The sequence below is a fragment of the Acipenser ruthenus genome, chromosome 1 (genome assembly GCF_902713425.1).
Source record: "Acipenser ruthenus chromosome 1, fAciRut3.2 maternal haplotype, whole genome shotgun sequence".
In the NCBI taxonomy this organism is placed as follows: domain Eukaryota; kingdom Metazoa; phylum Chordata; class Actinopteri; order Acipenseriformes; family Acipenseridae; genus Acipenser; species Acipenser ruthenus.
In genome coordinates, this window is record NC_081189.1 from 95,749,019 (window position 1) to 95,821,107 (window position 72,089).

A 72,089-nucleotide genomic window follows, 5' to 3' on the forward strand; every position below is an offset into this window, starting at 1 on the left:
AGTCATTAAAACAGAGTGAACTACAAGCCCTCAGGACTTTTGTTACCAACTATGATCAGTTGCCATCCACTACATCTCTCAGAACTGTGGTCATTTGTCACTTCTTAGGAGAACCCTTCAGTAGAGTTCAGCAGCAAGATGTTGTTGAGTTTCTCACCAATTTGAGTCAAACTTGTGCAGAAATATGTGATCTGCTTTCAGATACCACAAAGCATGACATGCTAGGTACACAATGTTAGTACCGCACATCAAATCAAGAGGTGGGGCTTGTTTACTATCTCTATGTACCTGATGGTACACATTCCATGTGTTTGTAACAACTAATTAATACAGAGCACAAGTGGGCACCCATTGATGGTGGCAGATGTGACCACTGCCAAAAATCTACACTACTTAATCACAAAGTCCTTCAGTCAGCAGAAAGAATGCTTGCAGTCCAGCTTATGCTTTGGCAAACTAAACCAAACAGGAAAATTACAAAGCGACAAGATGTGAAGTTTACTGGCGTGCACAAGAGTAAAATTAATCTTCCATTGTTATACACAAAGAAGGAGATGTCGCCTCAGGACACTGTGTGTGTCCTCTCAGTTCCTGGCACTACAATGTGGGTGCATGTAAATGACACCCTTATTGAAGTCAAACCATGGCCAAGAAATACAAAAGACATGTACATGGCCTTTTATGAACAGATGTAATGCTTTAAGATTGGACTACATTGGACTAAGTTGATCAAATCACAAGATTAGGAGGCAAAAAACAGAATAATTTCTACAATAAATATGTTCATGTAATTCACTTGCACATACAAATTAGTAGAATGTTGAACATTTTTGGAAATGTACATTATTTTTTACCATTGCTATGCTTTTATAGTTTTGTACCAAAGAAAAAATCAGTAACTAGCAATAGACATGGACATGTCTATTTAATGCTTTTTACTATCCGTTTGCATATGTAAGTTTGAAACTTATTAAAAGAAAAACTAGCAAACAAACCACAAAAACAAAAATCACATCTGGAAACTTTGAATGCTATGAAAATTGCCCCCCCCCCCCCCCCCCGATAAACACCACACATACACAGTATGCACATATCTATTAGGTGAAAAAAGAAGTGATATCTGAAACAAAAACACATTGGAAATGTGAAAAAAACACCAAGCTATCAAAAGTGCCCAGCCATTTAAAGTGGAGATATCAAAAACACAAGCCAAGTTTCAAGAAACCATTGGGACAGCCTTGCCCAGCACAAAGCAAATTGGCACAACTGTAAAATCGATGGGGGCCAAGGTTGCCCCAATTGTTTCTACTAACTTGGCTTGTGTTTTTCAGGCACAATAAAAGCGGATCGAACTTGCATCAAAAACACAAGACAAGCCCCACCACTTTTACAGTTGTGCCTATTTGCTTGGTGCTGGCCAAGGTTGCCCCAATTGTTTCTACTATACAAGTTAGAAGAAACAATTGGGGCAACCTTGGCTCCATTGTGTTTTTGTTTCAGATTTTGCACACTGCCTATAGTATAAGGCTAGGTTTTATCATTCACTGTGTCCACAGGTTTCTGGTCTGTCTGTCATTGCCTGCAGCGTCTTTCTAACATCCCTGAGTGGTTGTACAGCAGTATGTATTTAGCATATGGTATTTTGTTAAATAGCAAATGTGCAAATGTTAACCCTTCCAAAGGTGTTGACATCCTGAACCTGTCCAAACACAGTGATTGCAAATGAACTACTGTTTCCATGACCTCTGAAAACCTGAATACAGATACCAATTGTTTCAGTTCCTAATACAGATACAAATGTTAGATCTCTTGACACAACCCGAATCACAACTAAATCTTCCCCTGTGGTTTCTCATTTCCCCTGAGCTACATTTAACCTCTTATCAACCTGACCTTTAACAGTGTATCAATGACCATTGTCTGCTTATTCAAACAACGAATAAATAACCTTTGTATGAGTTTCTTTTCAACAGCTGATTTGTTATTGCCTGCTCTCGGCATTTCAATTTAGTCACAATTTACCTTTAACATTTATGTTCTTTCGATCTGTTTGCAGTGCAGCTGTGGAATACTTGCAAGATCAGTTTAAACATTAATTTAAGAGAGTCAATATTGTAATAAAAATAAATTACTTTTAAAGCATCAGTGTGGAGTAGTGGTTAGGGCTTTGGACTCTTGATCGGACGGTTGTGGGTTAGAAGATATTCCTTCCTGCACATATGCAGCTATTGTAAGGATGCTCATGCCAGGAGCATTTGTCCAAAGAGATTCACTGTACAAAGTAAATGACTCACAAATCCATCCACCCCCATCAATATCACCCAGATCCTAGTTTTGTTTCATACCTGCTCTCTGGTCTTGAAAATAGTCCATTGTCTGTATTTGCCCAAACCTACAATCTGCGTTGGATGAACCAGATGTTGCAGACACCCTAATTAATAAAGAAATAAACTAAGGATTCATTTTTGAACCATTTGATTTTCCCCCTTCCCCATCTACCATATAAGCCAAATAGGAATAGCAACCAGGGGCAGCAGTGTGGAGTAGTGGTTAGGGCTCTGGACTCTTGACCGGAGGGTTGTGGGTTCAATCCCCAGTGGGGGACACTGCTGTTGTACCCTTGAGCAAGGTATTTTACCTAGATTGCTCCAGTAAAAACCCAACTGTATAAATGGGTAATTGTATGTAAAAAATAATGTGATATCTTGTAACAATTGTAAGTCGCCCTGGATAAGGGTGTCTGCTAAGAAATAAATAATAATAATCACATGACCATGTTTATTTCTATGGCTACTATTTCATTTCAATACGTAAAGAAATGCTAGCTACGTTCAAAATAATTACTGCTGTTTAGGTTTAAACCTTTTTGCTGCAGGGTATTTCTTACCAGCCACAGGAAATCAGGTTTTCCTACTACATATCATATTCCATACTGAAATGATTGTAAATTTCAAACACACAGACACCACTCTTAGGTCAAATTCTGTACTGACTGTGTTGTGTAATTCTGTTCAAACTCATGGGTGATCTACTATAAAGTCAATACTGTAAATCTAAAACCCCTTTCACACTGGCATGCTCTACCCAGGTCAGAACCTATCCGGGTAAGGACCCGGTGTCATGCAGGTCGGGTACGCGATTTCACACTGCTCTTGATAAAGCAAGGTTGATCTGGGTGACAGATGCAAGTGTCACGGAGTGACCCTAAAACCCGTCTTCCCTTGTACAAGGTATGAGCACCTTTTTTGAGAGAAAGGTGTATGCGGCAGAGATTGATGGCTCTTTAATAGAAACAGTTTAATTTATTTGAAGCCTTCCCACTAATGATGGGAATGAGAATGTAGAGATGGGAGCCCAGCGAACAAGATTTCAGTTTTTTTGCAGGTATCAGGCTTTGAAAGACTGTCACCCACACCTGTGCTGGTTTTGACAGACTCACTGTGAGCAGAAACTGACCCAAGACTGTCACAGCTACTGGAAGCAGGCTGATCTTTGGGATACAAATTGAACATTTGTGAAACTGCAAGAGATATTGTAATGACTGTAATGTATTTTAAAAGAATATAAAGTCAGCAGAAATGTTAAACAAATTGTTAAAATACACTATTCAGAAAAAATGTTATAATGTACTCTGTATTAGTCTATGAGAATATTGTAGGATTCCATATTCCTGTTTATTCTAGTATAACAGTAGAACAATATTATTAATGAATGTGTAAGGTCAGGCTGACCTGCTGAATGTACCAAACCTCCCTTATCAGGCAAAAGCATCTTTTTTAATTAGACTCAGAACCTCAAACATTTTGATCCAGTGAGAACCGAATGGCAAAATCTATGGAGCACAGTTAATATGCCAGGAACAATTGAACTAGAATAAGTTTGTGGTTATATCAAAATATAGCAGTCTTTAGTTTTAATATTCAAAGTTTATTTGCTGCTAAGCAGGTGCCTAATTAAAACTTAACCTCTTGCCTTCTGTATATATCAATGGAGTAAAATAAAATTACAATTTATAAAATAGACTGCTATATTAAAGTATCTGAATTAGAAACACATGTTATAATATCATTTAAAGTTAAACTGTTATACAAATAAAATTATTATTCTTGAAAGAACATATTACAGTTAAAAATGAGAGAAGTTCAGTACTAACTGACACTGTCAGAATATTGTAATAATTGTACTGTGTTTTAAAGAATATACAACTAGTAGAAATACTATTGTAGCAAATTATGAGCAGAATAACAATTTAAACTAGAAGTTGCAAGCAACTTGACGGCTTCCAAGGCATTCTTGTTCCTATCTGTGTTCCAGTAACCATGACCCTACCTGCACTCTCTAAGCAGTTATAAGCCACTTTTGCATTTAACCTTAAGGAGAGGTCAAAGGTCACAGTCCAAGGCTTTTTTTGATAGAGCATATATCGGTTCTTATATGTGTTCCATAATAACCATGACCCTATCTAAACTTTCTAAGGAGTTATAAGCTAGTTTTTAATTTGACCTTAAGGAGAGGTCAAAGGTCACGGTCAAGGCAATTTCTGAATAGAGCATTCATGGGTTCCTATATCTGTTCCATAGTAACCATGACCCTATCTGCACTCTGTAAGGAGTTATAAGCTAGTTTTGCATTTGACCGTAGGGAGAAGTCAAAGGTCACGGTGAAGGCAAAATTTGAATAGATCACATGTGGGTTCGTATATGTGTTCAATAGTAACCATGACCATATCTGCACTCTGTGAGGAGTTATAAGCTAGTTTTGCATTTGACCTTAAGGACAGGTCAAAGGTCACGGTCAAGTTAATTTTTGAATAGAGCATATATGGGTGCATTTGTGTATTCTATAGTAACTATGACACTGTCTAAACTCTCAAATGTTTTGCATTTGAGCTTTAGCAAGGTAATATGTGCAAATATGTGTAATTTGACCATAGCTGAAATTTGATTGGCTCATGACTAGGGGTCTACTTAAATCGCGGTAAATTTACATATTTTTCACGGGTATGTTGCGGAATAGAATTAGGATTTCACAGACATTTCGCGGACCTGTTTAAACATTAAATAAACCTAAGTAGACAATATTTCAGAACGCTATAAAGCCTAATAATAGTGGTACTTGCTTCCTTACTAAAACAGAGTGCTGTCATTTGTTAAAGGCGAGTATGCAGCATCCACTGAATTGGTTGGAAATTAAGGCAAAGCTTTGCCAAGTTATACAGATGTGGAAATCGATTAGAAATAGCCCCAAAACTCGGTTACACAAGGGCATCTGGCATACTTTAATAAAGGCAATGTATGCAGCACGTTCGTTGTCATATTATTTGTCCCATCCAATAATTTATTTGATTAGTACCGAGTCAAAACATAAAGAACGTGACTATTCAGATCTAAAATTCCAACTGCGAAAAAGTAAGCAGCAGGTTGAAGCGAGGTGGCTGTGCTGGATCGTTTTAGTACTGATTTAACTTGCAGACAGGAATACTTTTTGTCTGTGCTGACTTTCCAGTTTGGTTTCTGAAAGCTGTTTATTTGACTTTCTGTTCAGCAGCCTCTGTAGTAGCCTTTTGTTTAATGTGTGATTCTGAAGCTAAATAGCGATAGGTTTCTTTTTTTTTCTTTCCGTACTTGTTTGTATGCATTGGCCCCTAAGAGGTGAATTCCGCGAAAATCCGCGAAATCGCGATTTAGATAGACCCCTACTCATGACAGCCAGGTTTTTTTATGTAGCGAGTTGCTTTTGAATATGAATGTTGAATATTTTTGACAAATCCAATATGGCTGCCGAACCATGTGACCAATTGACTTGTGTTGAACAAATCTAAATATAGGCCATAAGGGTAGTATGTGCCCCAAGTTTCACATCTGTACCATAAGAGGTTTTGGAGCAGAATATTTTGTTAAATTGGCCAATATTCACGAAAAATACAATATGGCTGCCAAACCATGAGACCAACTCCCCAAAGGCCTCTACCACCACTCTATGAAGATTCACGAGTCTACAACATTGTACCTTTAATGAATACTGCAATATGTGCAAATTGACCATAGCTGAAATTTGATTGGCTCATGGCGGCCATGTTTTTTTTTTATGTAGTGACTTGCTTTTAACTAACTTAATAGACAACCTTGCAAGGCTATGTATGCAAAGTTTCGCTTCAATCGGCATAACCGTTTCAGAGAAGAAGACGTTTGAATATTTTTGACAAATCCAATGTGGCCACCAAATGATGTGACCGATCAACTTCTCTTGAACAACCGGAAATTTAGGCTGTGAGGGGAATATGTGCACAGATCTCTGCTGTAAACCGGTTCGGAGAAGATTTTTTTAAATTGTCCAAAATTCTCAAAAAATCCAATATGGCCACCACACCATGTGACCTATTACCTTCATTTTTGCTCTGACACAACTTCCCTTAGGTGCCTACCACCCTACCAAGTTTTGTGAGTTTCCGTGTAACGGTGTTGATTTTAGAGACTTTTTGATAAAAGAGCGGAAGAAAAAAAAAAAAAAAATCCTAACAGAAACAATAGGCTTCCCAGCCATTCTGGCTTGGAAGCCTAATTAAGAAAACTGAACAAATGTTAATGTTAGAAAAAACATGTCTGTATGCCTTTGTTAAAGCTGGTAAGACTTAAAAATAGGGTCTTAAGTTTAAGGAAGCAAGACAATAAAGTGTAAACTGTATTTAATAACATTAGTGCACAGTGGACCTACTGAAGGAAAATAACTAATTTTGTGACCCCTTCTTTGCCTGCTTGTAGCAAAGTGGTGCTAGGCATGGAAAGTGCTTTTTGACAGTCAAAGCGAGACTTACTGGTAATCAGCAGTTTTGAATCCAAGGCCTTTCTAAATGAGCAAAATTAACTACTGAAATACCCTTTGGTACCAGAATAAAGGAGTATATGGGGTAATGTCCATTTTCTTCATTATATTATAGAAATCAATGAAAATTTGGCAGCTGTAGCAAGCAGGTTTTCACTAACTCTACTGTGCAGAATAAATGATTTTTTTCTATGGGTAAATATCGTGACTTTCTTCCTGTGCATCGGGTTGCGGGACATTTGCTAGGAAATCGGAACTGTCCCGACCATATAGGGACTGTTGGCATGTATGCTTTTAGTGCGTTCCTCTTTGAGAGACGGGCTGTGTGCGTGTGTCAGTCAGCTGTGTGTAGCAGTGACGTTTCAATACACCAGTCGAGAAAGCTTTTTTTTGTTCAGTGTGTTTATATGATGGAGCGCACGCTTGCAGATATTGGCAGCATGTTGTTGTATTAAATTAATCTGAATTAAACAAAGCAAGCTTCATAAATGCAATGCTTACCAGCCGTTTGTTTAAAATAGCCGAAGCAATATTCAAACCAAGCTGCTTTCTTGATATTGCTGTTGGCAGAAAAAAGAAATAAGCCATCAGTTGCAGGTTACTGTACATTTACAATTTGTTTTGTATTTTTTTTTTTAAAAAAAGCTTTGCATGGAGATGGCTTATAGCAAACCGCATATCAACACTGTGTATTTGTACCCTAATTAATCTTGTTTACGTTTGCTTACTTTTAAAGCAACAAATGTCACCATGTTTAAAGCATGTTGTTTTTGTTCAATAACCTATTTATGCATGTGTAAATGCTTTTTCTATAAATGTTCGCAAATCCGACTTTTTCACATATGCGCCAATGCCCCAGTCCACTGGGGGTCAGATATGCGACGTTGTACTGTATATAGTTAAAACATGATGTATACATTGTTTTTATTTATATACATCTATTTGAGTTATTTTAATAATGTGTATCTGTAATTTTATTTTGCAGATAAAATGAAATAAAAAGACATTTGTGAACAATAAAACAAAAAAAAAATTGTTGAATTTGTGTAATTGTTTATCATTATTAGTTTATAAAAAACACGTTTGTTTGTTAATGTTCACGCAGTGAATTTGATTAGGTGACACCGTTGCTAAAAGCAAACCCAGTTGCTGTAATTACAGGCAGCTGTAAATGATCATGAACCTTTGATTGGGGAGGTTGTTTTCTTCTTTATAAACTAAAAGCCTGGTCAAACAGGTGACTACAGCAAGGGGACAACAGCTGTTGCCGGCTTGTCGACCTCGTGTGACCACCCTGGTCAACACACCAGCGATTTGTCTCCCACTTTAGGACGATGTTCTATTTTTCAGGCGACACGAGGGCAACATTTGTAATACCGGCCAATCATATTTGATATTTGTGTTACAGGATAATAAAATGGCGATGTGAATGCATGATTTGGATGTGAAGCCTTTTTTTACTGTTTTTTTACTGTTTTTTCCCACCTCTCACTTTAGTATCATTACAGCAAGCAGCTGTAAGTGCAGTGCCCATTCCGCTGGTGAGTCAAATCTTTTCTTTTTGATATTATTACACGGTGAAAAATGGTTTGATGCTTATTGCTTAAAGATGGTAGTGTTCCGAAACGAAAGGCAGAAGCTGAAACAGCAAATGATACAGATTAAAAATCTGCAAAAAAAAAGTAAATACGATAAAGCATATTTGGATTTCGGTTTCACTTCCAGTGCAGTCAACGGAGAAATTAGGCCCCAATGTCTAGCATGTGCAGTAACTTTAGCAAATGATAGCCTGAAGTCAACTGAATTAAAACGCCATTTGGAAACAAAACATGGAGATCTGGTAGGAAAGAACAGATATTTTTTCGAAAGAAAGCTACAAGAAATTAACAAACAAAAAAACACGATGAAAAATGTGGTATCCACCCCTGCAAAAGCTTTAAAAGCGTCATACCATGTCTTATACCACATTGCCAAGACTAAAAAGCCTTGCACAACTTGGAAAAACGGATTTTCCCAGCAGCAATTGACATTTGCAGGATGATGTTTGGTGACAGTGCGGCAGAGAAGTTAAAAATGATCCCGGTGTCAGACATCACTGTCACCTGCCGAATCTTTGACATGTCGGAAGATATTATTATTAATATTTATTCCTTAGCAGATGCCCTTACCCAGGGCAATATCCATGCACAGCTGATCTCTTTGTTGCAATACAGTTTATTTACAATACAGTTGGATGAAGCAACAGATATATCTGAAGATGCTTGATTGCTTGCATTCGGTACTCTCACGAAACGTCCATATTGGAAGACTTTTTTGTTCTGCAAGCAAATTAAGATGCGTACAACTGGATCTAAAATGATTACCATTTGAAACGACTTCTAATTTCTCACGAGTTGAAGTGGGAATCATGCGTTGGAATCTGCACAGATGGAGCCCCTGCTATGTAAAACCCTGCAAATTGATAAACTGTCAGCAGAGAAGCGGGCACACCCTTCACATTAAGTTGTTGAGTATATATTTATTTGAAATTTACAGGTGTAAGTAATTTATTTAAGGCTTTATTAAGGCCTCTTTGGTTTGTGAGTATTTTTTTTTAAATAGGCTATCAAGCGTACTTGTGCAGGTGTCATTTTTGTCTGGGTTGGGGGGTTGGGGCACAATCAAAATTTGTAACTCAAGGGGGACTTTAGCTCAAAAAGTTTGAAAGTGAGAAGTGAGACTGAAGCGAGATGCAGGAGCACATATAAATTACCGTGAAAGGCGAGATTGAAGCAAGACGTAGGAGCGTTTAAAAGGGACCAAAAACAAAGTATACAGAAAGAGTACTTGGAACTGCAAACGCAAGTCAAAAAGGAAGTTACATTTTCAGACGACACAAAAATAGGAGGAGTGGCAAACACTGTTTCAGCAGCAAAGGTCATTCAAAATGATCTAGACAGCATTCAGAACTGGGCAGACACATGGCAAATGAAATTTAATAGAGAAAGGTGTAAGGTACTACACGCAGGCAATAAAAATGTGCATTATAAATATCATATGGGAGATACTGAAATTGAAGAAGGAATCTGTGAAAAAGACCTAGGAGTTTTTGTTGACTCAGAAATGTCTTCATCTAGACAATGTGGGGAAGCTATAAAAAATGCCAACAAGATACTCGGATATATTGTGAAAAGTGTTGAATTTAAATCAAGGGAAGTAATGGTAAAACTTTACAATGCGTTAGTAAGACCTCATCTAGAATATTGTGTTCAGTTCTGGTCACCTCGTTAAAAAAGGATATTGCTGCTCTAGAAAGAGTGCAAAGAAGAGCGACCAGAATTACCCCGGGTTTAAAAGGCATGTTGTATGCAGACAGACTAAAAGAATTGAATCTATTCCGTCTTGAACAAAGAAGACTATGCGGTGATCTGATTCAAGCATTCAAAATTCTAAAAGGTATTGACAATGTCGACCCAGGGGACTTTTTCGACCTGAAAAAAGAAACAAGGACCAGGGGTCACAAATGGAGATTAGATAAAGGGGCATTCAGAACAGAAAATAGGAGGCACTTTTTTACACAGAGAATTGGAACCAACTCCCCAGTAATGTTGTTGAAGCTGACACCCTGGGATCCTTCAAGAAGCTGCTTGATGAGATTCTGGGATCAAGAAGCTACTAACAAACAAATGAGCAAGATGGGCCGAATGGCCTCCTCTCGTTTGTAAACTTTCTTATGTTCTTATGTTCTTATATACGCTGCAGGAGACCGAAGTGAGACACGGGAGTACACTGAAGGAGGAGACCAGGCAGATTTACCAGAGCAGCAAGCTGACTGAGCCAGCTGAGAGGTGGAAGGAGCCGGCAGTGTTAGAGATCGATTCCCTGGGCTATTACCATCTGCAGAGAGGGAGGAGGGGCGATCATAGATTAACTCACAAAGTTAAGTGCTGCTTTATTTTCTTTTGTGGTTTGTTTGTGTTGTGTTTTTCTTAGTTGATTGCAATATACTGAGTGCTGAATAACTGGTGAAAAGAAATTGCTGTACTTCTCAGTTTTGTTTCTTTTTTTTATTTTGTTTCTTTTTAGAACATTATCTACTGCTTCTGCCACGCCGCTACCTCATAAAACGTCCGCCTGTTTGTGACCTAGTATCATCAGCTACGTTGGAGTTCCTGTATGCTTATGGACTTTGTGGGGACTGGGGATGGAACTGTTTTTATTTTATTTTGCAGTCGCTGGAAGATTGTGTTTTAATATCGTGTTTGTGTATTATTATTGCATAGTATTGGCCAGTATATTTTTATATTGAATGGATTTTTAGCTTAGTTATTTAGCAATTTTAATAAAAATGTATTAATTCATGCGTGACTTGTGGTTAGATCTTCATAGAGCCAGATGCATCTAATTACACCACTCTATTGAATTAAGGTTGCTATTTTAAAAAGGAGTAAAGATGTTTCTACTGAGAAATAAAAAAAATACAGGTATGGCATAGCCTACTGCAATATTGGACTCAGAAACATTTGCCACATATTCCTATTTGACATACCATTTGTCATTAATGCCATGTTAAAACAAAATAGGGTATATAAAACTACATACAAGGGTATCTGCTGAATTCAGATAAGCCATTCTTCTAAAATAATTAGGCTAACTGGAAGGGATGTTCCTAAATTACACTAAAACAGTTGTAAGGACATCCAACATTTTTGGATATCAGATCCTCCTTAAAAAAACATTTAAATAGATGGGGCTTGGATGAAAGATAAACCAAAAGTGATTAAACCCTTAAGTCATCGGATGCAATTGTTGCTCCATGTCTGTACTAAATTCTTTCAAATGTGGCGGATTTGAATACAGTTTTCCGTCCTATTCTTCCTCTTCCACTTTGCTTGAAGCACCTCTTTCTGTTGTTCAGACAAGTTTCAAAGTCTAGTTTTCTGCTTTGATCTCAAGTTTACCATCAGAAGTAACATTTCCTCAAGCTTCAATAAAGATTTCAATATACACTTTCTTCCTCCCCCCCCAACATGTACTGAAACTTAGAGTCAGTATCTAAGTTATAATAATGCCTATGAGATGTATTGGATCTTGCTGTGTTGTTTCCTATCATCCTGGATAACTTTCTCGGTTTTGTGAACAGCTTCAGGCAACTCCGATCTATCACGAAGCATGGTTGCAGTGTTTAAATTACTGCTCCTCTGTCTTCACTTTTTCTGGTCAAGTAGCAGCATGGTCCACCCCGTTAAAAGTAAGTGGATACACCTTGTCTCACTCGACAGTTCTGTAGAGCTAAGTTACAGACAGCAGCTGCACAGATTGCAAGGGTGACATCATGTGCAACAGCGAGGGAAATTAATTCATAGTGTATGGATGTTTTATGTATTACAGCTAATAATGTGTTTCCCAATGACACTCGGCAATACAAGAGTAAGGTCAGAAGCACAGTGTTCGTTTGTAATCTGGTGTCTGTTCCTAACCAGTTCCTCTGTCTGAAGCCTGGTCATGAAGTTATCTCCATTCCAAACTCTATTACTGGTTTACAATTTATTATACTACTGGGCGTTGTTACATGAGGAAAGATATATTGTCTGTAACTTTTAGAATATAAGTTATTATTATTATTTATTTCTTAGCAGACGCCCTTACCCACGACGACCTACAGTCGTAAACAAAAATACATTTCAAGAATCACAGTACAAGTATTAATACAATTAAGAGCAAGATAAAATACAATGACTTCAGTTCTAGCAAGTACAAGTATATGACAAAATACGATTCAATATCGGAGCAGATAACAGTGTCAGTGATAGTTACATCAGGATACGATTAAATGCAAAATACTACAGATTGAATAACACTTGTGGCAGATTACAGTACAGTACTCTGTAAAGTACAGGATTAAATGCAGTAAAATAGGGAGCAGATAAGTGCAAGTGAGTCTTGAGGAGGCGCCGGAAGGTGGTCAGGGACTGGGCAGTCCTGACATCTGTAGGAAGGTCATTCCACCACTGCAGGGCGAGCGTGGAGAAGGCGCGGGCTCTGGAGGCAGGGGAGCATAGAGGAGATACAGCCAGTCTTCTAGTGCAGGAGGAGCGGAGAGGTCAAGTGGGTGTGTAGGGAGAGATGAGGGTCTGGGGGTAGCTGGGTGCAGTCTGGTCAAGGCATCTGTAAGCGAGTTCAAGAGTCTTGAACTGGATGCGAGCAGTGATCGGGAGCCAGTGGAGTGAGCAGAGCAGTGGAGTTGCATGGGAGAAGCGAGGCAGAGAGAACACCAGGCGAGCAGCGGAGTTCTGGATGAGCTGGAGCGGACAGGTGGCGGACGCAGGGAGGCCAGCCAGGAGGGAGTTGCAGTAGTCTAGGCGGGAGAGTACCTGGGCCTGGACAAGGAGCTGGGTGGCGTAGTTGGTGAGGAAGGGTCGGATTCTTCGTATGTTGCTCAGGAAGAATCGGCAAGTGCATGCCAGAGTGGAGATGTGCTGGGAATACGAGAGGCAGGGGTCATGGGTGACTCCGATGTTCTTAGCTGAGGAGGAGGGAGAGAGTGTGGTAGATTCCAGAGGAATGGAGATAGAGAGATCAGAGGAGGGGGAGAAGGAGGAGGGAAAGAAAAGGAGGTCAGATTTAGAGAGGTTGAGTTTGAGGTGATGCGAGTGCATCCAGGAGGAGATAGCAGACAGACTGGCAGAGACATGGGAAGGGATGGTGGAGTCAGAAGGGGGGGAAGGAGAGGGAAATCTGAGGATCATCAGCATAGAAATGGTATGAGAAACCATAGGATGCAATGAGGGGGCCCAGGGAGCAGGTGTAAAGAGAGAACAGGAGAGGACCCAAGGTGTAGAGAGAGGGCGAGGTGTGGAGGTTGCTCCACGCCAGGTTACCTGGTAAGTGCAGTTGGAGAGGTAGGAGGAGACCCAGGCCAGAGCAGTGCCAGAGATTCCCAGGTCAGCGAGAGAGGATAGTAGAATAGAGTGATCGACAATGTCAAAGGTAGCAGAGAGGTCGAGGAGAATTAGGACAGAGGAGAGAGAGGCAGCTTGGGCAGAATTTAGTGAGTTAGTGACAGACAGGAGGGCCGTTTCAGTGGAGTGAGCAGACCGGAAGCCAGATTGGAGAGAGTCGAACAGAGAGTGGTTGGACAGGAAAGCAGAGCGCTGGTGGTGTACTGCCCGCTCGAGGGTTTTGGAGAGGAAGGGTAGGAGGGAGACAGAACAGTAGCTCTGGAGGGAGGTGGGGTCGAGGGGGTAGGTTTTTTGAGAAGGGGAGTGATAGAGGCTTGTTTGGAGGCAGAGGGAAAGAGACCAGAAAGGAGAGAGGTGTTGAACAGGGAGGAGATGAAGGGAAGTAGAGCAGGAGCAGCAGCTTGAAAGAGGTGAGCAGGGAGGAGAGGTCAGAGTCTGAGAGGGGGGAGAAGGTGGAGAAGGAGGGTGAGTTAGTAGGGGACGCAGTGGGTGTAGGGGTTGGAGTGGGAGGGGGTAGGGGGGAGGGAGACTTGTTAAGGAGTTTGCGGATATCTGAGATTTTAGAAGAGAAGAAAGAGGCAAAGTCATCAGAGGAGATAGAGGAGGGAAGAGGAGGGGGGAGGGTTTAGGAGGGAGGAATAGGTAGAGAATAGTTTACGTGGAGGCTTGGATTATAGATTGGAAATAAGAACATTTAGCAGAGGAGAGAGTAGAGGAGAAGGAGGAGAGGAGGGAGCGGTAGAGGTCTAGGGCAGCAGGGAGTTTGGTTCTCTTCCATTTCTTTTCAGCAGATCGCAGTGTGGTTCTTGCTGAGCGGAGCACAGAGGAGAGCCAGGGTTGGGGAGGGGAGGGGAGTGCAGGTCGGGAGGTGAGGGGACAGAGAGTCGAGGGAGGAGAAGAGGGTGGAGGTAGCAGAGTCTACAGAGAGTTGGGAGAAGGAGTCGATAGGAGGGAGGTGAGAGAGAGCGGTGGAGGCAAGGACAGAGGGGGAGAGAGAGCGGAGGTTACAACGACAGTGGGGGTAGGAGGAGCAGGGAGAGATGGGAGAGACAGAGAAAAAGAGATGAAATAGTGATCAGTGAGGTCCAGGGGGGTGACAGAAGGTGGAGGGGCAGCAGGCCCTGGAGATGGTGAGGTCCAGTTGACGGCCAGCTTTGTGGGTAGGAGGGGATGGAGAGAGACAGAAGTTGAAGGAGTGAAGGAGAGGGAGGAATCCGGCAGAATGGCTGGGGTTGGAGAGATGGACATTGAAATCACCTAATAGGATAGTTGGGGTAGACAGAGAGGGGAGGGAGGAGATTAGATATTCGAGTTCATCGAGAAAGTGAGCGAGAGGTCCAGGGGGATGGTACAGTACAATTAGCAGGAGCTGACAGGGAGAGGTTAGTTGGACAGCATGAAATTCAAAGGTGTTAACAGAGAGTGAGGAGAGGTCGGAGGGGACAGAGAAGAGTAAGGAGGAAGAGAGGAGACCAGTCCCACCTCCCCGTCCAGTGAGACGCGGAGTATGGGACAGGACGTAGAGAGAGGACAGGGCGGCAGGAGTTACAGTGTTATCAGGGGACAGCCAGGTTTCAGTGAGAGCAAGGAAATCGAGAGGTAGGTGGGAGGCAAAGGCAGAGATGAAATGAGCTTTGTTAGCAGAAGAGTGACAGTTCCAGAGTGCACCAGAGAGAGTGCGAGGGGGAAGAGGGTGAGAGGAGGAAGAGGGTGAGGGGGGGGGGGGGGAGGCAGAGGGATAAGGTTAGAGGGGTTGGAGGAGCAGCGACTGAGAGAGGACAAAGGACGAAGTTGTGAGCTGTGGCAGGGCTGAGGCCTGCCCTTGTAAAATATGTTTTTTGTTTGATTATAAATAACATTGGTGTAGTTTGTAACAAAACATGTTTAATTTGTATAATTTGAAAGTGTTGGATATGGCAGGGCTGGGAGGTGTCACTTCCTGCCTAATTGAAAGGAATGTGGCCAGGTGTTTTTTCAGTTTCAGCATTTCAATTCAGTTTCAGTTTTTATTTAGTTGGTAAGATTATTATTTTGTTTCTATTTAGTTTTTGTTTATTATTTAGTTTTAGTTTCAGTTAACTAAATTCAGAAAGCTATATTTCAGTTTTAGAAAAAATACTTTTTAGGTTCATGCTGAGTTGCTGCATACATTAAAAAAAAAAACATATTAATCACTTAAAATTCCAGATCTCTTTTTTGACAGTGCAAACACATTTATCCACATTATAACAATTTTATGAGTAGGGTGATTAAAGATCAAATATTTAATGTAAATGCGGTTCTGATGCTAAAAACAGCTACAACAGCAGCGGTCTCGCCTCAGCACACTAACACTGGGTCCCACTCAGTGAGGCCTACAACACAATGGTACTGTTTTTCCATGTTGCCAACTGACATTACTCAATATTAAAATACTGCAATAATATAAGAAAACATAAATCCAACTTGCTTTACAATAAATATCTAATTGCACAGCGCTAAAGTTAGGAGGCTAATCAATTAATGCATATTAGGTCATATAAATGGATAATAACAAATATATAGCCTATACTCACCAGGTACTCAAAATGCTCCCAGATCGAGCGTTCTCTTCGTCTGCCGCTTGTTGATTTTGCAGATATTTTAACTGCACAGAAACCAGGTACTTGAGTGTTTTACAGTATATATATATATATATATATATATATATATATATATATATATATATATATATATATATATATATCTATATATATCTATATATATATATATATATATACAAAACACAGTATATATATACAATGTATGAAATGTCAAAATCAGATTGGCAGATTTTACTCAAATTGAAGTCAAAGTAGATGCTATAGTCAGAGGTGAAAGTAACGTGTTATTTTCAGGTACATGTTAAAAAGTGATACTCAGCGCACTTGCTCTCGCATGCCTAATCAACTTCCGCTAAGAAAGCAGGGAAGCAGCCATTCAAATCTGGTATGTTATGCTGTTTTCGGTCTTTTAAATCTTTAATTCTATTGATAATATTTTTCACCATTAAGAAAATAGTATGCAAATATTTCTCATATGCAGTTATTATTATTATTATTATTTATTTCTTAGCAGACGCCCTTATCCAGGGCGACTTACAATTGTTACAAGATATCACATTATTTTTACATACAATTACCATTTATACAGTTGGGTTTTTACTGGAGCAATCTAGGTAAAGTACCTTGCTCAAGGGTACAGCAGCAGTGTCCCCCACCGGGGATTGAACCCATGACCCTCCGGTCCAGAGTCCAGACCCTAACCACTACTCCACACTGCTGCAATACATTGGGTCTTGTAATTTATTTTTACTTTGCAGTGGATTTCTTGCAAATTTTTGTTTTCTTTTTAGAGAAATGTTTTGTCTGTTTCCAGTTTAAGTTTGCAAAAAACTAATGTATAATTAATGGTAAATGTACCTATTTTTGACAAAAAGAAAACGCCCATCAGACCTGTACCAAAATCTGACAGCATACCATTTGCAATCTGACAGCGTACCACTTTCTGTCATTACACCGGCTCTATAGTCCAGATCACAGCTTCTATCAAAGTGAAAAACAACATCCACAAACGTGAACTTGAAGCATATCAATAAACTTCAGGTACATTCAAACAGTATTCCAATTCCAATCCCCCAAAAAAGAAGATTGTGACTGTGGCAAAGTGGTTACCAGTGTGCAGGTGCAGGTGTGCAGCAGTGATCAATAAACAGACAGACAACGATAATACAGGTGCAATGGTGTTTTATTTTAAACCCAAGTGTCTGATGACACTAAACACACAGTAAATAATAACAATGATAAGCATGTATTGCTTTATTGTAATCCACGGGTTTGGAAATAATAAACAGTCCCGTTCTTTAAACACCCACACGAAACACAAAACACAAAACACAAACACAAGTCCACAGTGAGTGATTTAGTGCTCGTGGTGTAATTACAGTTTATTGTGAACAAAGGTGCAGTGTTGTCCAGGTTCATGCTGGCCTTAAGAGACAGCTCCTGGATCGTATTTAGCCATCTAATAAATCACAAACAAGCACAGTATTAGACACGACAAAAACAAACGCTCACGGTATCACAAGACATTTTTCCTTTCGGTTAGCATTAAACATAGCAAAGGAACAGATCACCTCGCTCCGTCCCCTTTTGTACTGTCTATCATGACCCCTTGGTTAACGAGTGCAACAGCTCCTCCAGTCCGCAGCTGCCACATCGTTTCCCTTCCGGGTCGATGATTTAGTGCACCGGAGCTCCGCCCCCTTTCTGGATGACCAACTTCCGCCTAACCGTGGGAATGAATTGTTTGGCCATCCAGTCCAGGGCATTCTGTTCCCTTTACACAGACTCGAGATTTGAGGCCTCGACTTCAAGTCTGCTACACAGTATAGAATTACCTTTCAATATGTTTGCCGGTTGCTATATGTGTCTCTGTCCCTCTGTGCTTTATGTGTCCCCCAATAAAACTCATGCACTCAAAATACTTCCATTTTGGATGTTTTCCACCCTCCCCTCCACTCTTTTTTCCAATGGTTTTCTTACTTTTCACATATTTATGCGCAGTTTTCTCCACCGGTCTTTACATTCTTTCTAGTTTTTTTCTAGTTTTTGCCCAATACACACCCATGTTGTTTCTGTTCTTTGGGCATCTCTATATTCCTTAAGCGAGATGTTATAAAAATGTGGATGTTTTCGAACCTCCTCTATTAAAAGTTTGTCAAAGTTTTGCTCCATGTTCTCTATACTGGCATGCGACTATGCAGCAAATGTTGACATTTTTTAACATCATCCGACCCCATGCGGTTTCAGGTCGCAGAAGCATGAAAAAAGGCTGTACGACTTTCCAAAAAAGACGCACATTGCAAGACTGTGGATGACATAGTTCCGACCTGTCACACAGGTGTCTGACAGAAATTATGTCAGAGTCTGAAGTATGAACCAACCCTTAGATTTTTTTCCATTTTCTCACCAATCATTATTTAAAATGTGTAAAGTAAATTACCAAAAATTAATTAAGATTGCGTCATTTTATATGCATTCTGGGACCACCAAAAAAGGTAAAAAAGACCAATACACACTCAAATACGTGTTCATAACCAGTATTTTTGGTCTGAAAAATATGACTGTACTTTGAATTTTGTTTTGTGCATTTTTGGAAATACCTCATTTGTTTTATCAAAACATAATAAACACATCTGCTTTTTTTGTCTTGTATGGGATACAGACAAAAAAAATAATAATATGATGACCTTTCAATTTTCCAGCATTAAAACATTTTTATATATCTGTTCTTTGAAACAAAACAAAACAATAGCATGTTTTCTGGAGAAAAAAAGATATAACGAATTATATGCAGTAAAAAGCACTTGTGAGTAAGGGTCAGTCAGCATGCCGATTTCCTACAAGACATCAGTTTTTTAGGAATTAAAAAATGTTCTCTATGTCTGTGTTCCTCATAGTTACTCAGTTTTAGAAGCTGTTAGCCCATTCAGTCCATCCTTTTTGATCATTTTTTACACTTACATGTGCACATTTCGTGTTGACATTGTAGCAAGATTTCTGAGAACTGCCTGCTGTACAGTGGTGTTTTGTTTCCGGTGTGTCTTATGTTGTGATCACATTAATTTCCTCTGCTGGCACACTTTCCTTTCACTCTGGCCGCTGACATCTTCTTCACGTGCTGTCAGAAGTGCCGTAAATCATACAAAACATGAAGCAAAACGTATGCAAATTAACAAAACGGTAATGATTTGTTACGCACACGTCACCTTTCTTTAGCCATACCTTAAAGGGCACATAAGGACCGTTTTAATTTTATTGCGTTACAAGTAAGGTGTGTGTATTGTTTTAATTTTTTTTTTTCTTTTACATTTTGACCACTTTTTTAAACTTTTAAATTGCATTCCCTGCCTCAAGATGGCTTCCCATGTACCCGCATGGACCTCTCAGAACTACATTTCCCATCATCCCCTGCTCACATATGTAACTGAGATGGATTTACCAGTGGGCATGAGGATGATGGGAAATGTAGTTCTGAGAGGTCCATGCGGGTACATGGGAAGCCATCTTGAGGCAGGGAATGCAGTTTAAAAGTTTAAAAAAGTTAAAACCATACACACACCTTACATAAACAGTTATAGCAACACATGGGAACATGTAACACAATAAAATAAAAAGGTCCTTATGTGCCTTTTAAACCCTGATCAACTCTGAGTAAACATAATAGCCTATTCAAGTGGAGTTTTTTTTCTATCAAGATTATGCCAGTTGTTTTGTGGGGAGTTTCTGTAGAGCTGATGTAATTCGTCTCTCCATTCTCCATTCAACTTGTCAGAACATGGCTCAACCAACAAACAGAATGATTCTAACTGATCAAAGCACTTGCATATAGAGGTAGTGTTTGACAATTATGCATCCAGTTTGGTCTACTAGCATCTGATCTGATTGTCCGACGACAACAGCTGAATTCATGGGAAAGGGAAATACATTAGATAAAATGAGTTGGTTTGGTCACATTCAACTGTCAACACAGACTTTAAAGTTTATGTTTGTTTCTGGGCTGGTAAGATAATTTGAACTGTTGATAACAATATGCTATTAGTCTACCAGGTACCTACTGGCACACCTTTTGGATGACAATCTTTGATAATGTGCCACTGAATTGGCATGTACTATAAGGAACGCCTTGTTGAAAACATAGCTAACTTCAAATAATTGTTTGTATTCATTTTCAGGAAGTTTGCACTTCTGGTTAGAGAGGGACAGAAAAGATGCCATTGTAAAATATCTCTTATGCAGGACTTTTGAAGGATATATATCCATTCTACACATCACTGTATTCCATACCAGTATGAAAATACTGTACAGTGCCTTGCATAAGTATTCACAACCTGGAATTAAAATGGATTTAATTAGGATTTTTTGTCACTGATCTACACAAAATAGTCCATAATGTCGAAGTGGGGAAAAAATCTACATATTTTTCAAAATTATTTTCAAATAAAAAACTGAAAAGTCTTGATTACATAAGTATTCACCCCCTTTGCTGTGACACCCCTAAATAAGCTCTGGTGCAACCAATTGCCTTCAGAAGTCACATAATTAGTTGAATGGAGTCCACCTGTGTGCAATTTAAGTGTCACATGATCTCAGGTTAAATACACCTGTTTCTGGAAGGCCCCAGAGTTTGTTAGAGAGCATATCTAAACAAACAGCATCATGAAGACCAAGGAGCTATCAAAACAGGTCTGGGATAAAGTTCTGGAGAAGCACCAATCAGGGTTGGGTTATAAAAAAATATCCCAAACTTTGAACATCCCCGGAGCACCGTTAAATCCATTATTAAAAAATGGAAAGAATATGGCACAACCGCGACTCTGCCTAGAGAAGGCCGTCCACCAAAACTCAGTGACCAGGTAAGGAGGGCATTAGTCAGAGAAGCAACCAAGAGGCCAATAGTAACTCTGAAGGAGCTGGAGAGATCCACAGCTGAGATGGGAGAAACCGTCCATGGGACAACTATAACCCGGACGCTCCACAAAGCTGGGCTTTATGGAAGAGTGGCGAGAAGAAAGCCATTGCTGAAAAAAACCCATATCAAATACTGTTTGGATTTTGCCGAAAGGCATGTGGGAGACACAGCAAACATGTGTAAAAAGGTTCTCTGGTCTGATGAGACCAAAATTGAACTTTTTGGCCTTAGCGCAAAACGCTATGTGTGGCGCAAAGCCAACACTGCTCGTCACCCTGAGAACACCATCCCCACGGTGAAGCATGGTGGTGGCAGCATCATGTTATTGGGATGCTTTTCATCGGCAAGGACTGGGAAACTGGTCAGGATTGAGGGCAAGATGGATGGAGCCAAAAACAAGGAAATTCTAGAGGAAAACCTGTTTCAGTCTGCAAGAGACCTGGGACTGGGGCGGAGGTTCACCTTCCAGCAGGACAATGACCCTAAACACACAGCCAAAGCTACACTGGAGTGGTTTAAAAACAAGAACCTGAATGTCTTAGAATGGCCCAGTCAAAGCCCAGACCTCAATCCGATTGAGAATCTGTGGCAAGACTTGAAAATTGCTGTTCACCAACGGTCCCCATCCAACTTGACAGAGCTTGAGCAATTTTGCCAAGAAGAATGGGCAAAAATTGCAGGATCCAGATGTGCAAAGCTGGTAGAGACTGCCAAAGGTGCTTCTACCAAGTATTGACTCAGGGGGGTGAATACTTATGCAACCAACAAATGTCTTTTTTTTTGTTTAATTAACTTTTGTGTCACAATAAAAAAATATTTTGCACCTTCAAAGTGTTAAGTATGTTGTATAAATCAAATGGTAAAAATCCCAATTAAATCCATTTTAATTCCAGACAAATCGAATATAGACAGGATTTGAAAAAAAACAAAAACAAAAACAAAAAAATCCCTTATGACAAAAACATAGAACATTTTTACCTATGGTCATATCTTATCAGTGAAACTTTTTTTGACTAAGGTAATATTTAGTGTATGTATTAAAAAAAATAATTAATGATGGGCATTTGGATCAATTGCTGTAAGTTTGGTTAAGTGGGGTTAAATCCATCCCTGTCAGCAATCACGGGTGGAATGTGGCCATTCTCTAATTAGGTAATTGAGTGGTAATTAGGGAGCGGCCACATGCATATAAAGGCTGAATTTTATTTTTGAGCAGAGAAGCCAGTGAAATTTGTAGGTGTTTGTATTGTCTATGGAGTCCTTGTTATGTTTTTTTGTTTAGCTCTTTATTTTGGCCCTAGAGCCCTATTTGTTTGTTTTTTGTTTCTGTTTCAATAATAAATGTGCACTCTAGGGCTTGCACTGCAGCTTCCCTGTCTCTGTCTACTTTCCAGTCATTAACATTGTGAGATTCTAAACTGCATGTAAAAGAAGCCAATCAGACATCTGATGCAGACAACATACATATATACAGTACTTTACAATTGATTTGTGAATTGCTTTGTGTCTGTATGTATGTGTATGTGTAATATGAGGAATAAACATTCAACATTTAATATTTTTTTTGGTATGCTGCTTTACATATGCTTGCTGTACTGTGTTAGTACATTCTGAAGTTCAAAGAAACAAAAATAACTTTGTGCTGTCTGTACTCCAGTCACTTCTTCCATATAGCTCTAAGCCTTCTACATATACCAAGGTTCTTGTTCCATAGCTTGTAGTCTCTCCTTATACCATCAAGCTGGAACATTCTATATTGGACTACGTATGACTGTTAACAAAATCAAGGATTTCTATTAATATTGGAAGTCTGTTGTCTCTGCTGTTCTTGGACTGAGAAATGGCATTCCATTGTAACTAGATACATGAAATGTTTCTCATGTCACTCACCTTCCAAATATTAACAAGCCAGAGTAACATTTTTTGCAACACCTTCCAGTGGCTCCTGGTGGATTATATATTAGTGCTCTGGGCTCGAGTGAAATATGAGTTTGAGCAAGCCAATAAACCTTTGAAGAAGAACACAAAACCAGGTGTGACAATAAATATAAGAGGACATGACTATGTTTGTTAGGAATACACACTCTCAATTTAAAAACAATCTTAGTATAAAACACAGTCATATCCTTTAAGAGTGCAGTCCTATTCTAAAAGCTTAATACTATGTTGTTCAGGCACACAAAACAATCTTATCCACCTATTTAAAACTAACAGGGTTAGCATATTCTACCTATATAAAGACAGCTGCCAGAGTGCGTGACTTTTGCTCTTAAGACAAGTTAACCTCACTATTTATTTTCCTTTAGGTATATGGATCGGTTTTCCTGAGCTAATTCTAGCATACTGGTAGGCATGTTCCCATCTAGGAAAACAGGCTTTATAATCTCCCTTAGAGTTTCTCTTTCTTTTCTTTCTTTTTCTGACAATCTTTTTGTATCGGAGGGGCCCTCATCTTCCTGGAATATATTATCCTTAGCCCAAACCTGAATCTCTCGCAGGACAGTTATGAAAAGTCCCATACTGTACCCATTTGTTCACACAGGTACTCATTCTAGGCACTCCGTGAGACATTTTAATGCTCTGGACAGAATATTGGCTCACTTCCATGTCTCCAGACTGCCATACTTTAGAATCATAATTACAGCCAGTTGGTATTTCCACCACTTAATTAGACAAAGACAAACACCTGTGCTTATTTTGTGTATTTTCCACATCTAACCAGGCCTAAGGACCTTAACTAGCTCCGTGACATCACCAAACCAAAGTCTGGAGCACACCTAATAATAATAATAATAATAATAATAATAATAATAATAATGCCATTTCCTTATGTCATGTTGTTTGCCATATACTATGTATTATACTTTTAACCTCACTTTTTCTTAATGGAATGTTTATTTCAACCATTTTCGTTTGTTATACCTTTTTGATAAACCTTTGTCTATTTCATTTCCCATCACTCCCACATGTGCTGGGAACCTTATTATTATAATCGAAATTCCAAAACTTGTTATTACATTATATAGATGTGAGACTAGGGATGATCATGATCCTTTTTCCATCAAAAATGAATTCCAGTGTTAACAGCCATCATTTGGGCTGTAAAAACTGAAAGTGTATCAGTAATCCTAAAACTCTATTTAATACCAATTTTAGGGATATAATAAACTGAAGCTGTTGTCCCAAGAGGGGTATTGCTGGAGAATGAAGGCTCCTACAGTGTAGCTCTCGCAGGGTAGCTCACACAGGGTAGTGCTGCGTGCGCAACTCGTAATACACGTCATAATTATATGCTACAGCCCGATCACATGATAAGGGTCATGAATTTAGGTACTAAAGCGTTTATTTCATAACAATAACCTAACCCTAAACCTAAGGTTCGTGGGGTATTGGCCATGGATCACCAATTAATTCTCACATGGTAATCACTATGTTCAGTGTTCTCCCCCTCCCATAACCTGTTTGTCGTTACGTGGTAGTGATGTTGAGGGTGAATGAAGCACAATGTAAATTATGAGTTGCGCACGCAGCACTACCCTGTGTAAGCTACACTGTGCGAGCCTTCGTTCTGCAGCGATATACTCTTGGTTGTCCCAGCTACTGGATCTTGTGAGTCGTCTGTAGCTATGTTTCCATCAACAAGACTAACACATTTCTAGTGACAAAAATATATGCAAATCTTATCGTACAAAAACAGGTTTCCATCAAATTGGATTCTTGCGAACAAACAGCTGTATGTAATGACATCACAAGTTTAAAAAAAATGGTTATTGCATACATTTTCTTGATCTGAACAAAAAAAAAAAAACGTTTGGCTAGCGTATAAACTATAGTGAATAACCAACATCGTTATTATTATTATTATTATTATTATTATTATTATTATTATTATTATTATTTATTTCTTAGCAGACGCCCTTATCCAGGAGGCTAGAGGTGCGTGATGGAATAATAACACACAAGTCAGGGGTTTGGTGAATCACAGTGTTTTGTCTTTCAGTATGCTCGTGTCACACCTCGCACACTATTTACAATAACTTTACAACGACAATCTTCATTCGTTGTAATCCCCAGTCTGGTCATGCCGTTCTCGCGGGGTAATGTGCTCGCTCACTGGTACTGCTGTTTACTCGCTGTCTCCGCAGTTTCCCAGTCTCCAGCAATCATCCGTTCAGATCTGGGCTTTCAAGTTCTCAGGGAAACACAGCAACAATCATGTCAGCTCGCTCTTCAGTACCCTCTGTACAGCATGCAACCAGATTCCACCTCCAGTCAGGGATCTCTTGCTAGTCCACACAGTTCCCCTTATGTATTCAGTTAAGCTGGTGACCTAACTCAAATTTGATATTAGCGTAACCTAAACACATTTGTTTCCGACCTTCCCAAGATGGCAGCCACAACTGGACCCTATGTTTAAGAGATGCTCCATCTTGGTGAGATCACACGAGTTGCTTCCTCACAGACAAAAACTCAATGATCGTCATTGTATGATGTTGCTGCTTGTGTAGTATTTACTAGGTAAGTTTACTTTCTGGAGTTTAAATGTTCTGTTTTAGTAGTTTAATCAGTTCAGTGTTTTACCTACATTTACATTTTTAAATAAGTTATTGAGTTGAGCAGGCAGCTAGACCGCCCTACTTAGACAGTGAAATCACTCACTTGTTCTGTGCTGGAGCTGGAACGACATGACTGTTATCTTTACTTGCAATGCCTGTATGTGTTTTTTTCATTATTAATTAATTAATTTGTTGAAGAACTCCTTTGTCGTGTGAGTGTATTACCATACTCCTCCACATGAATAATTATTAATAAAAGAAAAAACACGATATTATTACAAAAATAGAATCCCAGGATTTAAAAAAAAAAATAAATCAATCCTGAAATCCTGGAATTGGGAAGTGTCCAACATTGTTGTCTGCCATTACAGAATTTTTCTCGCGTACCCTAGTTTGAAAACCACTGGTCTAAGGTATCCAGCAATTAAATATATATGCTTTTACATGACAAGTTTCTTATACTTCTGCCATAGAATGGTTGAGTGTTTAAAGTTATGGATGAACAGATGGATGACATGCTGAGCGTATACAATTCAGCAATGGAAAACAAACTGAAAGCTGATGGGAAAAGTGTTTAATTAAGCTATTTATGTAGAACCTTACATATTTAATAACATCTATTTCATTCCCAACAGCAACATGTGCCTATTATTAGTACTGCTGATAAATCCTATTTATCCCTAAACAGTATACCAACGAAAATAATGACTATTTCAGGATTTCACATTCTAGCAAGTATTTTAGCAGCTCTGTTTGTTTGTTTTGGTTTAATTTCAGTTAATAGTCATGGTACTTGTAACTTGCAATTAGTTCTGTATTGAATTTTTATGGTTTCCCATAGAATCAAAAGATATTGCTTCACACAACCAAGGAGACCAAGGGACAGATCTGTGGCAAAAAATCGGTGCCGCCTAAGTAATAATAATTTATTGGCTAAAAAAGTAAGCCTAATATAATGTTGGAACATTGATGTAGTGGAATTGTAGGTCTTTTAGGACTTTTTATGTCTCAAATCTTTCTTACACAAACTTTATTTGATGCAGATAGCATGGCATGTACTCTTTTAATGGCAATCATGTCAGGGTATAATTTTGATATATTATAGGCTGATAAACTGCTGAATACTGAGAGCTAGAATTTTAAAAGTGTTAACAGGAGAAATTTCATATCATTCCTGGGGTGGAGTGAAATTCAGATTATCCACATGAGTGACTTTTACACCAAAGAACTCTGTGCAAACTGCATTTTAAACTTTAAATAAGAGAACCACAATAAATCATAGCCCTTCTACTTTTAGAACTTCAATAATGACCTCCAAGCCCTTGAAAATTACTGTACACATCTAAAATAAAAGTACTTATCTAAAGTGTTCGGCTCTGACATTTTGACTTCCATCAAATAGGACTATTTCGGTCCAAAAATAATGAAGGTAAACTGCTATCATTTAAGTTCTTAAGCATTAGCAGTTAAGGTTACTTACTGCTTTCAATCTAAACCACAAAGCAGTCTAATAGGGAACACAATGATAACATTATGTTATTATATCAATTTGCTTGAAGATTATTATTTTAATTGTAGGAAAATGTTGTATTGTATCTATGACAGGTTGGCCAGTATGTTAAGGATTATGGTAACTGTTTTTTCTTTGTATTTGTATTGGGGGGGGGGGGGGGTTCAAGGGTTGGCAGGGAGGACGAAGAGGTTGCAATTAGCTTGTTATTCAGGTCTGCAGTTGGGTGAAGGTTAGGCTTTGTGTGTGTGTATATGTGTGTGTGTGTGGGGGGGGTAACTGTTCATTGGCATTGGCCCCACAGCACCTGCCACTAATTTGCCACTAAAAACTTTAGAGAGGCTATTTCACAAGAGGTGTAATGGGGCAATATGGGGTTAATATACTGTAACAAGCTCATAGAGTGATATTTGTTAACATATAATATTTGCTGACAACTTAACATTTCCAGAAGAAAAATGTAAAATATAGCTTCTAGCTCCAGCCTAACTTCCTCTTATTTTTGAGACAAACGTATTGTAGAGGCCGACTAAGGCGGGCTCCAGCAGGGAAGAAGAGGCAGACAACAGCGTGAAGTTCCAAAAGCAGTAAAAACTGCTATATTTATTGTCTGTTCTGCACGGTGAAATGGATGCTCTTTCATGAATGGGTTTGCTCTTTCGATATATGAGACCCAGACACAGAACTGCAGTTTAAGAGGTTTTTTGCATCCTTTTATTAATTAAATAGTAAATAAACAAAACACAGGAACACAATAAAGGTTTAAAGAAAAAAAATACAAACAAAAACTACAAAACTCTTCAAATAAACAGCACAGAAAAGTGAACTGTTAAAATGGTCTAATTTGCACACAAGGTCACTGTAATAGGAGCATACAACAATATGACACAGGCATCACTAAACTTAACAGTAGCCTACTACATTATTATGATTGACACCTACTGTATATCCTACTACAGATCGTTTGCACTTAATGGAATGAAACTTTTTCCTATTTCAGTACATAACTTTAACATGAGTTTGGTGAAAGGCTACAAGTTTGAGTAGACGGAAGTTTCAGTAACGTCAGTTATTATTTTGGAAAACTGATGACTCTGATAAATCTTGATGATCACTATTAAATACCTGTGTCAAACCTTCCAACCAGTATTGCACGACTTCTGGCAGTGCAAGAATCAAGACCGGGCTTAAGGGGCTCCCAAAGGTAAAACATTGTTTTTGATAAACCAGCAGGGTTGTATAACACTTTCTACATAAATGTAGTTCTAACCCGATACATTTAATTGGATGATGATGCCACCTTCATTGTTCTATTTTTTGGTGCAGCCACAGTAACAAAGCCATGCCTGCCCATTAATTTGCTGTTTTTTTTTTCATTTCATTATTCCTTTATTCAAAAACATCAGCAAGAAAGGGATAAAATAAATTTATATTCTGGCAAACAGCTCTAGAAATAATAGTCTGAGACAGTCTCTGTTAAATATACAGCTTTTACACCTGACTAGAATGGTTGAGGAAATCACAGTGTAACAATGCTTGTCAATGGCTGTCATTGCCTGTGGAGAGAGGCTGCTAGTGTGTTTTTATCTCATGTCCTGTCCTGTACAGTATATAACAGTGACCATAGGAAACAGCATAACAATTGTGGGTAAAGAAAGTTGATGTCACGATTAAGAGTGGTGTTAGGGTTGAGCCCTTGTTAATGAAAAATCAATTGCTTCTGTTAAGGTGTATGCAAAATGGAAGTAGGCAAGTGAAACTAGTTCTGTGGGAAGGTCCTGTACTGCATTGCCCATGGAAATAAAACTGTTCCATAGTGCACAACGCTGCAGTTTTTATCACAGAAAACAGCTATCAATTATTAGCTATACTACCCCCATCCACACAACATCTTTATGACAAACATGCATCATATGTATGTATGTAAAACAAAAATGAATCTTAAACTATTTTTAACTAATAGCTTTCTTATCAGGATACATTCCTAATACTGTACTTCCCATCTTTCCTTCTTTGGATGGTTATATTTATATTAATGCCTCTGCAGTGCAGGGAAGATCAATAATCATTTCTGTGTTATATTCATGCCATCATTCTTTGACGTCAGAAGTGAATTAATATCCTCTGTAGATAGATTCACTATCTAGACTTCACAGTATCTGATTCGCCTGTTTTGGCTTTTATCCACCAAAACCAAGATGTGAACCTATTACACTGATTTTCTTTTTTTTTTTTTTTTTTTTTAACCACTAGCTAAGACAGCTTTCATGGTTGAGTAATTAAAATGCCTTTAAATTGTTGCTTAATGATATATTAATGTTGAAAAATACATGCCTATATGTTAGCATTATTGATTAGTTTTGTGCTCTGTATTCTGAATGTCATTTCCAAGAGTGAAGATGACTTGATAACAGGGTAGAAGAGGCATTGTGGTCCAGTGGTTAAAGTCCAACGCTTGCAACCAGCAGGTCACCGGTTCAAATCCCCTCTCTGCCACTGACTGACTCACTGTGTGACCCTGAGCAAGTCACTTAACCTTCTTGTGCTCCATCCTGCGGATGAGATGTTAAATCAATATCCTATTGTAATTGACTCTGCAAATAATGCACAGTTCACAGCCTACCTCTGTAAAGCGCTTTGTGATGGTGGTCCACTGTGAAAGGAGCTATATAAAAAAATAAATATATTGTTGTTATTAAAATGTAGAATGGTATGGCAACAGATTGATAAAATGACAAAAAAACCTGAATAAAATTACTACTGACTAAAATGGACGATTTTTGTAGTCCAAAATTACTGATCCAGCAGAGTTGGAAACATAAACAGGAAAGGCACAAGATAATACACCCACCAATAGAAGGAACAAAAGATAAGAGGACCCACGATTTAAATAACAAAATTGCTCTTTTCAATTATTTTCATCTTGGTAAATTGGTTTAGAAAGAGAAGCAGTCTTTCAAATAGTTCAAATAGCAGTGTGGAATAGTGGTTAGGGCTCTGGACTCTTGACCAGAGGGTTGTGGGTTCAATCCCAGATGGGGGACACTGCTGCTGTACCCTTGAGCAAGGTACTTTACCTAGATTGCTCCAGTAAAAACCCAACTGTATAAATGGGCAATTGTATGTAAAAATAATGTGTAAAAAATAATGTAATTGTATGTAAAAATAATGTGATATCTTGTAACAATTGTAAGTCGCCCTGGATAAGGGTGTCTGCTAAGAAATAAAAGCTTGTATTAACCTCACTATAGTTTCCACCTCAAAATAATATTTTTAATCTCAGCAGTCTAAACTCATATTCATTAAACCAGTGGTTCTCAAATCTTTGGACCGCGCCTCCCCTTCCTCTTGTCTGTGGTACTATTTTTTTTAAATCTTATAAAAATCCCCTTCCCCATAACCCAAACTCATTAAAGCTCAAATGTCCACTAATTTACTCATTTAACAGTTTAATTTAACATGATGCTTAGAATAAAATGATAGGCTGTTTCAAAAGTGTGTTTTATTGTAACATGCTCATCTGGTAATAATGACCCTATGTCCAACAGGCAAACAACACATTTTGCTGGCAACAACTGTATTTTAAATATCTTTGCAACACTACTGTCTTAACCAAAGTAACCTCAAGGTGAAACTTAATTTCAATGTCAATACCTTGTGTCAACTCAAATGAGCATTGAAACCTCTGATCTGCACTTCTTTACAACAGGTACCATGGGTCATTTATTCACACAATGAACTGCGTAACTGGGGAATTGATTTAATTGATGGTCCTTGAAAAGAAAACATCAAATATGGTATACTGATGACATTAGCCATTGGTTAGTTAAAGATGTAATGAGACATTTGGACATACTTTTCATGCGAGGTAAAGTGCTGTTTTCAGAAAACAAAATCGGAATATTTATTGGATTATTTGTGTAATAATAATATGCTTATGTATGATTTAAGGTAGCAAGAGCCCCATATGGCAAAGTTGTTTTGCCATGTTCGGGAGCCTGTGCGCTGTCTTTTAGTGTAAGGAAATGTTCCACGCAGAATATACGGTGAACAACAGGGTGATACCTGTATGTTTATTTTCTGTAGTACCAGCATCCTTACACAGAAGTATGGAAGAGCCCTAGGGCCATGCGAGAACACCCCCACCCACCCCGACTCCCTGAAAAAGTCGTCAAAATTTCAACATTCTACACCTAGACTATGAGCTGTTTATGCGCAACTCCAAAGATCCACCAACTGTCACTCAGGGAAGTACTGTCTGATGACTTGAGTTGTCGAAATCGCTGATGATTGTGACATTTTCTACGGGGGTTGTGCACTTCAAGAAGAGATACTAGGTGTTCTGAAGGAACAAAAGGTGAGTTCTGTATGAATGTTTCCTCCATGATTAGCTATTTAAAAACTAATAGTGTCTAAAATTTAGAGCGAGACGAAGGCATTAATGAAAACATGCTCTTTACACAATTATCTATGTATGTATTTATTCACTCCCAACAATAAACAGTATAATGCAGCACAGGTTAAAGAAGCGCTGGACGAGGGAAAGAATGTGTCAGATGTCAAAGTGGATATGAGAATGACAGTGTGATGAAGCCAATTTGCTTGAAAACATTAAAAGTAGACCAGACATTTCCATCAATGGACTTAAAAAATCTGGAATTAATGATGTGATCAGAAACCCAGAGGCAGTGTACTGTGCCTGCTACTGTAATAGGATGGTTCTTTTATAAGTCTGTAACAAAGTGGTTGATTGTTATTGTCGATACGTTGTAGATACAACTATTACTGAAGACACCCAAGTGCAGGTATCACAAAGTCCGTAAACAAATCAAAACCTTAAAATAAATTAGTTCTGCACCGTATAAAAATGAGCTGATTTTGCCAATGCTTGCTAGTTTATTAACCAGTTTAAAATTGTTTAGAAGCAAATTAAATTATTTTAGTTTCAGTTTTATTTTTAAAGTTTTCACACATGGCAATACTGCCCTACAATTATATGGCAGGCAACCCGGGTCAAAAACGCATTATTAGTACATGTTTCAAATATTTAGTACATGTATTGATTTCAACCAATCAGAATACATAAAAAAAAAAAACTATGCATTCTAAATAAATGCAAACTAATTACGCATTTTCTACATAGGTGCTGGTTATTTTACAGTAGTACATACGTAGTGGCTGGTCATTTTACATAAGGTGACCATATGGCTCCATGTTCAGCGGGACAATTTGGATAGTTCAGGCTTTTCAACTCATAACCCAATGCATGTGATCGTGAAAACCACATATGACTGTAGTAAAGTCGCTAATAATCCTTGGTTGTTTCGAAGACATTCAAACATGTTTAACTAACAGCTATGGTGGTATGAACTGAGCCGTATGGTGTCGCTGCAGTCTGCAATGCAAGTAAACGATTTTGAAGAGCAGAGGCAAAAGATATCAGTGGGACTTGGGAAACAATGTATGCACACAACGAGGGGCGAAATGCATTTTATTTTGCGGCAAAGCAATGTGTAAAAGAGCCTAAATAAATAATTATGATTTTAACCGAGGCCCGTGCCTTGGGTGCCTCATAGCTGGCTATGGCCATTATATAGTTTTGCTATCCCTTCATACCTATATATATATATATATATATATATATATATATATAGCAAAACTATTTTTAAAACATGGGTAATGCATATTTTTATTCATTGTGTTTTATTCATTCTAAATGTTATTCGGCCAATATTTTATTGTGTGTTTTAGTAAGCAGGTCTGTGTGTGAAAAAAATATTGAAATGCGCTGTTATATATACTTTTCCAGTAGGAATATGAGCAATACAGAATAGAATATGTGAGGCAATGTGGAAAAGAAACACCGTTTAGCTACCAGGATCACTGTCTTGCATATATTTTACTTGGGAGTTGGGTATTGGCAAGCGTTTTCTGGATGAAGATGGAAAAGAAACACTGTCTAGCTACTCAGATGACTTTTCTATCTGTTTTTACTGGGGAGATAGACATGTGGGAGTACATGGGAAGTAAAGGCTGTTTTTGCTATACCACAGACTTGCTGTGAGGGATCGATTTCAAATGTGCCTAACTCATATTCACTGATGAAATTGCAAATGGATAACTATGTAAATAATATCAAGCATCATACATTTTATATGTAGGGTACATCAGTTAGCAACAAGCCACCACAATTGCGTATACTATTGTACATTTTCTAATTTGTTGTGTTTAACATTTTAATAATTAAGAAAATAGCAATGAGATATAAACGATATAAAACATAATTGATTTTATATGCAGGGTATATCAGTTAACAACAAGCCACTTTCATTTCTATGCCATTTTTTAAGCTCCATCATTTCTTGATATAAAGAACATAATTTACAGTCCCTATCATTGTTTTGTAAAGTTGGGGGGTACTCAGTCGAAACTAAAATGTATTCAAGTTTAATATACATATGCGACAAAGCTAAATAAAATAGAACATATATATACACACACACATACAGTAGATTCTAAACACATTAACTAAAATTGCCTAAGATTCTGCACAAAATGCAAAGTTAATTATTACCTTAAGTTTTGGCCTAATATTCATTAGCACTATTGCTTGATATATAAAAAAGGAATTTTATTCAAACTCATGTGAGAAGAATAGTGCAGATCAAATTTATGGGAGGAAGGGACTTACCATCCCTTCCATGGTTGTGTGAAACATTTTTGTGTAATCAATTCATGTAATTTTAGACTGAATTGTCTTTTACTTTTCAGATTGACAGACATGTCATGATGTTGATGGGTGATGCTGCTCTGGCGAGATCCGTTCCTTCATATGGAGACCGCATATAATAACCACAGTGACTTTATCTTTGGTCCTGTGTTAGGGACTGAAGAAAACCTGAACAAAACTTTAATCTGTTGGCTAGAACAGCTTCCCTCTAGTCCTCCTGATCGAGAGTATTAAGATAATAAGAATTCGTGATGTGAACTCTCTAAATGACATGATAGCTAAATTTGCAGACCCAGACATCTTGTATTGGCCACTGGAGATCAAACGTATACTTCCCAAAAACACAGAAGCAGCAGGAAGTGGATCTGGGGTTTAATATTTCTTTTTTCGATGCATCAATCAATAGTGCCAGCCCTAATATCTATACAGAGATCCCTCGTTATAAGGCTCTCATTTATAACGTGCCTCGGATATAACGTTCCTACAGCATGTCCCCCAATTCCATATACTAGTGATTCATGCAATATTTCTACAGTAAATACAGTACCGGTGTTGTTCAAACTGTAAACAACTTCTCAGTCTAACTTCCGTTTCTGTCTCTCCCTTTTGATACAGTATTTGAAATGAAGAAAAGCTGCACTGGCACTTTATAACACAGACATCTTATTCAGCATTCATTTTATAACTAAAGAAATATTAGGCCTATTTCGTGGATATCTTTCCTAATGTATTTACTTTTTTGCTGCGAGAGGAGCTGCGGCTTTCTCCGGGAGACAAGACGCTTCAGCCCTGCTCTGGCAGCCGAACCATTCCCTGTTCTCCTCTCCCGACCTGCTCCCCTTCTTGCTCTTGGTCTGTCGCTTCTAACTGAACTCCCGACCACCATTTAGCCAGGCTATTTATAGTTCAAAAACGACTAATTAAAATGAACCACGAGTGGGAATGTTGCCTTTTTTTGGGTTTTTTTTTGTAAAAAATATTACGTTGATTACATAGTGCTTTATGCATGGTTAATTCATGGAAAGTTACATTTTTGCTTCACTATATGTGCATTATAGAGAGGGAGTTATTTTATTTTGCATTTAGATGTGTGTTGTTATGTGTTCTGCGGCTTAAAGGTAAGGAGTTAGGAAAACATTTATGGTTGAGGTCCTGGGGGTTGTCACTTTTTCTTGGAATGATGCTTGAGCGTGATGACGAAATGCAGTAACCCCGCCCACAGCCTGCTTTGGCCCCGAGCCAGATTCAGATATGTTGTGAGTTTGGAGTTTCACGGTACGGGTCGGGTACCTTGCTAGTGGTAAACCACCCGAGCCATGAGGGCCTGGAGCCCTCATGGCTCGGGTGTGCAAGTGGAAAAGGGGTATTAAGATGTTATTAGCAATTTTTGACAATATTTTTATGACCGTTGTCCCCTTGGAGCAGCATTAAAAGTACCATACATCAGACATGACTTCACTACAGAAACATGGAAATGCTATTGGCAGAATTTTTATACCAAGATTGAGGTTATTTACTTTCAAAACTTGCACTCCCTTTCACTGAAGAGGTACTTTATGGTGCTGTGTACAGTGATCTGACTGCAAATTTTCTTCAGTTTGTTAGCTATTCAGAACAAGAAATTATCAGTCAAGCTTTATTTGATTTCTCCTCTGTTGATATTGATAACCTCTTTGAAATTCTTGATACCCATAGATGTCGACGAACAGTGTCTGAGGAGAACTTGTGCAAAGACCTATGTTTGTGATCGATTATTAATAACTGCGCACTAATAATAATAATAATAATAATAATAATAATAATAATACATCTTTTTCACAATCTTTTTTTCTCTGTTTATTCAAATAAAAGTATATCGTTTTAAAAAGCTGTTTTGTACACATTTTATAGAGAAGATCGTTGTTATGGAAGACTATATTTATAGAACGTTCATTTTAGAGTGCTTCGTCTCTGGCCCCATTACCCAAACGGTCGTATAATGCCTGGTAATGCCCTATGTGTCGGGTCTTATTGCTTACATATATACAGTGTGTATATATATATATATATATATATATATATATATATATATATATATATATATATATATATATATATATAATCCAGGGCTGGCAATGGAACTTGAAACAAGCAGTGTGACTGGTCAAGCGAGGTTCCAGCTGTCTGTATATTGGATGGATACAGACAGCTGGAGCCTTGTCACATATTCTAAATCACTGTGCTGCCTGTATCAGACGGTAGCCATCTTGCTTTTACAGTTACAGATGTACAGCTGTAATTATGAAACTGAGTGATCAATTACCTGCAAACAATCCCAATGTAGTAAGTAGACATGCCGATTTGAATGAAGAACTATTGTGAAGTAGTTTGCCATCAGATAGATCTGTCAACTCATCAGCATCTTCTGTAAAAAAAAAAATATATATATATATATATATATATATATATATATATATATATATATATATATATATTGGGTCAATAAGCATTCTTGGTTATGTAAAGCAATTTAGTATTTAGGAGGCTGTGTGGTCTAGTGGTTAAAGAAAAGGGCTTGTAACCAGGAGGTCCCCAGTTCAAATCCCACCTCAGCCACTGACTCATTGTGTGACCCTGAGCAAGTCACTTAACCTCCTTGTGCTCCGTCTTTTGGGTGAGACGTAGTTGTAAGTGACTCTGCAGCTGATGCATAGATCACACACCCTAGTCTCTGTAAGTCGCCTTGGATAAAGGCGTCTGCTAAATAAACAAATAATAATAATAATAATAGTATGAGCTCCGGTAATGCTGCTCTTTAAAATCGTGGTATATACTGTAATCAAAACTGAAATGCTGCACCTCATAATAAAAGGTATCTCTATTGGGGGCTCCCGAGTGGTGCATCTGGTAACGTGGGTGGGGGGTGCTGTGTGTGATTTTTTAAATAATAGACGCTAAGCAGTGAATGGCAAAATAACGCAGAATACATTTCAGTGTAGTTCCCAAACTTAACGGACCGATAATACAATGCAAGACTGGAAATACCCAAATGGCAATGAACAGTGACTAAGCAAGATTCGCAAGAAGCGGACTTTTGCTGTCCGGTCAGTGGTCCCCTAAAACTGGATGTCCGGTCCAAAGCCGGACAGTTGGCAACCCTACTGCAGACCATGAAACGTATTTAAGTTATGAAAATAAATAAATAAATAGAATATGATGGTAAGATGATCTAGAAATGGGGGGGGGGGGGGGGGGGGGAATGAAAAAAGCACCAGTCTATTTATTAGATTGGTACTGACTATTAAATTATTTATTTAATGGTTCTGACATGCTGGTTATAGAATTCTTAGAAATAGTAGTTGAGTAGAATGAGAGAACAGCTTGAAAGAAGAGATTTTAACAATTTTGAAAAAAAATATGGAACAAGGCAAAGATTTAAAGAAGACATTACAAAGGTTTCAGTATTACATTTCTTGATATTGTGGATAAAGCATCCCACATAAAGAAAACCACGTTTATACAAACAATGACTTCCTGTTGAATGTTGCTGTGACAGCATACGTGGTTTTGTTGAGACAGCTAAGTTGTTAGTTATTAATTCCTCCAGTATGAAGACTTTATTCAAGCTGTCAGCTATTTGGTGTGTAGAAAATTCACATTGCTACCATTATTTTGCTGATATAACTGAATTTTAAATATCCATTTGCTTACAGTCTTTTCAGTTTGTTATTTCTCTGAAATATTGGAATATAAAGCTCAAATAAGAATACTTGGATGCTGTTAATGAGGAAATAAGAGTTATGATGCTGACTATCAAAAATAATAACTATATCTTCTCACTGCATCATGTAATTTATTACCTGTTTATTATCATATTATTTGTGTTTTATTATAAGTATTTACAACTTTCTGCCTAGATTGTTATTTACAGGTATTAGTAATCAGGTGTGTGTAGGGAACCCATTACTTGTACTCGTAATCGTACTTTGAAACCAATACAGTACTCGGACGTGTCTAAAACCGACACACAACTCATGGAACATATCTTTGCAATAACAAAAATCTTAAAATGTAATACTTTTCAAAAAGTCAGACAATAGCTTGTGTGTACAAAGTGAATTAAAATCAGTTATTAGTTATTTTACAGGCACATGCCTTCTAGGTGTTGTCTGTGTGTACTACTGTACAACATTAAACAATACACAGGATATAAAATAAACAAAGAAAATGAAAAGAAATATCAACACAAAAACACTTTTAAAAAAGTATGTGCCATTTATTTTATTTTCTTTGACAAATTAAAACAAAATTGAGCACTCAGCCATAATACATAATCTTTTACAAAGTCTAAAATCACGAAATAAACCTAATTATAATATGAACTAAAAAAAAAGGTTTTAAATAATGTGTGTTTTTGGAAAGTGTATCCTTAGGAAATCCGTTTCAAAGTAGAAATTCAGTCAGTAGGAATTCACTGACAGCAGCTCTCCTCTGAAACTATTATCATCAAATATAGGCCAATTATTTAATGCAACATGAAAATAGTAAACACGGCAGCGCCCACTGATGCTTCACTACTGCAGTCTTTTATTTGTGCAATTCATGTTGTTTCTGTGACCGATGAGAACGTAAAGCCTCTAAAAACAAATGCAGGATTTAATCGGCAGATTCACTAATAAAACTAATCGAAAGTGCTCAAAAACGTAAAGCAAAGGATCAAGACTGTAACTGGTGTTCACCCATCTAGACTCTACAGAACCCTTCGTGAAACAGCTGGTGTGAACATTTCTCAAGGCAGCCTCTTCGAGAACAAATGCGTTTTCTGAAATCGAAATGGAAGACCAACAGAAGTGGAAAAGAAATATAGCAAAACTACACTGCTGTCAAGCCAGTGATGAGCCTCCAAACTTTGAGATTGCACAGGCTAAATCTCTGATAAAAATATACTGAGGAAGATTCGTGGAGTGTGTAATAATATAAATATTGTTGTGGGTTACTTTGTATTGAGCCACAGTCGTGGGCGGGACAGATCAAAATCTAACACCGGAAGCAAGGTTAGTCTTTGGAAAAGATTCTGAGTTGCAAGCATGAACTAGATGTTTTATAAATGTTTCTTGTTTTGTTAAATATAAACCGAGTTGCCTAAATTGTTTTTAGAAGTAAGCGACAATGAAACATGGTGGCAGCGGAGACGAATGAACCCTGAACTAAGAAGAAGAGAGACAAACTGTAAACAAGCAAGAGGCTGTGAGTACACGTGTGCTATAATTATTGAAAAAGACAGAAAAATGGAAGGTGGACGGACTAAAACCCCCAGCAACGCTGAATTTGTAAGCAAAAAATGTATTCAAGGCTTGGAGAAGCTGGAAAGAAGAATTCAATTTATATACCAACATAGCAATGAAAGACACAGACGAAAAGCTGAAAGTGAAATTGTTTTACTACCTGATAGGAGAAACTGTGAGTACATTAATAAATGCTTTTGATGCGCATTTCAATCCTTAACGAGACTGTAGAAAGATACCGATTTTCACTGACCTCGGGGTGTTTGCAGCCATCTGTAATTTCAGAGAAATGAAAGACTCACTTATCAGAGATAGGATAGTGTGCGGAATTCACAACTCACCTCAGAGAACATCTCAGGGAAGCAGACCTGACTTTACAGAAAAGTCTGCAGAGCTGCTGAGCTGTCAAAAAAGAATATAAAAACAATAGAATGTAACACAGTTGAATAAGTGCATGCACTGAAGCGAGAGACATTCTATCATGCAAGTACTGTGGGAGGAAACACACAAGAAATAAAGAGAAATACCCTGCCTATGGGAAACTGCAAAGAATGTGGGAAATACAATAATTTTGTGTGACAAAAGTTCAGATATAGAATTGAAATGGATACCAGTGTGGAACATGTAAAATTACCAAAATGAAGAGTGTCTGTTGCTTTGATGACACCACTGAAGGAAGAGCTTGCACAACAGAGGAATTATAGCTCCTGCAGATAAGAGCACAGACTGGATCAGCAACCTTGTGATTGTCAAAAAGCCCTCTGGAATACTGAGAATCTGTATCGATCCCAGACCACTGAACAAAGCTTTAAAAGAGAAGTCACTTTCCACTGCCTACTAAAGATGACATCTTACCTGATTTGTCTAGAGCAAGAGGCTACTGTTTGCGACGTGAAAAATGGGTTCTGGCACGTAAAGCTAGAAGCGGAGTCCAGTTACTTAATCACATTTGCTGCACCATGTGACAGATATAGGTGGCTAGGAATGCCTATGGGGATCAGCTTCCCACCAGAAATATTTCAGAGAAATCTGAGTGAAGCTCTTGAGGGCATCCCAGGAATCCGAACAATCGCAGACGATGTGCTAACAGTTGGAGAAGGAGATAGCCCAAAGTTAGCAGAGAGGGATCACGACAAAAAACTGAAACTATTCCTTGAAAGATGCAGAAAGAAGAACATAAAGCTCAACCCGGACAAACTCAAATTGAGAATGACTGAAGTTCCATAATAGGACATCTGCTCACATCAGAAGGCATAAGAATAGACCCACAAAAAATCACAGCAATCAAGGAGATGCCAAGACCCTCAGATGTGAAAGGAGTACAAAGAATGCTAGGTATGGCAAATTATTTATCAGAGTTTTGTGAGCACTTGTCAGACAAATGTTAACCTATCTGTGGGGTTCAGGGGGCGGAGCTAGGCACCAACAACCTATCATCTGCTGTCATCAATTAAATCTACCTTATTTAAACATTAGTCACCTCTAACTCGCTGTCTTGTGTTTTTTCGTTTTTGGCTTAAACCTAAGCGATTTCAAGACCCATCTACTTTTGCGTACCTCAATAACGGAGTACTTACAGCAGTTGTCATCGGATTCAGAGGATTCCCAGGATTTTCTGTCATTAACAGATCATTCTCCTTCAGCTTCAATCCAGGGTCCATCCAGTCTCCGTTTTTTCTCCCCTTCTGGTATTTCAGTTACATCTGATCAGGCTCCTGATCAGGCTCTCGACCAGGTTCCAGTTCAAATGCTGCCTACCGTTCCTGCCACCCAAACATCGAATCTGCGGCGATCCAAGCGTCTTCGGCCTCAGGACGCCCCTCCGGATCGATTGTTTTGGAAGGACTGGCCCATGAATAAATTGATAAAAACCCTCCTTAAAAATGGTAATGCGATTCCGGCAGGGAGTGATAGAGAGTCTCTTTTCATTCTCTATTGCAATTCAGTCTCAGCAGAACCAGTCTTTCCTCCGAAAAAACATAATCAGCCACGCCCAGCCATTCAGCGTCCTAAAACAGACAGCAGGCAGTCTATTCCGGATCTAACCACCCCCACAACTAGCACCGCTAACCAGCAGCCAGCCATTGAAATCCAACATTCGCAAATATTCAACGAGATAAAATCATTTATGCAGCCTTTTTGTCCGATACTCTATCTTCAGTCAGTTCTCAACTGTCGGATCTAGAAAAAAGGGTGTCTATTATGGAACAGGGAAAACAATCTACAGCGCAGTCATTAATTCCAGCATCAAATACTGCAGCGCCGCCTACAGCTTCTTCCGGTCCAGCCCTAATTTCAGCCAGCGAAGCAGATCCTCCAATATACAACCTCGCTACTGCATCTACATACGGATCCTCCTCTCCAACTGCAGCGAGACGTCACACTATATCTCCACAAATCAGACGTGTCATTCTCGAAGGTAAGGACATTAATCTTGTTTCACTATTAATGACGACTTCGGAATTCTTGGACCATAGAGTAGTCGATTGTGGAGAATTGGCGGTAACTCTAAAATCCATAGATCCCAGACTGCTTAAAAATCTTACATTAGGGGAGTTTGTCCTTGCTTTCTCCATATTCAGAGATGTGTTATGCTCGGTATATCCTAACCGCAGAGCTGAATTGGAATCTTACGAATATTACATCGTGGAGCTGTCTGTCAGATACGGAGGGACTATGTTTTATGAGTATCATAAAGCATTCTCTGCAAAAGCAGCAGCGATATTGGCAGCAGATAATCACATCATCAATTGGGCAAAACCTGATCCAGATCTATTTAATAGAATTTTTGGTGGTCTAAGGGCTAATGCATGTGGGGTCTGCGCTTCAACAGCCCTCTGCCCTAAAGCTGCAATTGCATCAACTTCTAAAGCACCCGGTTTCGCCGCTAATTCATACAGATCTTCAGTACCTAATCCTATACATTCTTCAGCTCCCCTCGATCAATCTACAAGGAAAGACAAATACGGGCGCAGTATTAGATTTTCAGGAGGAAGACAAATCTGCAACAATTTCAATACTGGCTTCTGTTCGAATAGGCAATGCAATTTTATCCACATGTGCAGCAATTGCGGTGACGCTCACTCTAATACAATCTGCCCTTTAAAACGCAAGTGACTTTCCCCGATGCTCACCGTCTTTACTCCTATAAACATCCTGGCGTTATCATGTAAATTACAGAATCATCCCGACAGTAACTTAATTAATTACCTGATCGACGGATTAAAAAATGGTTTTTCAACCGGTCTTACTCAAATTCCTTCTTCCTCGTTCCAAAGCAAAAATCTTTATTCAGCGACTCAAGATCCTCAATCAGTGCAGTCTCTCATCGAAAAAGAAATTAAAAAAGGATTTATAATCGGTCCATTTTTAGCTCCTCCTTTTCCAGTATATAGAATTAATCCTATCGGCATTGCCACGAGGAAAATGTCAGGAAAAAAGCGTCTCATTATTGATTTATCAGCACCACGGGGGTCAAGCACCAGCAGCATTAACTCATTAATTCCCCAAGATCAATTTTCCCTGCATTACATCACTATTGCAGACGCAATACATTCAATTAAATTAGCAGGTCGTGGTTCCTGGTTAGCAAAAGCAGATATATCAGACGCATTTAAAGTAATGCCAATCCATCCTTCTCTTCGTCACCTGTTTGGTATATGCTGGGAAGGGAAGTTTTATTTTGCCACTCAATTGACTTTCAGCTGCCGCAGCAGCCCGAAGATATTTGATACCCTGTCGGAAGCATTATGCTGGATACTTCTTAATGTCTGTCATGTCCCGTTCTTGCTCCACTTTCTGGACGATTTTTTAGTAATTTCTCCTCCTTCAGATGCACCAGCAGAAGCAATTTCCAATCTTAAAAGCTTATTTTCTGAAGTTGGTGTTCCGCTTTCAGAAGAGAAATCAATCGGTCCCCTTCATTCTTTGGAATTCCTTGGAATCATTCTAGATACAGAAAAGTTTGAAGCCAGCCTGCCTGAGTCTAAACTTAACTATATTCGTTTGCTCATTCAGGATTTTCAGATCAGTAAAACAATTAAAAAACGGGCACTGCTTTAATACTTACGGGCACTTACTTTAATTTTGCAATACGTATCATTCCACAGGGGAGGACGTTTATATCTCGACTGCTAGCGCTGGCATCAACAGCAAAAAATCTGGACTCCTATTTAAATATCTCTTCAGAAGCTAGGAAAGACATTAAAATGTGGTCTGCGCTTATTCAGCACTGGAACGGTCTCTCTATGTTTTATGATGATTTCATTTCAGCTCCTCACGATATGGCTTTATTTACTGATGCCTCATCTCTGGGATTCGGAGGTCTATTTAATAATCAATGGTTTTGCAGTACATGGCCTGAGGAAATCGAGAACATATCTCTTCATCTAAAATCCACAGCTCTGCTAGAGATATACCCAATAGTAGCAGCTGCCCAGTCTCTAATAACTTCCTAATACAAGCTCGCCACCTACCGGGCATTTTTAATAATGCAGCTGATGCTCTTTCCCGTTTACAGATTTCCAAATTCCACAGTTTGCTGCCCTCAGCTCTGCAATATCCAGCAGTAACGCCACAGTTCAATCAGCTGATTTTCAACTAAATCCAACGATTAATAAACTTCTTAATTCAGCTCAAGATTACATGGCATCAGCACTTGCCCCATCTACAAGATCCTCGTACTCTACAGGTTGGGCATGTTATGTAACTTTCTGTTTACAAAGCAGGATTAATCCTACTCCATTCAACCAGGACTGGATCATGGCGTTCATAGTGCATGCAAAGGACTCTCTACATCTGGCACCAGCTACAATCAGACTATATTTGTCAGGAATTCAGCATCAATTTCGCTTGATGTCCATCAATTCCCCAACTCTATTATCAATTCCAGCGGTTCGTCTCCTTTTATGAGGAATTTCCAAGTGCTCTCCGGCTCCTTCTTCTGCTCGCCTGCCTATTTCTATAGACATTCTCAGTAAATTGATTTCAATTCTCCGCCACGGCTGTTTTTCTCCATTTGATGATTTAACTATGGAAGTCATATGTCTATCTGCATTTTTTGGATTTTTGAGATGTTCTGAATATACAGTTCCTTCTATTGCCAGCTTTCCTACCCTAGGTATCCGCTGCAGTGACCTCAAGCTCATCCCAGATTCTCATTTCATCTTATTTCTTCGCATTTCAAAAACAGATCAACTGTGGCAAGGACAATGTATTCAGCTTTCTAAGATCAACTCTCCTCTGTGTCCCTTCACTTCCATGTTGAAGTACATTGCAGAACGCAAAGCCATTTCATCCTCTGACCCTTTGTTTATCAATTCAAGCCGGTCCATTGTATCAAGGCATTGGTTTTCAGCACACCTTTCCACTGTGGTATCCAGAGCAGGTCTTCCTTCGCAATTCTACACTCCTCATTCATTTAGAATAGGGGCAGCTACTTCAGCCGCAAAAGCCAACATTAACCAGCATTTAATTAAAAATATGGGGCGCTGGACTTCATCAGCAGTTGAAAGTTATATCCGTTCTTCATCATTTGAAATATCCTCCGCACATCAGTCCATTGCTAGTATGTCCGGAGTTGGGACGACCTTTCTGCCTCAGCCACCAAAGATTTCCCCCTAAGAAATAAAATTAAAGAAAGGGTTTTTTTTCTTTCCACGGTGCAGAGGGTCTTCACATAGTCATTAGGGTACAGTCTACTAACCCCTTTGTCACGTTAAGTGTTTGTTTTCTTTCGTCTAAATGTTTTCTCTTTTCTTCTTTCTTATGCATTGGCGGTTCTCTCTTTTTTCTTCATGTTGCGTCAGCGGGGAGCCGGGGGTCCATCTTTTGGGGGGTTAGTGATTCCACTTTCTCCAACCCTTTGTTAAGCTCCGCTTCATTTACCTCATAGAGGAGGGTTCTCCATGAGTCAGAGGGGACCCCCGGCCAAACCCTTCCATCTGCATGTATGTTTCTTTTGTGATTCTTCTTTCAGGTCTGATGCCTCTATGTGAGGGTCCCCAAGCGGTGGCATCCCTCGTGTTTGTCGGGTCTCCTCAAAGACGGTGGCCCCTCTCCTGTTTGTCGGGTCTCCTCAGCAACGGAACCCCCCTTCTATTATGTTGGGCTTCAAAGAGGTGGAACACCACGCATTATATGTTTTAACAAATACTAACTTTATGTTTTCTTTCCGGTTCGCGAGCCTCTTCGTATGTCGGGTAACCTCAGAGACGGTGCCCCTCTTGGTATGTCGGGTCACCTCAAAGACGGTGGCCCCCTACTGTATATGTTGGGTCAGGAAGAGCCGGAACCTCTTTTGTGTTATCAATACTAATTCATGTTTTCTTTCCGGTTCACGAGCCTCTTCGTATGTCGGGTAACCTCAGAGACGGTGCCCCTCTCGTATGTCGGGTCACCTCAAAGACGGTGGCCCCCCTCCTGTTTATCGTGTCTATCGATCAAGTAAATGTTGGGCCTGGAAGAGGCGGAGCCCCTCTCTCCATGTGTATATGTTTACTAACTCTGTCAATAAACACTATCAGGTGACATAGCTCCGCCCCATGAACTGTGAACTGTTGAGACAGCTAACGCACCGAGACACTGTATGGGAATGGACTGAATTGCAGTGTCTGGGATAAAAAGATATGGACGGTTCGCAAGATGTCAGTTAAAATTCCAAAACCACCTGTTTATGAAGTGATTTTTAGTCCTGTGCGAATCGGGCTAAAGAAAAATAACTGTACTTGTTGACTTTCCATTGTCCTATAAATTGTTTACACCCTGTGTGCTGAATGGATAAAACAAGTTCTAACAGTATCCCTTTTCTCAACCAAAATTAAAATATCATGAACTCTGACATAACATCTCTGTTGTCTGTAGTACTGTTTCGGAAGGAATGTGAACATGTCAAGCTCTAGAAAAGTGTCATAATTTTTTATTAAAAAAAAGGAACACTAACATTGAATCAAGAGTGTACTAAACATATGTATTTTACAATGTACCGGACATGGCAGCCATCAATTGCTTTGTTTTGTACAAGGAGTGCACCGGAGAAAATATCAGTAGGCGAGATCTCTTATGATGCTAGCCACGGAGCTTTGGCAGAAACATTTCGTTCAGAAAACTGCAAAGCGGCAGGGAAACGCAGCTCAACTTGGATACACAGCGCAGCCATCAAGTGACACATGCAACAGAAAACAATGCCAGGTAACTAAATGCAATAAAAATAAAACTTCTGATATCTGTGCCCAGTGTGAAAGAGCAGTATGTGGTAAATGCACACGACAAGTTGATAAGCGTTACATCAGTGTGGATTGTGCTAATATGGGGGCTACTTTGAAGTATTTCCCTGAATGCGCATTCCCGTTACACTGTGGGAACGGAGTTATTTTCTTTTTTATGTTATTTTTTTTATAAATAATTATTTAGATTTTACAAGTGTGTATGTAGGCCTACATATAACCAGTTTACAGCTGGTTCCACAATATTTTCTTTTGAAATGTTTATTTTATTATAGTTTTTCATTTTTTGAAGTCGTGCTATGCAGTAGGCTAATGTGAAAAAAAAAGCCTTTTATGTTATTTGTGTAAATAATTACTTTGTTTTTACAATTTTGTATGTACATATAGCAGTTTACACCTGTTAAAATTTTTTACGTCATGCATTATAAGGGCTAATTTCGAAAATAAAGCCTGTAACAGGGCGAGGTGCCCTGTACATTGTTTTGTTTATTTATTTTTAGAACGGGGTTTTCCCCCTCCGCCCCCATGTTATTTTGTATATTATTATTAATATTATTATTATTATTATTATTATTATTAGTATTATGGTTTATTTATTATTTAGATTTGTCGGCGAAGCGCCGTATGTTTTGTTTATAGATATGACGGCGTAGCCGAATGTTTATTTATTTTGGTTAGTAGCGTGGATGGGAAACCCCATCCACAGTAATTGAAAAGCTCGTGCAGATTGTGGCCGAGGGGTAATAGACTAATTACTAGGCAGTTAAACCCCTCGGCCACGATATAAAAGCCTGCAGCTCGCTGCACTCTCAGTGGGTGTTTTAGGAGCGGAGAGAGCGAGAGGAACGAGAGATTGTGAAAACTAAAATTAAAAAGAGATACAGGAACAGTGAAGGCTACAGCCCAGCCTGACCTGTACTTTTGTGTTCGAGACTTGTTTTGTTTGCATATTTGTTTTCGCTCTGTGAGCAAGTTTCTTTTTGTTAAAATATTTTATTTCTTTTTGTTATTTGTTTATAAAAACGGCGGCCAGCCGCGTTTTTTCTTACTTTAACTGCAGTCTCTGGTGTCAGTACTTTCCTGTCCCTGCTTCTGTCTGTCACCGCTTAGCCAGCCTGTCACAAAGCCTTTTATGTTTATTCTTTCATTTAAATAGTGTTTCTGCCATGCAAATGTTAGATATGAAGTGTTCATAAATAAAACTTTTGAGTTGTATCTGATAGTTTGTGTTTCATTTTCATATTGAAACTGTTTAAAATGTAGCCGTCAAAATGACAGCTGCCGATGGTTCTAGGTAGTAGCATAAACCCGGCATTTCTAGTGTTAATGCAATAGTATCAATTTCTACACTTATATGGAATTTGTCTGCTACTGGCAATACAAATATGATTTACTTAATGATGAATACATATTTTAACAGTCAAATTGAAATATGTTGTATTTGTGATGCTTTGATGTTTATGCTGTTCTTTGAAAATATTATTCACTTCAAATGATGAGTTTGTAACATAAAAAAATCTAAGATAAATTGCATTAAGAAAACTGTAGAACTACGATATATGATTATGGATCTTACTGTATAAAGATCAAAGTGCATCTCATAGTGCATTTCTCCACCATTATAGGCATTTTTTGTTCATAACTATATGAACAAATACATCATCTCAGTATGTATGCTAAAAGATTCTAAAATAAAGAGTTATGGGTGCTATGGCATTTCCTGACTTCTGTGGCTTCAAGCTGAACCATTAAGTTAATGAGTCATTTTTTGTAAGGAAGTTCCTGACTTTTAAGAAAGTTTTTTTTTTTTTTTTTAATACATTTGATATTGCTTCATAATTAACACCCATTGGGCACGAAATAGTGGAAAAGTGAAAGCAGAAAGTGGTTTGTACATTTTTCAATATATCTGGAGAACCACTAATTGTCATTCATCTTGGTAGTAATATTATTAGCTTAAGTTAATGAGAGTGTGAGATCCTGTGGGTGTCTGTCTGTCAGTACATCCATCTATCTGCATGTCACATTTATATTATAGCATACATCTGGAGAACTGCTTTTCTGATAGTCATAAAACTTGGTATTAACAGTTTTTAGCATACGTTAAAACCTAAAGTAAAACCTTCAATCTGTATAGACTTACATTTTTGCATATATATGGTGAACTGCTTATAGAATTGTCATGAAAGTTGGTATTAACATTATTAGCATTATGGGGTTAAAGATTCTTCTAGTCCTATTATACCCTGTTAGAAATGTGAACATTTACAATCAGATAATCCATATATCCCAGTAAGAGGTAGGTCTCTCTGGCTGTACAATTAAGAATATTATTTGGATATAATACCCAAATTATACTCCAGACTATTCACTAATCTATTTCAACTATTATTGAAAAACATTGGAGATTGAATGTACCATCCTGGGTCGTTCTCCCTTTATAATAAAATGTATGCATTTTTCAAAGGAAAACGAGATGAAATATTCACATGGAACTTGATTTATTATTTCTGAATGACACAGCAGCACAATTCAGAAACTCAGCATGAAACCCCAGGGTTGGCAGCAACTTACTTGTGACGTTTGATATATCAACTGGGAGTTGACATTACCCCCCTCCCCTATACATTGATGAATGAGTATAAACAGAAACTGAACTATTTCCAAGCTATAAATAATCCAATACTTAAACTAAGAGTCACCCATGGGGCTAAATGGAAGGCTGAAACTATGCATACACATTTAATGTTTAATATATGCCTGAATGTTTAATATATGCCATTTTAGGAATCACAGCACTTGCATGAGTCTGAACATTCACTATCACAAGAGTGTCTGCTCTGCTGCAGTAGACAAATAACTAAAATAATAGAGAATGAACATGCATTTCAAATTATGACAGAATGCAGAATACCTTTAGGCTTTTTTTAAAATTAATTTAAAATTTAAATGAATCTGCATTGTATATAATATATACACATTTTCTTACAGAACCATAGTTTCAGCAATTCTAATCCAAATGGTAGTCTACAAACTGATCTAAAATCCAGCACTTTAGGTTAATGATATAAAAATGATCCAGTCAAAACGTTTAGTACAGTACATTTAGTACTAGTAGTAAATCTACAATAGGCTACCCTACTCGCCCACATTTCCCACTATGTCATTGTTCTTATGTATGAATCTGAGATGTATAAATACATAATAATAATAATAATAATAATAATAATAATAATAGTTTGTGTGGACATAGTTTATGTGTGATTAACTCAAAAGGAAAACAGGTGCACACTGATGATGAGATAAGGTACATCCAAGCGTATTTATTAGTGTGTGCTCATTTCAGAAAGCTTAGGAACTTGTTTGAAAGGCCTATTAACTACATTATTATTATTATTAGTTTATTTAGCAGACGCCTTTATCCAAGGCGACTTACAGAGACGAGGGTGTGTGAACTATGCATCAGCTGCAGAGTCACTTACAACAACGTCTCACATGTAAGACGGAGCACAAGGAGGTTAAGTGACTTGCTCAGGGTCACACAATGAGTCAGTGGCTGAGGTGGGATTTGAACTGGGAACCTTCTGGTTATAAGCCCGTTTCTTTAACCACTGGACCACACAGCCTCCTATGATTTGATGGGGACACATGTGTGTCCCCATCAAATCAACTCCAATCAGATTTAAGTGAGTACACTCGGGGTATTGTAGATACAAAATAAAAGCTTCCTCAATGATAACATTAGAAAGTAAGTGTGGATGATGAATGCAACTCAAAGTCTCTTACTGTACATCTGATTTAAGTTTAACTTACAGCACCTGCTATTTACCAAGCTCAGTAATCACAGTGTCTGTTATGCATCACTGTTTAATTTAACAGGATACAGACCATGTACAACCAGCTAAGATCTATGGCACAGAAGTCGCAAAAGTGAAGCATTAAATTGATCAAAAGCAATTTTAGTGAGACATTTATGGAAATTGGAATTTCCACTCCACTTAGACCAAGCACAAAGTATTTGTAAGCAATACCATATGACTGTACTGTATATTGATGCCAGCATCCCAGCATAGGAGACGATCAAGGAAAGAAAGAGACAAATGGGTAGGAAGTAAGTACTGCATCACCTATTTTGAAACCATGTAGAGCATGGGTCAGAGAGAATAGGCTCTTATATTATACATGCCACAGATTTCACACTATGCCTTGTGTAAAAGGGGAGATCTGTGCTGACTGTCTGGCACATGCATGGTTCTGCAGGAAGAGGGCAGCAGCCTCGTAAGATCCGGCTGTCAGTCATGGCGCTGACACAGAGAGGTGGCGAAGAGGGTGTGTTGGCTTTCCCTCTCTCTGAGTGGCTGTGAGGCAGGCCTTGGGGGATTGCTCGGCCCATAAGTACTGTGCTTGGTTATGCATTCGGGTGGCCATGATTGGGAATACCCAGAGATGCTGGCTGAGAAGGTCAGTGTAAACAAACACTAGGCAGGAATGCCAGTGGTTAGAGCAAGAGAACAAAACAGGCAAGCACGGCTGAGGAAGACAGCCAGTTCAGAGAAAGAAAGTAATAAATAAAATAACTTGTTACGTACCCGAGGGAACGTGTGTGACCAGAAGGGGAACCTTGGCCACCCCAGTGTATAGTGCATAAGCGAGTGTAGGACGGAGACCCGAGCTGACCGGCTTAGCGGCAGTAGGGGCACTGCGTAAGCAGCACCTTTATTTTGTTGTTTTATTACTGTGTTTTATTTTCCCTTTTCATTTCGCCTTTTGTTTTCATTATTATTTTGAGCACATGCGAGTACACCAGCATGAACCTGACTGTATACCTGTGTTGGTAACTCTGTGGTCCTGATTACCATTGCCGGTATTCAGGCCATGGACAATAGCACCCTCTGCAGGCCAAAATAAATCAGTGCACCAGAGTGGCGTTTCAACTACAGTTCTGTCTCCTGTGTGTCAGTGAATTGCCCGCCACCCTTCCACACCTTGGTTAATGAATTAGTGTATCCTATATCAGTATTATCTTTAAAAAATAAATAAGAAAGCCATATCTTTCTTAAAATGTGTTAAAAGGCTATAAATCCTACGCAAACACATTGTACCATGTAAAAACAGATTAAATATTTATGATTGACTTTCATTGTGTTTTTTCTAATGCATATTGATTTATAAATCATTTTCACAAAGGGTGATGGCTATTTCAGTCTTTTGAATTCCCTATTGTAGGCGATAGATTTCAATATAACCATGTTGGTGACATTATAAAAAGCTCCTCACTGTGAGTTTTTGAATTAAAATGTATCCAGCAGTGTTTTGTGCAACACAGCACTTTGAATATAACCCTCAACACTTTTCAGGGAAAAGTTCATCCTGTCTTCGAATTACTTTTTACATGAATAATGGACCAAGCCTGTGTGTAAAACAAATGATATTGCATTCTGTCTTCCATTGCAATGCAATGGCTTACAACAGGAAGAGTCATGGTTTAAAACAATACCTTTTAAAAAGTTAAACAGTAAATATATAGTATTGACAAGTCTGTACTTCATAATGTAAGGTGTAATGTTATCCCTGGCATTTTCTTACTTCCCAGTCCTGGCTCCACGGCACTTTCTTGGCCAAGTTGCAAACTGCTCATTGACTGAGAATAACAATCATTGACAATCATTGCAAAAAATGCAGGTCTCGGGGGACACACAACATGAGCGTTATAACTGAAGAGCGTTATAAACGGGGGAGGGGGGGCACTGCCGGACACACAACAACACACATCTCACTAAAATACAAATAAAATAACTCCCTCTCTATTAATGCACATATAGTGAACCAAAAATGTAACTTTCTGTGAATTAACCATGCATAAAGCACCATGTAATCAATGCTATATTAAAAAAAAAGGTAACCACTTGTGGATCATTTTAATTAGCAGTTTTTAAACTATAAATAGCCTGGCTAAACGGTGGTCAGGAGTTCCGTTCAAAGAGACAGACAAGCAAACCAAGTGCGAGATGAAGAGCGAAGGGAAGAGAGAATGGGCTCGCCCCCAGGTTCGGCTGCCGGAGCGGAGCTGAAGCGAACCTGAAGCGTCTCGTCTCCCGGAGAAAGCTGCAGCTACACTTGCAGCAAAAAAGTAAATACATTAGGAAAGATAACCACATAACAGGCCTAATATTTATTTAGCTATAAAACGAATGCTGAATAAGATGTCTGTGTTATAAAGTGCCAGTGCAGCTTTTCTTCAGTTCAGATACTGTATCAAAAGGGAGAGGCAGAAACAGAAGCGACTGAGAAGTTGTTGAACATTGCATGAATATAGGGAATTGGGGGACATGCTGTAGGAGCGTTATATCTGAGGCACGTTATAATCGAGTGCCTTATAAGAGGGAGCACTGTATATATATATATATATATATATATATATATATATATATATATATACAATTGCTCAGAGAAAAAGTTTTTTATTAACAAGTAATTACATTTTTTTCTCAGAAAGATAGGTGTCAGAATTATTGGCACCCCTAAAGATTCTTATAAATAAAATCAAACACAATTAAATTAACATTCTACTTCTTTAAGTTCATCTCAGTCTTGTTGGCCTTCCATGGCTTCCTGTTTCACTGGGGTACAAAAATGAGGTAACATGCATATGAAATCCATTTGTCATCCATCACCATGGGGAAAGGCAAAGAACTCACAAATGAAAAGAGACAAATGGTTGTTGACCTTCATAAATCAGGCAATGGGTACAAAACAATAGCTAAAAAACAAAATATACCACTTACCACTATTAGGGCAATAATGAAGAAGTTCAAAACCACTGGAACAGTGGTAAACTTGCCTGGTAGAGGACGCAAGTGTATCTTGCCCCCACGCACAGTGAGGCAGATGGTTCGGGAGGCAAAGGGAAATCCAAGGGCCATAGTTGGAGAATTACAGAACTTGGTTGCATCTTGGGGTCACCAAGTCTCCAAATCTACAATTAGATGCCACCTCCATGCCAATAGGCTATTTGGAAGGGTTGCCAGAAAAAAAGCCTTTATTGAGAGCAACCAACAAACATAAGCGTCTGGAGTTTGTTAAACGGCATTGGACTTTGATTGGAACTGGGTGCTATGGCTCTTTGGCCACGCACACCAGCGGTGGGTTTGGCGTCGAAAGAAGGATGCATGTGCAGAAAAGAACCTCATACCTACTGTAAAATATGGTGATGGATCTTTGATGTTATGGGACTGTTTTGCTTCCACTGGTCCTGGGGCCCTTGTTAAGGTCAACGGCATCATAAACTACCCAGTACTAGGACATTTTAGCCAAAAACCTGGTTGCCTCTGCCAGGAGCCTGAAATTTGGCCGCAAGTGGATCTTCCAGCAAGACAATGACCCCAAGCACACATCAAAATCCACAAAGAAATGGTTAATTGACCACAAAATCAACATTTTGCAATGGTCATCTCAGTCTCCGGACTTGAACCCCATTGAAAACCTGTGGTTTCAATTGAAGAGGGCAGTCCATAAGCGCAGACCAAAGGATATCAAGGATCTGGAAAGATTCTGTATGGAGGAATGGTCTAAGATCCCTCCCAATGTGTTCTCCAATCTCATTAAACATTACAGAAAAAGACTCAGTGCCATTATCCTTGCAAGGGGAGGGTGCACAAAGTACTGAAAACAAGGGTGCCAATAATTGTGACACTGTTTTTTGGAAATAAATTTATAATTTGAGAAATGTGTAACTTTGGTTGATTCCATTGAATCATTAATAAAGTCAAATATATTCCACATGTTGGAAAATTACAATATAGCTCAGTACAGGTATTATTTATTTTATACAGTCTTGTTTGCTCATCTTTATCAAGGGTGCCAATAATTTTGGATATATATTTATTGTACATTGGATCATTAAAAAAAATGCTTGATTAGTTGTGACTATAATTGTTATTTTTATGCAAGTTTCACTACCTAACAGCCAGCAGTCCCTCTCCTAAATTATCTGGCTGCAGAGTCTGCCCGGGTGCTGCGCCACAACATAAAGACTCCACACTCAGCCAGCAGGCAGTAATGATAACTACTCTGAGAGGCTGAGCACTTGACACAACAAGCTTTCAAAAATAAATGTTGCTGATTTGAATACAATCTAGGCATATGTGTTGTTTTAACATTGTTTAGTACTTTGTTGTATATTAGCCTAGTCAATCGTTAATAAGTGCACATATTTTGTTGGTGGTTCCAATTTCATTATGCTAGTGGGATAAAATACCTTTCATATGACACGGTTGTGAAACATAATTGCAGCCTGTTCCAATTTACAAAGCAGGTCACTCAGGACTGTCCCATAATTGGGTGTATGGCTTCTACCCCTTTTAATTGTTTTTTTAACAAACTTTCCTGCGCACCAAAGTGGTGTGTCAAAGAAACCTTCTGTGTCCTTCTGCTGCTACAAGTTGTAAAAGTGTTTATTCAGTATTATAATACAGGCAATGGAATGTGAAACAAGCAATGTGATTGTTCGAGAAAGGTTCCAGCTGTCCGTATATTGAATGGATACAGACCGTACCATTCGAACCTTATTACATATTAGAAATCAATGTGCTGTCTCCGAGAATTTGCAGTACTGGCAGCCATCTTGTTTACAGTTACAAAGTGACCAACTATCTGAAAATATGGATTTATTCAATACAAAATACTGGGGGATTTTTATGGAAATGTAAGAAATCCAACTGGAGAAGAATGTAAAATTTCAAGCTACATTAGTCTCCGAGCTGCAATAAAGCGCTATCTAAATGAAAACAAAACTGGGGAATCTGTCAATATACACACTCACCATGACTTTGTCACTTCAAATAATGTATTTTTAGCGGTTTGTAAACGCTACAGAAAAACACAAAAATACACTTCTGCACATTATCCACCCCTCTCCGACACAAACCTTGTATGAAATTCAAGACAACATTAAATTATTATTTTTTTACTCTGTCCCTCCGTTCTGCTGAAGCAACAGCGTCTTGCACTCACAGAAAAAAATGAATTCAGTGCTGTCTCAACTCCGCCTCCTGGTGGATCTTTTCAATGGCAATGTACAATTCATTACATCAAAAATAAATATATACTTACTTTTGCATGTTTCAATTAAATCAATTTACTCAGCTTAATTTACTGTGTAGTTCAAAGTTATAAATGGGACTACTTTTGTGGATATTTAATAAAAAAAAATGAAATAAAATTTTTGCCCTATAAATGATTTATGCTTTTTTTTCAAATCCAGTTTGACATGGATTATAAATGCAATAAGGCTCTTCAGGGTGTCTGTATACATCCAATATATGGACTTCTCGGGGGTTGGAGGCAGTCCTGCATTGGGTCGGGTACCCGCGGATCCCGTGGGTGAACCGCAAAAGCAGGTCAGGTTCGGGTCGGAATGTGAACTTTTTCGCGGTTTGCGGTTCGGGTGCGGGTCAAAAAAAAAAAATTTCGGGTCTGAATTTGAATCACCTATAAAGTTTTCTGTCCTTTCAGCGTACTCGTCTGTAACCCTTTCCCAAATAACGTATTAGAAGGTAAATGTACCAGTATTTACAGCACTAAAGCTGGAATGACTAATCATTGTTGTTATCGCTTGTTTGATACGTCGCAAGATCTTTTTATCACGTCTGCTTGGTGATATTAAAAATGCCTGTGGACGAGGTGAAACAAAAGATTAAGGGTTTATATCATGTGGTGGATAATAGTTTGAGAGGTAAATCAGAAGTGTGGAAGTCTTTTGGAATCAATGAAAATAACGAATGTGACTGGATTCGTTGCTTGTAAAACCTGTCATTATGTTTTTGAGAATGACAGCCACAAAACTCTCTGTGAAAGCACAGGTGTAACTCCCCTTCAACTGGTGGCACGAAAGGGATAGACAGGTATTTTATAGTAGAGATAGTTAAAGTTACAATGTTAAATATATTCAGACCACTAGAAAAAGCTACCACACTGTATAATAGCCTATTGTATAAACTCAATCCGTGGAGAATGGTAGAGATATCTGTGTGTGAATGAGACTGAGCGTGAGAGAGTCAGTCGACGCAGGCAGTAGGTAAAGGACTCTAGTTGGAGGCACTCGGTTTCGCCTCGTCACACAACACCCCGAGGCATCTGCATATTGGATGTATACGGACACCCTGTCAGGCCTTATTGCATATGTATTGTACATCTGCCTGTTGTATATATCAGAATCTCATGTATTATTATAATATATTTAATAAGCTTTAAATAAACTGGTAGGTAAAAGCTCTGAAAATAACATATTGACAATCATGTTTGATTATTAAAAGTATGCATAATGCATCTATGAAATACATGGGAAATACAATTACTAGTATCATCTACTTTATATTTCTTAAAACAGACTACAGCATTGATGCTATATAAGTGCTCGATTCTAGCACATCTTATTTGTCTTTCTTAAACCAGCAGCTATTACTTGATGTTCCATTGGAAGCTGAGTCTTTTTCTGCTGTAACCAACCAAAGACCACAGCCCAACCTGCAGGGAGTAACTTTCCCTCTCGTATGTACATTAACACTTCCCAAGATATATTTATCTTTTCATTTTTACCCTAAACATTAGTTTTCAAAAAGTAAGAGACAGCTTATGTTTTTCGTTTTTATAATGTCTTGTTACCCACATTAATTGCTTAAAGTTTAAGTGCAATCATTAAAGTATTATTAGTGGCTCGTGGTTTAGACTGAAACTGCTGGTAGAAATGGGTCTCCTTTTAATTATAAATGTTTTTTAAATATATCTGGCCTTTGATTTTCATTACTTTTTTTCTTTTTTTTACTTACTACAAACCTCTACATAATTAATAATAATAATAATAATAATAATAATAATAATAATAATAATAATAATAATAATAATTATTATTATTATTATTATTAAAACAAGTGCATGTGTTAAGTATGGTCCTTTGAAAAGAAACAGTTTATGCTTGCATGAAAATAGCTTACAATACCTTACTGACTTTTTTTTAAGAAACAATTAAAACATTGTTTTGTGTCTTTCAGTTTACATGCCTATGCTTCCTTATGTGGCTGAGGAACAAATTACACTTCAGGAATATTATGTGACTGGGAGCGGGACCTTTGGAATAGTGTACAGAGGATCCTAGAATGTCACATGGGACGCAGCTGTTTGCTGATTGGCCCTCAAGCGGGCCGCGGGTTGAGAACCCCTGATATAACCCATGGAATTCTAGTCTGCACGTGTTTAACCTGTTCTAGAACTTGAAAATCTTTTTTTTGACATGAACATATGGAAATGCATATGCCATGCCGTTATTATTTTGCTTTCAGTCTTTCAACAACATGTCAGTTCAGCTAGTTTTGTCTGATTCAATGCATTTTACTCTTACAGGAGGCTTTCTCATCTACACATTGCCAGGTTACTGGCAGTTTCAAAAACTGAAAATACAGTTATGGTTGCAAATGAATACATTCATGGTGCAAGATTTGACAAAGTGCTTCATGATGATAGAGGCGCCTTCATTTGTCTACTCTTGGTACTGACTGTATGGTATAGCAGCAGTAGACACTTAATATAAGCAAAAACATATTAATGAGACTTTTAAACCAGGAATAATTCTGGTCGCTCTTCTTTGCACTCTTTCTAGAGCAGCAATATCCTTTTTGTAGCGAGGTGTATTCTTTCTCCAGGTTCAGCAAGATCCGACTGAGACACAGGAGCTTTGTCTCATACAGATATAAGAGTATTGTGGCAAAGTGCCCCCCTGTGTATGTTACGTGTTGTGTGTAAATGTTGGTGTATAGGCATTGGTACACGGGATATAAGCGGGTCTGTGTTTCACGTGTGTGTAAATTGTATATTTGTATTTAGGCACGGGGATGGCACATCACATCACGTGCAAGTAAAAAGTAATAATATGTGAGCACGGGGAATTGCACTTTAATTAATTCACGTGCAGTTGTACCGAGATTCCAATTGAATGATTGACTAGCAATCGAGTCTCGATACAACTGCATAAAAGCTGCATGTTTTCACTCACTGGGGGTTGGGTGTTCGGTGAGTGGAGAACGGGTGTGGAGAAGAGTAAAATAAAGTAAAGTAAATTGATAGTTGTTTCACTCACCGTGTTTGTGTGTCTGTCCGTGTCAGTTTGTCTGTATAGTCTGTTTTGTTTATCTGTTTTATTTTGGCCTAAAGTGCCGTGTCCTGTGTTTTTGTTACAACCGTTTATTTTCTGTCTGTTATTCATTAAATGCTGAGCGAAAGCATTCGCTCAGCTCCACCAAACTCCACCTCTCTCTGTCGTTTGTGTTCCTGTTTCTGCCGTGACGTCACCGCCCAGTCAACCTGTCACAGTATACAAACCAGGTCAGAATTGCAAGACACTAACATGGCCTCTCATTGTTTTCAGTCAACTGGAATACAGCAAGGTCACCATCATTCAGCTTATCCGCCAAGTGTGTACATCCCTTTATCAGAAAATAGGAGGCACTTTTTTACACAGAGAATTGTGAGGGTCTGGAACCAACTCTCCAGTAATGTTGTTGAAGCTGGCACCCTGGGATCCTTCAAGAAGCTGCTTGATGAGATTCTGGGATCAATAAGCTACTAACAACCAAATGAGCAAGATGGGCTGAATGGCCTCCTCTCGTTTGTAAACTTTCTTATGTTCTTCTTATGTTCTTCTTATGTTCTTATGTTCATAGACTGTACAGAAACACAGACGACTGACCTACTGCCTAGTTACACAAAGTAAGGTCAAAGTCAGCTAAACATTCAGCTAAATAAAAGTATTCAGCTTACATGGCTCTCGCTGTTGAATACATTCATTCAAAAGACATCATACACCAGGATATCAAGCCAGCAAATATTCAGGAACATTTTCATACAGGTAGTGGACAAAAAAATATAAACACCAATGTAAAGTCACCATCCCGCTCTGTGGAGTTCTCGGCGGACCGTTTTTAATGAAACTGGCTGCTCGCGCCCCAGGTTGAAATTTGATCTGCAGTTGCTCGTCAGTTTTGCCTTGCATTTCGAATTAATGCACGGATATCACGATCCTGGAGTATGCGCTTCTGCCCACTGTTGCCCTTTGCTGATGATGTCTTTCCCTCGGAGTTCTATGTCGACATCACCTTAGACATCGTTGCTCGTGAAACATCAGCAAGTTGAGCTGTCTTGGTCACTGAAGCTCCTGCCAAACGCTCCCCAACAATCACCCCTCTTTCAAAGTCACTGAGGTCTCCTCTTGCAGCCATGCTAGCCATAATTATAGGCAACCAGGCCTGTCCAGCATTTTTATACATGACCCTAAGCATGCTGGGATGTTATTTGCTTAATTAACGCATGAGCCACACCTGTGTGGAAGCCCTTGCTTTCAATATACCTGGTTAGTCCCCCAACAAATGAATGTGTTTGATATGTTTGTTTATATGAACTTTATGTTTTTGGGGGGTTACTCATGAACTTCTTTCACTATAAAAGAACAATGTGTTTATGTGAGCTCTTCATTTAGATAGATATTGTAATCTGTTGTTCAGTTTGCAGATACATATTACCTTTTTCATGAGCAAATTGACATCACAAGTAAGCAGCTTTACAAGTACTTGTTTGCTTCAATATATACCCACTTGAATAGGTATATCATATAATGGTAATTAAAATGTTAATAATTTGACATCCCCGAACAGATAATTGCCTCCACTTTAAAAATATACTAAAAGGCATTAATGAGGAGGTTGTCTCTTAAGTGTAATGGCAGCCCAATGTGTCCTCCTTTTTCTGTGAAAGCTGGACAACTTGTCTCATAAATCAGCATCACATCTGTGCAGATTTAATTAGTTTGTTTCTCTGAACAGATAAACGTTTCCTCTTTCAGACTGACAAACATTTAAAAGAGCAATGTTCTAAAAAAAATTACAGCAGCCTCAAATGTGATCATTTACTGATGTACTGACAAATACACAGCCATATGTCTTGCAATGCTGACTGCATGGTTGGCTGTGGCAGCATTTGAAAGGTAATTATTTGGACTGTAAAGTCAAGAAAAAAAAAGTTATACTGTAATTGTGTATTGATAGTAAATGTAACACACTTGAATTATTACTAAATTAATGACGCACGCTTTTGATTAAAAGCTTTTATATAGAGACACCAACACATTATATGTGGAAACACCCTACGTTGATTCATCAGACAACATACACACACTTTCAATACCTTCAGTCTATTTTTAAAGTGGAGGTGATTATCTGTTCAGTGGTCTGAGTGAGGAAAAATGAGCAATATAATCGTCCAGTCACTGTTTTACTAGGTGCTCATATTATTATGGCAGGGCGCTGTATATATATTTTATTATTACTATTGTTATTATTGTTATATGTATATTTTTTTTAGAGTGAGGAACGTTCAAAGAAAGCACTTCTTACAGATTGGGTGCTTGCAGACATTAGTGATTCAGTATCACTACACCTTGAAATAGAACTGTTGCACGGGCAGCAGGTCCACAGGGTGGAACAATGCTGTACATGGCACTTGAATACATGATCAACTTCATGCAGCCAAATTAAAAATCTGATATATAGTCTTTGGGAGCAACATTTCTTGAGATATTTACCAATTCTACTCCATGGAATGTAAAATGCAGAGCGCTTAGCAGGCTTCTGTCGACAGAAGTTCCAAAACATGGTCTATCTAGTCTTGGATCTACACAGAAAAACATTGTATGTCCATGTCTTACATACAAATATGATCTTAGACCTCCTGTTTCTGATGTTGTTTAGTCCTTTAAGAAGTTATAGATTTAAAACAACATTATGGTTTTAAGTGGTGATTGATTTCTTATTGTGGTGTTTCATAAGGTCTGCCATTTTTCAATTTAAAAAGAAAAACATGGTTATTTTCTTTACATAAAATGTAATTATAGATCGGAAGAATTCTAGTATAAAATACATTGCCTTAGGCTAACTCAATTAGCTTAAGAACTCCTGGTTTAAAGGTACATAATACCAAAAATAACTTTTTTCAAACACAATGGACGTTTTTTGCAACATTTTGTTTTATTTGTATAAAGTTTTTGTACATTCAAAATCGTTCCTTACTATAAATACTTTTATTTGTGTGTAAAAAATGTCTTATGCAATACAGTGCAGGTGTGATAAGAGGTCAACGAGACAGACAGTATTTTTGATAAATTCCACCCCTCATTAACAAGCCTGTCATAGCATGCACAGGCTTCAGAAATGTTTACATGTTCTACTGCCAGCAACATCTTAGTGCTCAATAACATATAGGCAGCTGTGGCTTCACTGACTGTTGAACGAGCTCTGTAGTGGGCATGCTGTAGCATTGACTCACAAATCTGCCTGAATGCTGCATTTGCAACAGACAATGGCTCCCCAGGAACGCATGCAAAGCGCTAAGCATTTGAAGGAGATCTTCATCAATAGGACACAGCAGGTTAGTTTTGCCTTAAGAAAAAATATATAAAAAATGATTTTACAGAGATATTTACAAAATGTGCCTACTTAAACATTGAACAATATACAAACAAGCTATTTTATCAAATTGGGATAACCTGCAATGGTTAGATGCTAGTGAGCATAGCTAATTTTGAACTAATATTCTGTACTAAAAAGTATCCTTTTGATATTGGCTCCTTAACTTAAATATCAGTGTAATGTAAATGTGGATAATAATCAGTGTAATAGTACTGATGCAATTTGTGAAAGGGGAACAGAAAAAGTAATTCTTTGTGTTACTGAACATTTTGTAAAAAAAACAACATGCAGGGGTCAGTACCTTTAAAAGATTAAGCACATCCTGGAAGTGAGGCTTTGAAAAGCATTATAAGATTGCAAAATAAGTACCGGTACAGTACATGTTTCATTCGTATTCAGTATAATGTTATGTAAAGTTTCATAATCACCCCCTTCAATTATAATATCATTAATGTCAATGTGTTTGTTTTGTAAATAGTAGAAAGCTCCAGAATTTATAAGGTAATATGCCAGCAGGTTTTGAGGGAAACTGCATGTGGTTTATTTGGTCATTTTTGCTTGCCACGCAAAAAAAAAAGAAAAAAAAACGGTACACAAATGCAGACGGGATTCATGCAATTTTCTACAAAATATAACAAAGGTAATTAAAAAAAATATATAATAATTATGAGGTTCCAACAAGATCACTTTTTTATCATTTACCTGTAGGCGGCAAGAAAAACATGATTTCAGGTTTCCCAAAGTGACCTGCCGCATTTTCCTGTTTCCTCATCTTGTGTCTGTTCCATTTTCTTTGTTCAACCTTTAGTTAATTTTGGATCAGTGGAAGGTAGAAGAATTGCAAGCAGTGTCTGTTAAATAAAAATATATAAATAAAACGCAAAACAAGCCTCTATCACTCCCCTCCTCAAAAAACCTACCCTCGACCCCACCTCCCTCCAGAGCTACCGTCCTGTCTCCCTCCTACCCTTCCTCTCCAAAACCCTCGAGTGGGCTGTACACCGCCAGCTCTCTGCTTTCCTGTCCAACCACTCTCGGCTCGACCCTCTCCAATCTGGCTTCCGCTCTGCTCACTCCACTGAAACCGCCCTCCTGTCTGTCACCAACTCACTAAACTCGGCCCGAGCTGCATCTCTCTCCTCTGTCCTAATTCTCCTCGACTTCTCTGCTGCCTTTGACGCTGTCGATCACTCTATTCTACTATCCTCTCTCGCTGACCTGGGAATCTCTGGCACTGCTCTGGCCTGGTTCTCCTCCTACCTCTCAAACCGCACTTACCAGGGTAACCTGGCGTGGAGCAATCTCCACACCTCACCCTCTCTCAACAGGAGTCCCCCAAGGGTCAGTCTTGGGTCCTCTCCTGTTCTCTCTCTACACCCGCTCCCTAGGCCCCCTCATCGCATTCTATGGTTTCTCATACCACTTCTATGCTGATGATGCTCAGATTTTCCTCTCCTTCCCCACCTCTGCCTCCACCATCCCCTCCCGTATCTGTACCTGTCTGTCTGCTATCTCCTCCTGGATGCACTCGCATCACCTCAAACTCAACCTCTCTAAATCTGACCTCCTTTTCTTTCCCTCCTCCTCCTCCCCCTCCTCTGATCTCTCTATCTCCATTCCTCTGGAATCTACCGCACTCTCTCCCTCCTCCTCAGCTAAGAACCTCAGAGTCACCCTGGACCCCTGCCTCTCTTATTCCAAGCACATCTCCACTCTGGCACGCACTTGCCGATTCTTCCTGAGCAACATCCGTAGAATCCGACCCTTCCTCACCAACTACGCCACCCAGCTCCTGGTCCAGGCCTTGATACTCTCCCGCCTAGACTCCTGCAACTCCCTCCTGGCTGGCCTCCCTGCATCCGCCACCTGTCCGCTCCAGCTCATCCAGAACTCCGCTGCTCGCCTGGTGTTCTCTCTGCCTCGCTTCTCCCACGGAACACCACTGCTCCGCTCATTCGACTGGCTCCTGATCACTGCTTGCATCCAGTTCAAGACTCTTGTACTAGCCTACAGATGCCTTGACCAGACTGCACCAGCTACCTCCAGACCCTCATCTCTCCCTACACCCCCACTCGACCCCTCCGCTCCTCCTGCACTAGAAGACTGGCTCTACCTCCTTTATGCTCCCCTGCCTCCAGAGCCCGCTCCTTCTCCACGCTTGCCCCGCAGTGGTGGAATGACCTTCCTACAGATGTCAGGACTGCCCAGTCCCTGACCACCTTCCAGCGCCTCCTCAAGACTCACCTCTTCAGACAGCACCTGTAGCTCCTCTGTTTTTCCCCATGGACACTTACCACTCTTCCTTAATGCGCTTTACTTGCTCTTACCTGCCCCCTATTTTACTGCATTTAATCCTGTACTTTAGATTAATGTAATCTGTCAAGTGTTATTCAATCTGTAGTATTTTGTATTTAATTATAACCTGATGCAACTATCACTGACACTGTTATCTGCTCCATTATTGAATCGTATTTTGTCATATTTGTACTTGCAAAGTCATTGTATTTATCTTGCTCTTAATTGTATTATTACTTATACTGTGATTCTTGAAATGTATTTGTTTACGACTGTAAGTCGCCCTGGATAAGGGCGTCTGCTAAGAAATAAATAATAATATAATTCTATATAGTTTAATTTATGTGCACCTCACTTACATAGTGTTATGTACAAGATTAACAGATATTTTACATTATATTTAAGTCATCTGAATTTTTTATGATAAAGATAATTACAAATTCTATATAATATGATACTTACATATGGATAGGACAGGAACTCAAGGATCTCAGAGAGCACCATGACCTATTTAATAAATAGAGATTTAATATAAGAAATATGTGTGTTATGTCTTAACATATGTTGTTAAAAGAAAAAAAAAGCAATATTTAGATTGTAAGGTCAGTAATATCCTGGAGTTAGAACTTTTTTATAAGAATGCCATTTTTTTAACATTTTTAATTTAGAATTGACAATTATATTTTTAGAATGTTTGTTCTTTACCCCTCGCACTTAATTCACAGCAAGTTTCTTCATAAAATCCAACAGCCGGTGCGTTTCAGGGGGGACGGCCTTTGTTTGGTGGAAACATGTTTGTTTTTTGTGTTTTTAACCTTGAAAACAATATGAACTAATAATTATTTGAACTAGCTTCTTTGATGAGTGTGAACATCCAATGGGAGGGAGAGATAATTATATTTTTATCCCCTGACTATTTTGAATGGCCAATTATTATTTGATCCACCACTAAAACCCCTGCAGCGGCTTCGGAAGAGATGAAGACAGCATACATGCCTCCTCGAGATGTGCATTGTCAAGCAATCTGCAAGCCCAGGGCACATACAGCTAGGTTCTCGTGTCAGACTGACAGACAAATAACAATTGCTGACAGCGCCTGCACCTGCTGTTGTGCGGTTTTTAACTGGTAACCTCCAGGCTATAGGACACGTCCTGCACTCGGAGCTGAGGCGCCACTCGGGAGCCCCCCACTCTGCCATATTTTAAAAGCTTGGTAACTAGTATAGAGTAAGTTGTCATTGTTTAAAATAAAAAATAAAAAAGGCTCATATTAACATGAACAGCTTTAACACAGAACTACCTGAGTTATGCGCATACTTAGAACTACCATGATCGGTCAAAGTTTTATTCAGGCATGTCATATAAAACATCTGCACAACCGAAATTGTAAATAACTGAACATTTGAACAAAAATATTTATATACAGACGTAAAGCACAAATACGCAACCGAAACTATGTAAATAAAAAACAAACATTTGAACATAAATGGGTTTTATATACAATCGCAACAGCACACAGATGTTGCACTTCTCCACATATGCAGTGCACTTTCTACACACTGCCTTTGCGCATTGGGCCCAGCTATCAAGAGTCTTGTTACCTTTGCATTTGGCAACCTGGCATTGTCGTCGCTTGCGGCTGGCACCGGGGTCGCTACCTTCAGTTCAATGTGTTTCTGGCAAAGTTGTTCTGCTAGTTGCAATACATAATTTCTCCTCGTTATATTCTTGCCTGTGAATTCCTTGTAAAGAATTAAAGAATTGATGGCTGTGAGATCCAATACATTATAAAACACATGAACAGGCCACCTGCAAGACCCAGCTTTCACTGAGTATTTCCATGCCATCTGTTCTAAAATGTCAACTTCCTACTTCGTTGTATTGTAAAACTCCGGTTTCGTTTTTTTTACATTCTTCCTCGGCTTGCACTTGTAAACTGTTAGAGTACAGTCAGAGTGATTCAGAATTGTAGTGGAGTACAGCTCTGTTAGCAGGTCTCCGTGCAGTCAGAGTGCTTCAGAATTGTAGTGGAATACAGCTCTGTTAGCAGGTCTCTGTGCAGTCAGAGTGATTCAGAATTGTAGTGGAGTACAGCTCTGTTTGCAGGTCTCCATGCAGTCAGAGTGATTCAGAATTGTAGTGGAGTACAGCTCTGTTTGCAGGTCTCCATGCAGTCAGAGTGATTCAGAATTGTAGTGGAGTACAGCTCTGTTTGCAGGTCTGCTGCAGATGGTGGCAATCCTCTTGTTGTTTATTTACAGTTCCAACCAGGCTTGTTTTTTTCTTCCTCAACTCTTGTCAATTGCTGTGAGGTAAAGAAAATTGTTGGTGGTAACATTTCTCCCTTGTCCTAAATAGGGTCCCATTAGCCAAAGTGCCACACTGTCACCACGCCTTTGGTTAGCTGGGCGAGTCTCCTCCTTGCCCAAGTAGGGGTAGCCATTGATCAAATATTGGACTTAATGTTCGCTGTCAGCCAAAACTTGATCCCAAATTTGTCAGGTTTGTTAGATATATATTGAGTCCACAGACACCTTTCTTTTGTTGGAAAAAGCTGCTCATCCACTGTAATGTTCTCTCCCAGTTTGTAGCAGAGAATGCTGTTACCAATGAAGGCTTTCCAAACTTCGGATGCCAGGGCAAATATATCATTTTGTTGGCACACGCTTCTGGTCGTCTTCAAATCGACACGCAAAACATTTATAATTTCATAAAAGTGATTCTGTGCCATTGTCTATGGGAAAAAATGAAGGTCCCCACTTACTGGACCACAAACTGTCCAGCGACAGACTGTTGGCACCATATGTTCCACGAACAAACAATAATGAAATACGTGCTTCCAATTCCTCCAAGGGCATTGACCAGGAATCATCATTTAGTTGTCTGTGGGCTTCAGCTTCAGTGCAGCGTTGTGTGTGGCGAAGCATCCACTCATCTATCAATAAACGAAAAGCACTCAATATGAGATGTTGCGTTTTGCATATTGAGTGCGTCCTGAAACCTCTTCAAAACATTTTGTTGACCCCTTCTTCCTGCAGCGTGGAGACCAGGATTTAAAGTCCCAAACAGTGCCATCACGACCAACCTCTTGAATACCTGGTGGTGCTGGCACTACCGCTGAAGAGGCTGCCTCAGGTGCCGGCGCTACCTGGAGAAGTGGCTGGTACAGGTGCAGGAGCTGACACAGGAGCGCGTCTTCTTCCACGTCCTCTTCTGCGCCCCTTTGTGATTCCGGTTCTGTGTCCAGGCCAATGGAGGGCTAGGGTGATCTCTGTGCGCCCTTGGTCCTGGCACTTCGCTGGCACTGTCCTTACTTTCACTGCTGTGTGTGTATGTGGCAGGACGAGGAGCCGTGCACATGAAAAGGGGGCAGGGCAAAGCCCTGCCATAAATGTATTATTTATTTCTAAAACAGGGTACCCCTCCCCCCTATACAATTTCTTATTTTGTATTTGTTTTGTTGTATTATTATTATTATCATTATTATTATTATTATTGTGGCCGAGGAGTAATGAGATAATTGATAGTTAACCCCTCGGCCATAGTAAATAAAAGCCTGCAGCTCTCTGCACTCGGGGTGGCTGTTCGAGAGGAGGAACGAGAGCGAGAGAAACAAAACCGAAAGTAAAAAGAACAACTAGCTTAAGGGTCCATGAAGGCTACGGCCCAGCCGGACCTTTGGGTTGTATTTAGCGTTTGTGATTTGTCCACTCTATGAGCAGTGTGTTTTTGTTTAATCGTTTTATTTTATTTTTGTTTAAATAAACGGCGCTGCAAGCGTCTTCTGCCCTGAAGTACTTGTTTGTTTTCATTCCTGCTTCTGACCTGACGTCACCTCGTCAGCCATCCTGTCACAGTATTGTTTACATTTTTTATATTTTTTTACATTTTGACCACTTTTTTAAACTTTTAAATTGCATTTCCTGCCTCAAGATGGCTTCCCATGTACCCGCATCGACCTCTCAGAACTACATTTCCAATCATCCTCCTGCTCACTGGTAAATCCATCTCAGTTACATATGTGAACAGGAGGATGATTGAGCACAACTAGCAATGTACAAGAAAAAGTGGGCTGGCAAATGCCAGCAACAGCTGCATTTGGCGAACACCCAAATGTGTATTTTTCCCTGTTGAAAACAAATTCCTATGACAGAGCAATAGACTGCACACATGTGCCACTAAATCCTCCAGCTCATTCTGAGCATCTGTGTAAGAATAGGAAACACACCTATTCTATTAATGTACAGGTTGTTAGTAATTTGGCACAATTTAGCACTACACCACTGACTAACTTAAATAAAAACTGACAGTATACATTTGGCTTATAGGCTACTCATGATAATACAAATTAGTGGTGTAATGCAACATTTGTTGCTGGTCCCTTGAAATTTGGATTAATGGTTAGGGCTCTGGACTCTTGACCGGAGGGTCGTAGGTTCAATCCCAGGTGGGGGACACTGCTGCTGTACCCTTCAGCAAGGTACTTTACCTAGATTGCTCCAGTAAAAACCCAACTGTATAAATGGGTAAGTGTATGTAAAAAATAATGTGATATCTTGTAACAATTGTAAGTCGCCCTGGATAAGGGCGCCTGCTAAGAAATAAATAATAATAATAATTTGTAAATACGGCACCATGATCTATTTTGTGTTAATTGTCTAGGCTAATATAATAATAATAATAATAATAATAATAATAATAATAATAATAATAATAATAATAATAATTTAGTTTCAATTTAAAATAATCATTTATTTGCATTGTACACCAATGTGTACAATGCAGTAGCATTGTTTATTTTGTGTTATCGGTAGCCTACACAAGGCCAAAGTAAAAAAAAAAAGTGTGCTAGGTATTCATTTGATATTACTACTGTACAGATTTATATTTTTTACATAATGTAATGTGTATCCTACCCAAAATTCGTCTTATTTTGGCGCAATGATTTATACATAAAAAATACACTGAAAACTATAGATGTATTAGTGCGATTTTATTGTATTTTTTTAAACACCTCCTTATGTCAGACAAACATGTCCGGTTTAGCGAGGGGCTACTATGAAAAGCTTTTTGACAGAAACACATTATTTATTTGGATGTGAAGGTGGGGGCCCCACTATATAATCTGATGGGAATAAACTGACTTTTATTATTTATTCGAAAATGTCTCATGACTCTCGCAGTGCTATGAGATTTCACTAAGATTATTGCGGCTCTCTTCATTAACATATTTTTAGTACATACCACAAACTATACTTTGCAAACTGTCACAACAAAAATGCAAATTGCGGTATGTTTGCGCTGCGACTTGTCCATCTTAGTACTCCTGAATGTTTTAAAAGGTACCACACAGTAAATGAAATACTGGAAGGACTAAATAAACTCCAGAACAAACCACCATGACACATGCTGTACCAGTGGTAATGTAACCAGATGCAGTAAAAATCACTTGTTTTTATGTCATGCGACAGCATTACCTGAGGCTCCAGAAGGATTATGGGTAACAAACCATTGAATGGCTATGTTATGTTACCCATTTCTAAAATCCTTATTTTGTGCAGTTTCAAAAAATGGATACTTATGCCAGGGAATCTCATTCTTTGGTTGCGTTCTGGGGTGGGTGATATACACCATGGCCTGCATATTTCGAAGTGGGAACATCAAAGTGGCCTGGTATCAGTTTAGAGCAGTGGTTCTCAAACTTTTTTGTTTGCGGACCACATGATTTATTTATTTTTTATCTCGGCGGACCACACAATAAACAGTATAGCTTATTGAAAAATAAGCACTTAAAAATCACCGTAGACTTATTATTATTTATTTATTTATTTATTTGTTAGCAGACGCCCTTATCCAGGGCGACTTACACTTGTTACAAGATATCACATTATACATTATTTCACATTATAAAGATATCACTTTTTTTTTTTTTTTTTTTTTACATACAACTACCCATTTATACAGTTGGGTTTTTACTGCAGCAATCTAGGTAAAGTACCTTGCTGAAGGGTACAGTAGCAGTGTCCCCCAGCTGGGATTGAACACACAACACTCCGGTCAAGAGTGCAGAGCCCTAACCATTACTCCACACTGCTGCCCTAAAGACTTACCTTTTTTGTTTTAATGTGACCAAAGATTGGAGTCTTCAGAAACCAGTTTACAGTGAGGATTGCTTTATTTTTAAATTGATAATTACAGCAGAAATTGATTTATGTGAATTAATAATCTGTGAAGTTACACCCATGAGGTACCAGCGCAGTCGGAGCTATGAATGTCCAGCTATAAATTTTACAAAACTGAACGTTTGGATGCTGTATGCAAATTGGCTCTTGAGAATTTTTACCTTGCCATTAAATAGTACAATGCATGGCAGAAATTATTTTTGCTGAAGCGCAGTTTGATTAATAAATTATCAATACACAATAAATAAATAAATAAATAAATAAATAAATAAATAAATAAATAAATAAACACATTGTTGTGAGAGGTATTTTAAAGTTTTTAAAAGAGTGACATTCCTTTTGTCACATTTGACCTTTTCAGAGGCTGACAGTAGACAAGTGGCTAGAATTCTCAGTTGAAAAAAAGCAACGTTGAATGTGGTCTTTAAGGTTAGATTATTGGATTTATTGATGTTCAAAAATACTGCTTTTAAAATTGTATGTGTTACATTATATATCTGTTTCTTTAATGTGTCTGGCTTCATTTGGATTAACCACACACATGTTATTGAAATTATTTTTCAAGCTTCGAGCATGCTAACGTTTTAAATAATCAGCAGAGGTACTGAAATAGAGAAGGAGTTTTAAAAATATTAATTCATGTTAAGATAGCGCATTAGATAATTATTTTATCACAACCACCAATTCAATTATTGTGATTTGTTTAAACGTCAGTTTAAACAGACATGTTAAACAAAAATGTGCAGTGCTGTCATTTTATTCAGAAGAATGTCATTAAATAATAGTCATGTATTAATAATGTATTTTATGTTATTGGTATTGAATGAAAAGCAAACTATTTTTAACATACAGTGTTGATTTCAGATTGACATCCCAGCATTTGTTTAAACACATTTTAAGCATATCTGATTTTTTTTTAAATACCTTGAATGATTTTGTCAAGTAATACTGTAGCTAAGCAATATGGAGGATAATTTGTGCCATAATTAAATAAATACATATAAAACGAAATAAATACATAAATAAGTAGAAACTGAAATATATTTAATAATTTATCTATTTATTTCGTTATTTATTTACATATTTCTTTCGTTTTTTATTTATTTATTTCGTCTTCATTTTGGCACAGTCTTTTCACCCTTGTATTTCGAGCTACCGTCAATTATTCTCGATGGGCGGGACAATAAGTGAATCGGTGATCTACTAACTTTGCCTGGTAGTAGTTTGGAGAGGTGTGCAGTCAGGGCGCCAACTACACGTCATTGTTGTATAGTTTCAATGCTGTGAATATTCCATACATTACAAATGTGTGCAATATGACTTATAGAATTGTATCCTAGAAAAGATTAGGGAGCTTTTAATTCAAGTTGAATGTGGGTCGGTAAATGACGACTTTATTTTGTATCGAGTAGATTGGCTGTTGGAAAGAATAGGGCAGATATTAGCATGTACTGATGAAAATATTGATGAAGGTGCCAGAACTAACTTGCAGATAATTCGCCATCAAATTCAACGCAGTACCAGTGACGACAGTATAGCATAGTCCGCAGCGGTAGGCCAAACTGG